At 41.4% G+C, this 72,089-nt stretch overlaps 1 protein-coding gene and 1 long non-coding RNA gene across 4 annotated transcripts; one reads left to right on the forward strand and one right to left on the reverse strand.

The window, feature by feature from the left end:
* Window positions 1-9,302: 9,302 nt before the first annotated feature.
* AHCYL1 (adenosylhomocysteinase like 1) lies at window positions 9,303-48,845 on the reverse strand (the record flags this gene model as incomplete). Of its 3 annotated transcripts, none has more annotated exons than XM_082404214.1 (17): window positions 48,433-48,844; window positions 23,613-23,724; window positions 21,176-21,319; window positions 19,921-20,021; window positions 19,382-19,484; window positions 18,126-18,220; window positions 17,440-17,546; window positions 16,491-16,607; window positions 16,171-16,234; window positions 15,275-15,363; window positions 14,841-14,911; window positions 14,370-14,464; window positions 14,186-14,284; window positions 13,709-13,777; window positions 13,176-13,254; window positions 11,915-12,035; window positions 9,303-11,393 (listed from the first exon to the last, which is right to left on the reverse strand). In XM_082404214.1, the coding sequence occupies exons 1-17, from the start codon at window positions 48,550-48,552 to the stop codon at window positions 11,387-11,389; spliced, it is 1,593 nt and encodes a 530-aa protein (XP_082260340.1). In that variant the 5' UTR covers window positions 48,553-48,844. The 3 variants fall into 3 exon arrangements, with proteins under 3 accessions (XP_082260340.1, XP_082260342.1, XP_082260341.1); XM_082404216.1 differs by lacking the exon at window positions 48,433-48,844 and adding an exon at window positions 28,630-28,752; XM_082404215.1 differs by lacking the exon at window positions 9,303-11,393 and having other exon boundaries at window positions 11,911-12,035; window positions 48,433-48,845.
* Window positions 29,079-46,742, forward strand: LOC309634306. Its single transcript, XR_014247963.1, has 2 exons — window positions 29,079-31,025; window positions 34,526-46,742. It is a non-coding gene; the product is annotated as an uncharacterized lncRNA (long non-coding RNA).
* Window positions 48,846-72,089: the final 23,244 nt, after the last annotated feature.

Below are 72,089 nucleotides of genomic sequence, written 5' to 3' on the forward strand. Positions count from 1 at the left end.
AGAGCTTTTAGGGCCACGGACCAACTCATGTCACTCACTTGCTCTCAATCTGCCGTGGTTTCCCACCTCACTTAGATTTAAATCCTAACTCTTTACCCTAACATGCAAGGCCCACATGGGGCCAACAGGGATCTGCCTTCTTCTCTGACCTCATCTCCTACCACTCTTCTCCTTTAGCCTCATGCCCTCCATCCTATCTCCCTAGCATGCCAAGCTTGCTACTGCCTCACAACCTTTGCACCTGCTGGTTTTCTGAGGGTGACAGCAGGGGTGGGGGAAGGAGAAGCCTGGAATGTCTTTGTATAGATAGTAATAATAACAGCATGCACACATATTTATGTGTGCTTACTGTATGGCAGGAACCATGCCAAGGACTTAAACTCATTGAATCCTCACAACAACCCTATAGGATGGACACTGGTATTTCTCCCATTTGGAGATGAAGAAACCAACACACATAGAGTTAAAGTATTTGCTCCAGGTCACATAGTGTCTTGGGTCAGGGTCCCCAGAAAGCAGGCTCTCAGGCAGAGATCTGCAGTTCGGAGATGTTTTGGAGACTGTCCCTGTGCTCCTGGTAATAACATCTACCAGGAGGTGAAAGAAACAGGACTAGGTGGAGGGAGAAGTTGAACTGTGACACAGCTGCAACAGAGGTCTCAGTGTGGCCTTCAGGGCACTCTAGAACTGAGATGATCCCTCAGAGTTGTCCCGCACTGGAGGCTAAGGGGCCAGGCTTTTAAATACCTGCACGGACAGATCCATGGATGGCAGACTGTCCCTAGGGAAGGGGCATGCATATCTTTATACATGGTAGCTTTCTTTACCAAGGGCAATAACTGGAGAAGGACTTAGCTGTGAACTACCAGCATCCAGCTTTCCTGGCAGTAGAAGAATGAGAGCCCCAGCCCTGGACGGGGAATTTGAGCAGTGCATCACAGTATCCAGGATACATCATGCATTTGTTTCTACTTTGTGGAGCAAATTACCCTAATACTTAGAGGATTAAAAAAACAAACATTTATTAGGACTTCCCTGGTGGCACAGTGGTTAAGAACCCGCCTACCAATGCAGGGGACACGGGTTTGAGCCCTGGTCCCGGAGGATCCCACATGCTGCGGAGCAACAGAGCCCATGTGCCACAATTACTGAGACTGCGCTCTGAGAAGCCCACGCACCACAACGAAGAGTAGCCCCTGCTCTCTACAACTAGAGAAAGCCCGCACGCAGCAATGAAGACCCAACACAGCCAATAAATAAATCAATAAATAATAAAAAAATAAAAACACTTGGAGCTTTCTTTTTTAATAAAAACCAAACATTTATTATGTCATAGTTTCTATGGGTCAAAAATCTGGGGATGGCTTAGCTGGGTGCCTCTAGCTCAAGGCTGTTAAAGAAAAAATTATTCTGACACTTGTTAAAATGGTAAGGAAGACTTTATTCAGGACAATTGCAATAGGTGTCAATGCTATCGCAATAGGTGAGAGAGATTGGGTTCAACTCCAAATACGACAAAGACAGCTGGAAATTTGTAGCCAACAAGTGGAATGAAGGGGTCAGTGGATGAAAAATTACTTAAGAGGGGACATCAAGGGAAGGGGGATTCTTGCTAAGCTGACTTAATAGGATTCTTGCTGAAGGCAGGCCAGGATGATCAGATATCATGGGTAGGGGATGAGGAATATGATCAGATATCAAGGGTAAGGGGATTCTTGCTAAAGTGACTTAGCAGGATTCTTGCTACAACTAGGCTATGCAGGCCCAGCAAGGATGGGGGCCAAGGTCAAGGCCTAGACAAGAAGAAGGGTCAGAGAGCCTGACTAGAGTTTGGTTAAGTGGAGAGTCTTTGTCAAGGCCTCTCCTGAAGTTACAGTCTAGCTATTGGCCAAGGCTGCGGTCTTCTCTGGAGGCTTGACTTGGGAAGGGGGGAGATGGTGGAACATATTCAAATGATATTTAAGTGGTAAAATGGTAGGAATTGTGGAAGAGGATTCTGGGAAGATACAGTGGAGTAGGAAGACCCAGGAATCTGGCTCCCCACCTAGACAACATTTGCACTGGCAGAATAGTCTGATGTAATTATTTTGGAACTCTGGAGTCTGTTGAACGCTTACAACTTCCAAGGGAAAACTTGGAAGGTAAATTGTGGTGTATGCATGAGCGAAATATGGTACATACATACAATGGGATAGTATTCAGTCTTAAAAAGGAAGGAAATTCTGGGCTTCCCTGGTGGTGCAGTGGTTAAGAATCCGCCTGCCAATGCAGGGGACATGGGTTCGAGCCCTGGTCTGGGAAGATCCCACATGCCGCGGAGCAACTAAGCCCGTGCGCTACAACTACTGAGCCTGTGCTCTAGAGTCCGCGAGCCACAACTACTGAGCCTGTGTGCCACAACTACTGAAGCCCACGCGCCAGAGCCGGTGTTCTGCAACAAGAGAAGCCACCGCAATGAGAAGCCTGCGCACCGCAAAGAAGAGTAGCCCCTGCTCGCCGCAACTAGAGAAAGCCTGTGCGCAACAGTGAAGACCCAACGCAGCCAAAAATAAATAAATAAGATAAATAAATTTTTTAAAAAAAGGAAGGAAATTCTGATACATGTTATTACATGGATGAACCTTGAAGACATTATGATAAGTGAAATAAGCCAATCACAAAAAGTCAAATACGTATTATTACACTTATACGAGGTACTTAGAGCAGTCTAATTCTTAGAGACAGAAGTATAATGGTGGTTTCCAGGGGCTGGGGAGAGGCGGGAATGGGGAATTATTGTTTAATAGGTATAGAGTTTCAGTTTCACAAGATGAAGAGTTATGGGTATGAATGGTGGTGATGGTTCCACAACAATGTGAATATATATACCACTGAACTGGGCACTTAAAAATGGTTAAGGTGGTAAACTTTGTTATGTGTATTTTTCCACAATGAAAAAGGAAGACTTCAATTAAAATATCAGTTGAGGGAAAAATGGTAGGGGTTGCAGCATCTTCATTTTCATATTATTTAGTGAAACTTTCATCTGATTTTTTTAAGGTGCTTCTTTTATTTTTAATTTTTAAAATTTATTTATTTATTTATTTGGCTGTGCCAGGTCTTAGTTGCAGCATGTGGGATCTTTTAGTTGTGGCATGTGGAATCTTTAGTTGCAGCATGTGAACTCTTACTTGCGGCATGTGGGATCTAGTTCCCTGACCAGGGATCAAACCCAGGCGTCCTGCATTGGGAACGTGGAGTCTTAGCTACTGGACCAGCAGGGAAGTCCCTGTTTCATTTGATTTTGAGAGGAAAATTCGAAAAGAGCAAAGAGCTTGTTTGCTGGACGTTAGGAAACCCACAGCACAGATAGGAAAAAGCCGCAAGTGCTGGTTTGCTCCCCATTGTATGTGTGAGAGTTTTCTCCTTCTCATATCTTACCATTAGATTTGAGATAAATTAGTCTTTCCTTGAAAACAAGTTTACACAAACCAATCCCCTCTGTTGACAAATTTGCGTAAAGCAAGCAGTGAGAGCTAGTGCACCTCAGAGGCGACTTTGCTCAGTTGACCTTCAGCTCCGTATTACACTTCCACTGACTAAAAAACACTTCTAAATGGCCCTTGGGAAGTAATTTGCCCAGACAGAAATACAAAGGCAAGAGAATCATTGAAGAGAAGGGCATTTTTTTGGTGTTTAAGAGCTGAAATAGAGGAATCAGTAATGAAATGTGTGGTAACTTTCGTGATTTAAAAACAACCAGAGCACAAGGGCCCAACTGCTCATCAATGAATCTTTGGGGCCCCAAGAGTAGGTAACTCTGCCCCAATTTGGCTCTAGCTTCGAGAAGCAGAGGCTGGTGCACTAGGATGCAGCAGGTTCCTTAGGTGGTCGGGGCTTGCATTCAGGAAGTATTAGGAAAGTCATGGCACCTGCAGTTTGGGTCTTCATGCCCATGCTAAATTTCTTCTGCTTAGATATGAGTACCAGGGGATTACTGCCTGAAAGTACCCTTGGGGAGTCCCACGGTGACTCCAGAGAAGGGCCACAGGAAGCCAGAAAGACCAGGGTCAAATCCTAGCTCTACCTATCAACTGCACTTTGACTCTGGAGAGATATTTGACTTCCTTATAGCCCTGAGAGTTTGTTTCAGTAGGTCTGAGACAGGATCTAGGAATCTCTATTTTCAACCAGCCCAGCATATGACTCTGATACTAGAATCCTGGTTTGGGGCTGTTTCCTAGAATTGGTAGTACCTAGAGTCAAGCATGAACCCTGGAGCCAGACTGCCTGGGTTAATTCCAGCTCCACCAATTTAGGAGTTGTATACTCTTGGGCAAGTTACTTCACCTCACCGTCTCAATTTCCCTATCCGTAAAATGGTGATAAAGGTCGTACCTATCCCATGGGGTTATTGTGAGGTGATCTCAAGTATGCTAATTGTGTAAAGCATTTAAAATGAAGCCACTTACACAGCAAACACTGTGTTATTCTTATTCTAGAGCTACAAACCTTTATCTACAACTCCAAAATTAAAAGAATACTAAAAATCAAAAAGTCTTCCCCTAAAGTCTGGCACAAATTAATTTGGCAGCAAAACCTGATCTGAACTGACGGGAGGCTATTGTTAGTCTGTATTTATCCCTTATTCTGTATTAATAAACTTAAGAAATATCAACATGTTTGATTATGGAATGCTGCTCCACAGCCCCAGAATAGGTGTAACATAATAACTTGTATATTTGTGTATTTCCTAAAAATCTGAAATAGTCTCAATTTCAAAACACAGGAGTTTCAGAGAAGGGAGTGTGAACCTATATTTCATTATCCTTTGTTGGCCAGAGACCCTGTGTGACAACCATTGTGAGAAAACTCGACATCTGGTGGTTGCAGTGGAGAACAAACAAAAACAGAATAAAACAAATAAACAAAATGCCATTATTAAAAGTTCCAATAGTGTAGAGCTTCCAATACTGTATATATACAAAAAATTGATTGTAACTTAAAATTGATTACTAAGTCTAAATTGATTACAGACTCTAAATTGGAATCATAAATTTTAAAATATTTTAAAATTGCTTTATCAGTTTGCTGAGGTTTCCTGACCCCAGAGTGACTCCTAGCCAGGATGCAGGTGGATTTAGCATGTGCTACTTAGACTAGAATACTCTTTGTTTGATAGTCTTTACTTTCCAATGCTTTCATTCTCACTTTCTGCTCTGAGACTTTCTCTTCTTACCTAATAGAATGCAAATCAAATGCCTTTGGACACCTTTCCCTTTATACCTAACACAACCTTTATGCCTGGGGTCAGCAAACTTTTTCTGTTAAGGGCCAGTTTGGACTTTGTGGGTCATTTGGTTGCACCTACTCAACTCTGCCATTGTGGAATGAAAGCAGTCATAGACATTACATAAATAAATCAGGGTGGCTTGTGTACAAAACTTCATTTATGGACACTGAAATTTAAATTTCATATAATTTTCACAAGTCACAAATATTAGTCATGATTTTTAAAAACCATTTTAAAATGTAAAAAATATTTTTAGCTTGTGAGATGTGCAAACACAGGCAGGGGGCCAGATTTGGCTCATGGTGTAACAGGGAAGAGCCAATTCTGACTCCATGTTGGATCTGTTTCTTTTACTTTAAGCTTTGCTTTTTGTTGCTTTTGATATTGTAATCAGATTACAGTCTATAGCTGTAAGCATACATAATGGCCTGCCACAGGGAACCCTGCCCCTCTGCCTGTTAAACTAAAAGGCTTTTGTTCAGCTCACAGACATTCTGACCCTGCCACCTGTGAATGGCTGCAGAAAAGAAGAAATTAACACATCCCCTCCTATTTTTTTGTTTTTTTTTTAAAAGATTTATTATTTATTTATTTATTTATTTTTGGCTGTGTCAGGTCTTAGTTGCGGCACGCGGGCTTCTCTCTAGTTGTGGTATACAGGCTCCAGAGCGCATGGGCTCTATAGTTTGTGGCACACAGGCTCTCTAGTCGAGGCGCGTGAGCTCAGTAGTTGTGGCACACAGGCTTAGTTGCCCTGCAGCATGTGGGATCTTAGTTCCCTGAGCAGGGATCGAACCGGAGTCCCCTGCATTGTAAGGCGGATTCTTTACCACTGGACCACCAGGGAAGTCCCCATCCCCTCCTATTTTGCAAGATAAATGGTCTTTTTACTTTACTTCCTCACCTCCTCCCCCCTGTCCTACAAAAGAAACTGGCATCGAGAGGCCGATAAGATGGTTTTTTGGGGACCGTAGTCCGCCATCTTCTTGGTCTGCTGGATTTCCAAATAAAGTCGCTATTCCTTGCCTCAACACCTTGTCTCTCGATTTACTGGCCTGTCGTGTGGCGAGCAGAGTGAGCTTGGACTTGGTAACAATGGGAGGGCTATAGTTTGCTGACGCCTGCTCTAACTCAGGGTTTCACAACCAGTTAAGCAGGGATGTCAATTCTTATTGTACATTCTTTTAAAATTCAGACTTCCCTGGAATTTCCCACATTCAGAAGTTATTTGGCAGGTAAGATTCTGTTCAGGGAGCACTTTGGAGTGGAGCCGCACCCCTTATCCCCACCTTCCTGTTGAACCATCCAGGTCTACGTATTACTTTCATTGAGCTTGTCAAGTGAAATACTTTGTTTTGTGCAGGCGTGTAAAATATTGTTTTTCTGTTGCTTTCTTTTCCTTTGCTAACCCAGAAGGCTTAATACCTTTATTATTACTATCTGGTCTAAGACGTTCCTAAATGGAGCAAACAGATTTTTTAAATTTCCTAAATCGATAAAGCCAAAGTCTGATTTTTTTTTTTTTGGTTTTGGAACTATCATTAAAAAAATTTTTTTAAAAACTTTGCAATAATCAAACTTACAAAAACGTTAGTACATTATAGATAATCTTCTCCTGACCCATCTCAGAGTCGTTGACCTGATGACCCATCACCCCCTAATACTTCATCAGGAAATTAACACTGATGTTACTACCACATAGTCCTCAGACTCGTTTCAACAACTGTTCTAGTAACGTTCTTGATAGCAAAATGATCCAGTTCAGTTCGTTCAGTTAATGTACGTGTCTTCAGTTCTTTGGTTATTCTTTGACCTTGGTAGCCTTGGCACTTTTGAAGATTATAGGCCCGTTATTTTGTAAAATAACAATTTTCAATTTGCATTTATCTTATACTTCCTCATGATTACATTCAGGTTTTGCATCTTTGGCAGAAATATCACAGAAGGGATGCTGTGTTCTTCTCAATGCATCCTATCAAGTAGTGGAAGACTTAGATTTCTCCCATTTTGTTCACTTAAGGTGAACTCTGCCAGGCTTCTCCATTTTAAAACTCCTCTTTTTCCCATTGTACTTAAAAAAATTTTATGGAGAGGTACTTTGAAATTACTTACATATCCCATTCTTCATTAAACTATTCATTCATTCATATCAGTATAGACTCATAGTTTTCTCTTTTACTCAGTGATTTATAAGTCATTATTTGGATGCTCAGATTGTTCCAGATTTGCCCAGTAAGTCCCTTAAGGCTGGTTTCTGTGCCCTTTTGACATGCAATTATTTTTTTTGAGTACTTCCTTGCTTTCTTGCTCATCTTGTACTTTTCCTGCCCAGCCATGGAATCAGCCATTTCTCCAAAGACTCCTGGCTCCTTTAAGTGGAGAATGTAGTGCCTGAATCTGGATTCTAGGTGTATGCACTGCACTGGAGGAAGAGGGGAACTGCTGCCCCACGGCTCACTTAGTAGACAGTGCTCCCCTATATATATATATATTTTTTTTTTAAACAACAGCTCCTGTTTATTTTTTTATTTTTATTTATTTTTTTAATTTTTATTTATTTTATTTATGGCTGTGTTGGGTCTTCGTTTCTGTGCGAGGGCTTTCTCTAGTTGCGGCAAGCGGGGGCCACTCTTCATCGTCGTGCACGGGCCTCTCACTATCACGGCCTCTCTTGTTGCGGAGCACAGGCTCCACACGCGCAGGCTCAGCAATTGCGGCTCACGGGCCTAGTCGCTCCGCGGCATGTGGGATCTTCCCAGACCAGGGCTCGAACCCGTGTCCCCTGCATTGGCAGGCAGATTCTCAACCACTGCACCACCAGGGAAGCCCTCCCGTATATTTCTTTATGTTGAAATTCATGAGTTCACACCAAAACCCAGTACCCCCTATATTCAAACCCAATACCAGAGTTTATTCTAGTCTTTTCCCTTTCTGATGTGTAACATCTCCTCTAAAAATGAGAAAGCTGGCTTCCATTATCCTTAATATTTCTGCTTATTTAATCAAGTTCCCTGTTCCTACCCAATCCACCATTGCCATCCCTCCCCTGCATAGATGCCCTCCCCATCCCAAGTGTAGGATGACTTCCAGCACTAGGCCACACCCCCAGCTCCTACCCCCACACACCAGGCTGGGAACCCATGGGGATGCCTGCCCCACCTAATGGTGGAATTGTGGGTAAAGGAAAAAGGGGAAGGGGAAGGCTGAGTCTTGTTGAGGTTTTATGTAAATTCCACAAAGGAAGAGATCTTGGTTTTCACTGATGTATCCCAAATACCTAAAACAGATCCTAGCACATGGTAGGCAATAAAAAACACCTTGAAAAATTTATAAAACTATAGGGTCAACAGTTCATTTAAATTCTTTATATTCAAATATTTAACTTCAAGATATTTCCCCATCATAATAGATTAACTTTTTATAACTATAAAGTTATTAGATTCAGGAAACAGTTAAAAAAAAAGGTTAAATCTCTGATTAGGCAATGTGAAGTTTATCTTAAATTTGGATTTATGTGCATGGATAAAACCTCACAGAACTGCACTGAAAACATCAACATTGTTTGGGACCAATTTAACAAAATAGAAAAGGTATTACTTCTGAACAATATTAACAGATACATTGTTAAATCAGAACACATGGAGACAACTTCAGAGATGGATACAGGTATGGGGGGGGGGGCTGAAGCTCACATAACTTTGGAGGCATTTTTTAAGGAAAAGAATTAGGTACAGGGTCTTCTAAGAGGACTGTGTAAGTGAGGAGCCCTGCATTTTAGGCAGCAAGTCTGCTCCTTGAAGGAAGTCAGAGTGAAAGTGTCCAGGCCCAATGCTCAGCACAGAGCAGGCATACAAAATTTTAAGATATTACTGAAGAACTCTGCATGAAGCCTGTTCTTCTACATATTAGGTCCTAAACAAATCTCTCTTAGATACTGCTAACTGACCCCTGACTTGTCCCTTCTTAGAAAACAGGTTCTAATGAAAGTTTTGCTGTTCAACCAGGAATGACACAGGATTCCAGTAAGATCTTATCATTTTAATTGATTTTAATGATTATTGCTCATCTGCAAGGATTAATATTGCATTCATTAAAAATCATTCAATACAAAATAAACTTGTTCCTCCCAAGTTGCTCTCTACACGCTCCCTCTGATGCCAGACATTTTCCCACAGTGTCCTTTGTTACATGGCTTGACAGAGACGGAGCCCTTACCTAGTATTTCTATGGACACAGTAATAGATATGGGAGCAGGGGGCAGGCCAGAGGGCAGCAGGACCTGGGCCCCTTCCCTCCAGCAGAACTCACACGATGGATACCACTGTTGGCCAGGTTACCTCCCCTAAAGGATGTGCTGTTCTGATTGGCTGGTTAAACGCCTTGGGAAAAAGGGCTTGAACCATTAGCATCTACAGAGAAGAAAGCATGGTCACACTGGCAAGGAAGTGGGAAGGGGCTGGTTACGGAGAAACAGGAGAGGGAAAAAAGTTTTGGCAAGATCACTGACCCCTGCTAGGAAGTCACAGAGTGAAAGCTTTCCTTCTTATATTTCTATTTTAAATTAATGTCTGTCTTCTCTGATCAATGGCAATAGGGAAATGAAAATTTCTAGTATCTAGCACTAATGCCTGACCCAACTTTGAAGGATCACCAGCTAGAACAAGTTGAGAATTTAGAATCCTGGATAATTATACACTTAAAGCTCATGAGCATAAAGCTCACCTGACCATGCAGAAATGCTGGTAAGCAGGGTGCATGGCATGGGAATACATCTCTCTGATCTCTGAGGATTCTTTCAGAGTGTGAGCCAGGACATACTGATTATTTTCTCTATGCACAAACTGCTCTTTAAGGTCTCAGTTCATAAACTTTCTGTGACATGTGTCAATCAAAAGTGGTACTGCTTCTGTAAAACTAAAGTTACATGGGTCCTAAAGCCCCAGACAAGTTATACAGAGCTAATTCCCCTCACCCTGACCCAATTTATCCTTCCTCCTCCCATCCACATCTACCTCCCTTTAAGTATTTTAAATTGCAGAAGCACAGCTGATTAGAAATTTGCTCTTAAAGGATAAATCCTAAAGACAGAGCTCAGTGCTGTATACTGAGTAATGGCTCAAGAAATTTGCTTTCAGCACAAGCTGATGGGGCAGAGCTGATAAAATTTACTGTTACGGCCCCAGTTCATTGATGCTATAAACTATGGGCTAGAAACTGAGGGATTATCAGAGTTTGAGATCAGCATTTCTCTAGACTCAACTCTGCACTTTTAGCTCCAAAGGTTCAAAAGATAAACTGATAACAACTAACCACTCAAGCAGCTCCTCAGTATTAAGACTAAACATTTTTCTTACTTAAAAAAACAAAACAAAAAAACAAAAACCAAAAAACAAACAGAACAAAAACAAACAAAAAAAAACCCAGAAATAAATGCTAGGGGACAAAATTCAACTTAATAGAGTACAGTCTGGATAAAAACCTGGAAAATGAGAGGGTCTGGTGGGAGTGGAGGAAGGGCTGTACTAAATCCAAGTGGGCCTACCAGATCTTAACAAGCGACACTCACTAGTACACATCTCTGAACCAAACATACCACCTTTACACAGGAAACAGGGCTTGGAACATCTAGGGGAAATTAACATGCACCACCTATATATAACCTACCTGCCTGGTAGGTACCATCCCTGCTCCTCTGAAGAAGTGAAAGAGCACTGATTTCAGCAGCTAAGAAATGGGCTCTTTTAAGGCAATTTAGACATTGCAGATTGTTCCACATAGAAGGTACCTTAGCATTTCCTGTTAATAAGGTACCCAATTAAGACTATAAAGTCCCCAGAAATGGTAAAGAAAGAATCACCTTTCTGGGCTGGGAGAGTAAAATCCTTCTTTAGTGACTAGGGTGAGAAACCTTGAATCTCAGTTTCATCTAAAGAGCCATGAAGCAAGTTCCTGTGTGGTCTGCAGAACTTGGATAATGAGATGAAAAAACAAGAAAGAAATTACAGGAAAAAAAATCAAGAGGAAAGGATTAAGAAGAAAATAAAAGTTTTCTTAAAAAATATTTCTTTTAGAGTTGTGTGGTTCATGTGGACTGGTCCTTGGTAATACGGTCCATTAGTATCTGTAAAGAAAGAGATTGACTGTTTAGTACGTGTGTCTTCCACATGAGAGTTCCAAGAAAAGAATCCAAAACAGAGAACACTCTCCAGGGTCCTTCCCCTGCCCAGGCCAGGGATTCCTGCAGTAATTCCCCAAGGATTATTCCTCCCTGTGCTTCCAAAGGACTTCCAACAATGCCATCTCTAGCTGTATCTCCTGCTCCCTAATACTATAAATCAGTGGTTTTCAACCCTGACAATACATTAGAATAATCTGAAGAAGTTTTACAAAATAAGCCGGGGCCCCATTCTAGACTAACTCTATTAGAATCTCTGGGGGTGAGGCTCAAGCTCCAAAATTTTAGAAAATGCTGACTTCTTTACATCTACTACTAGATATACAATTTCTCTGTTTACCTTGTTAGTGTGAGGCAGAGTTCTTGTACTCTTCAAAATTAGCTATAACCCTATTTAAGAAAGCTGGCTAGCCTGCATGGCTTAATATTGGGGAGAAGAGCTTTTCATTTACTTTCTCCCAAGTTACCTGTAATAATTGGGTTTGAATGGCCCATTTTTGTTGAGTCCCAGATATTTTGCTTGGTCATCTGTCAGCTCTGTCAGGTGGGCATCAAATGATGGCAGGTGCAAGCTGGCAACGTACTCATCTAGGAAGAACAAAGCGGCAGGGGGGCAGACTCCATTTCAAATATGCCTCTCAGGGCATAACTTCCCCCTATTTTCATCTGAAGCTTCTTTGAGAGAGAGGACAAGGCTTGGAATAACTTTGAAAGAATCTAACTCAGAATATTTGCTTAATTTAAAAAAAACCCTCAAAGTTGCCTTTAAGGTTTTTCTCTCAGTACATCCAGAGTGCATTTAGAAAGCCATTTGCCAGCGGGACAAAATGGGCCGACTTGTTCCTCCCCATTCTTCTCTGGCAAAGCTTCTGGGTTCACCTCAATGGCCAACATACCATGTACTATTCTCACTTTCCTGCAGCAACTTCCTTAGCTGGATTATAGTCAAATTATGAATCAAAGTGGACACCAGTAAGGTCAAAAGAGTTAAGTCATCAACATTTACTTACGATAAGATCCATAAAGGTCTCAAATCTTAGGATCATGGATTTCTAAGGCAGCTGGCACAAATGTATTAGTTTTCCACAGATAAGCTTCCTGGGCTTTTACCTTTATGAATATGAATTGAAAACCAAAAACCAAAACCCAAAGGTAAGCTGAGGTAAGCTGTTGAAGGGGACAACAGCAAGAAGTTTTTTAGCTTTAAGAGGACAGGGGTTTGGGCTGACCAATGAGAGGGGAGGTTGGCACCACATTCAGAAAGGTAAAGAACTAAAGATGATGCATTATGTCACGTGAACACAACACAGTTGACCCCTGGAATGACAGAAGACTGTTTGTATATCTCATAGAAGATGGACAATAAAAACTATATTTCTGTTTCTCTCATTTTGGTCCCAGGCTATAATCAGTGGTAGTAAGTTTAATAAACTTCATAAAGCTACTCAGGATAAGAGCATCTACCCTAAACCACTGTGCTAAAGCACCTTTACTCATTAGCTGTAATTCTTACTACAATTTTGCAATATATTTAGTATTATTCTCACTTTACTTATAAAGAAACTGAGGCTCATGGAGATTAGAACTTGTCCCGAGGTCCAAAAACCACTAAGTGCTAGAACAGGGATTAGAATCCTGACTCTAAATCCAATGCTTTTCATGATATTCATTTTACCAAACCATGCAACAGTCTGGGGATCAATATAGGTTTCTACTGCTTTCACTCACCCATTTTCTTAGGAAGCAAGTATACATCTTGTTTGTATCGTCCCTCAGGTGCATTATAGAGTTCTATCAGTGCCAAAGCCTAAGGCAGGAAAAGAGGGTCAAAAAACACAAAAACACTTCTTAGGGACATTAAAAAACAAAAACAGAAGAAATAGATTTAACAGGGTCTTGGGGTAAATACTGAAGTGATCTACCACAGTGGCAGCACGCAGGACTTGGACTGTGGTAAACACCAGCACACATCACAGGAGGATTTACTGGTGTTTTTGTTTAGTTCCTAATAAAAGAAGAGACTAAATACAACTGAGCTGAAACACTATATTCTAAATTAAAACAGCCAACCAAAGGGACACAAACACTGACTCTGCCTGACTGATTATCTTCTACACTTGAGAAAGCCTAAATCTTGACAATTTGTAACCTGAAGAAAACAGGTTGATAAGAACACAGGAGGGCACACTCTCACTGGAACTCTGATCTAGGTCCAGTTCCACTCATCTTAGCGCAGGCTAAGCCAGCCTTTTGTCACATACCTGTGTTGTAGCTGTGATGGACAGAACAAAGGTGGGAACTGTGGAGCAGCTCAGATTGAGCAGACGACCCTGAAACGTTGAAACAGAGCCCTGGTATGAGTTGTGTTATCCCTCTGTCATGTCATGCAAGTCACGCAAATGCAGGAAAGGACTTTATACTCCTCTAGACTCAGTTAGTAGAGGAAGAATTACAGTTCCAAATCAGGACTCTAGGTTTTATCTTATTTTCTGCAAGTCCATCTGAGTCTGACAAACTGAAGGATCAGCTGTGGTCAGGAAGTAGTATGTTACTTAGTAAAAAGTAGATATTTTTTGAGTGATTCTATTTTGGAGACCAGACTATTTGAGAAATATACCTCTATCCAAAGATAGAATTCAGGGAAACATAGGCCGAATATGTTTACCCTGCCGCCCCTCCCCGGATGGCTCTAACCATATTGCTTGTGCTGTACCGCCCGAACCCTTGTGTGTGTGCACCTCTGCCAGAAGGACGACGCGTTTGCCATCTGGCCAGATGACATGATCCACCTGAGAACGTACTCGCTCCCATGTCAGCTCCGGAGTGCGGAGGCTGGTCTGAAAGGAAGAGAGCGCAGTTGACTGGCTATAATGGAAGGAAGCAAAAAAAGGCCTAGCAACAAATCAATGAGAGAAGGCTTACCACATCAATTTCTGTGTTTGAGTGGCCCATATTGCATACGATACAACTGTTTTTCATGCGATCCAAATGCTCCCGTGTCACTACATTCTTATTTCCTAAAAGTAAAGGAGAGTGGCTGAGGAAACAGATCCTGGCGGGGAAAGGTACTGACTGGCTTTCAGTTAGAACAAGGGAGAGAGGTTTGCTGGCACTAAAGAGCATGTATACACTGTGAGGAAAGAAGTGTGCGTTGCATAACAGCTCCTTAGGCTCCGTTATTTGGTTTTAAGATCAAGCAGGATAAAAAGCCATCAAGGAAAAAGGCTCTTTGTTCTGGAAAATATGTTAAGGTTCTGATAGTTTACTCTAGTTCTCAGACTTTTACACAGAACACAGGTCTTACTTACTTTATATAAAAGTCAATTAGATCATTTTCAAGATTTAACCTCAGAGTTAATACTCCTCCACGTACACCAAAGCACTGACACTTACCTGTGCAAGTTATTACGACATCAACTTGCCGGATGACTTCATTTAGCTTTACCACCCTGAACCCATCCATGCTGGAAGAAAAGGAAGGAACACTATGAGCAAAAGCAAGGAGGCAGTGGGACAGAAGCTGGTCACAAAATGAGACAATTAAATGTCTTTCTAAAGTTAAATCCAGGGCTACCTCACTGGAATGGTAGTAATAAGCTGTGCTAAACTATACACACTGGGCTCTTCAGACTCCCCAAGATTCCATCCAGGAAGGGAAAATACCAAGAAGCTCTACGAGTGCCCTATGATTACAATGCAGGGAACAGAGCAATCTTAGTCTTCTCCTTCTTTGAGAAATTTCTCCAAGGAATGGTTAATACAATAATCAAACTCTTAGAAACATAAAGTCCCTGGAGTGAACCTAATGGTATTACCGCTGTTCTTACCAGGCCTGCAGAGCACAGATGGGGTCAATTTCTGTGATATAGACAATTGCTCCGAGGGCCTTGAGAGCAGCACAGCAGCCCTTTCCCACCTGCAGAGCATAAGAAAGAAGTCAGGTCCATTCAGGCACAGATATTTAGTAGGCAGGTAGGCTCTCTGGGAGATGGGAATTAGCCTCCCTGAAACCATCAATCATCTAGCAAGTCTTTGCAAAGATGCTCCAATCCAAGCAGAGGAGAAACAGATCCTGATTATGTTGTGACCCTTAGAGGAGTGATTTAGCAGACATTTCAAGGGCTTTAGCAAGGGCTGGAGCTTGGGATAGTAAAAGAGATAAAGGAAATAAAAGTATCACCATCAAGGAAAACAAGACCAAGGAACAGCAACTGTAACCTCTAGTTTCTTGTTCCAGGAAAACCTGATAACTATCACTTGAGAAACATCTCACTCAAGGACAGCCTAGCAGCTCAGAAACTTCTGTGGGTCATTGTTTATGACAATAAATAAAATCTCTTGTCATCTATTCTAGTTCAGAGATAATCAACTATATGTCACTTCAGATTTTACCCTTCACTCCACTGTAAGTCACCCGTGGGACCAAAATGCTACATATTTACTTGAATTATGTCTCACAATGAAAAGGTTACTGTTATAACTGGGGGGAAATGATGCCAACATTCCATAGCATAAGACAAAGTGGTGAAATCTAAAAACTCAATTCGTTCTATATGTCTCTATTCATAAATCTGAATAAAGGACTTTTGCTACTATTTTGAGACACTTTATCTAAAAGCATATTTTAAACCCTGCATCAGTTTACACTGACAGCACAAGTCTCCTTCACTCAAAATTTCTAACAAGTCTGTGAAAAGGCAGACAATGAGGCCCAGCTACTTACCTCACCATAGCCACACACCACCACTTGTTTCCCACCGAACATTACATCTGTGGTCCTCTTCAGGCTGTGGAAACAGACAAGCCTCAACTCAAACATTATTAGCTCAAATACAGTCCCTCTGAAAATTAGAAGTGTGGGCAATGCCCCATAAGAACTTCAACTGGAAGTTGGCTGGGCTCAGTATGAGATAGAATGCCTCTAATAAACTTTTAAAGCCATAGGAAGACCAGGGGGCAAAACTGGAGGGATATCAGACTAACATTATAACCCAAGCCAAATTTACCCCCTATAAATTTGAATAATTATACATTTCAACCTACCCATCTAAAATGGATTCTCGGCAGCAGTATAAGTTATCAAATTTCTGTTTGGTAACAGAATCGTTGACGTTCATGGCTGGAACACAGAGTTTCCCAGCTTTGGAGAGCTGATACAGCCTAAAGGGAGAAGAAAGCCACAAAAACAAAAACAAAGTTAGCTGGTAAAACACAGTAGCTGGCAAAGTCTGCCTAATTCTCTTCAAGCTCTATGCTGCCCTCCCCAGTCTTATTTATTGCCCAAGAATATTAGTAAACAAGGTAATTCCTTGTTATCCCTCCTAACTTCTTTTCATTTTCTCTTCCCCAACTCCCACCCCCTTTTTTTGGAAGGAAAAAAACCTTTCAATTGAAGAAATTTACTTCTCTTTCATAAAAGGGGATACATTTCCTTAGACCAGCATTTTCTTAATCTTTAAAAAAAACCCATGCCTACTTCTGATAAAGATTATCAATGATTCTGATATGGTTCCGTGTGTGTGTGTGTGTGTGTGTGTGTGTGTGTTTAAGCATGTGTAACGTGCCCCCAAATGAGAAACACTTTCTCAGATATTTTTTAGGTATTCCAACAAGCAAATAATATTTTGCCCAGTATTATTTTTTGTAATGTGTATAACATATAGTTTTACAATAGATTTTTTTCGTATTTCAGATATAAAATTATAATCCAAAATTGAATACAGTTTTTCAAGATATATTCACTCCCTACCTCCCAGCAATGACTGAGAATCACAGTGGAATAAATGGGAGAGAAAATGTCTGAACTAGAATCTGAAATAACTTCTTTTTAGGGTCTCCTTGATTTTTTTCAAAGGTAAATACTCAAAAGTTTTATCTAAGGAAGATACTCCCATTTAGTTACAAGCCTGAAACATAGCCCTAAAGCCTAAAAGAGACCAGAAGAATCTGCTGAGGCAAGGACACAAGGGGCAGCTACTCCAGAATCTGTTACCTGTGAACACCAGTCACGCTCTCTTCCACAATGCCTCGGATCTTCTTAAACACGTTTGGATACTTCTTATAAACCCAGTGGGTTAAGTCTCCCCCATCATCCAGGATCTATAGAACAGCCAGAAGACTTCTATGGGCATTCAGGCTGCTAGAGCTGGGGGGAACTTTGAACCCACTTTCTGCACTAGTAAGAGAGCCCTGTATGTTTTGGAGAGCACTCCTCAGAGCTCCTTAGAGCAGGTTTAGACAGTGGAAACACAGTCAAACTTGTTGGTGTAAGATGGTTAAAAGGATTCCTAAGTTTGTTCTAGGCTATGGTGAAGAGTAGTAGGCTAATCACAGACTCATTTTTTAGTCTAGAGCCCTGATATAAAGCCCCTTGGAACATAAAAGGAGAGCTGGGGCAGGAAGGAAAGAAACCAGAATTTTACTCCAAAGAGGTACCATATCATTTTCTTCTATTTCATTCTGCTGTGTTTGAGCCACGTGTGTTCAGTTGGTCTTACCCTTCCCCCGCCTTTCCATTCAGTACTCAGACCCATCCTGAATAGGTATCAAGCTAACCATTTTGGCAACAAAGTAAGTGCATAAGACCAAACATCCGAAACATATTTAGGGAACCATGCTTTGAGGGAAAAAAGGAAACAAATCCACTGTCAAAAGTGTAGGATGAATACGCATTATTACCATGTTGGCTTGCCACCCATCCAGGTTCACACAGCGGTCAATACACCACCAGAAGTCATCTTCTGACTCGCCCTTCCAAGCAAACACTGCAACTCCTGTAGACATGGAAACAACTCAGCTCATTCCTCTTTGGGGGAGTGTCCTATACCAACATCACTCTCTGAGATCCAGGTGAAGAGAAAAAGGCTAAAGAAATTATGCTGGAAAGGAAACAACTTATGGAGGGCAAAAAGTCAAAAAAGCATCTTTAGTTCAGAAATTAGTTAAGAATTTAAGGGATTTTTGTTTTTGAAAGTATTTTAGAACCTTAAAATGTTATTCTCTTTGGTCAATTTTATACGTGGAACTTTATTCTAAGGAGATAAAATGAAGTGGGAATCAAAACAAAGCTGTTCACTACAACATTATTTATATTAGCAAATATCTTGAAACAACCTAAATGTTCCACATTAGGAAAACAGTGAAGTAAAACCACATGGCCATATGACTTTTATAAATGATGCTTTCGAAGTTTTCAGTGACATGGAAACTACTTCTGAAAATGTTATATTTACGTTATAAAATTGTATATATACTGAGACTTATTTCATCTCTGTAAAAAGTGAATAGAAAAATGGAAAAATATGTCAAATATTCTCTCTGTGTAGCAGGATTTTAGGAGAACCTCTTAAATTTTCTGCAATAAACATCAGAAAAGAGTAAACAAGAAAAACAAAAGTACTATACAGTTGCTTTCTGAGGATCACAGGAAGATGGGAGAACCTTAAAGAAACTTCAGAGTGATTTTCCTTTGGACATTTTAACAATAAAAATTGCTTTATGTTTAATTGAACTCATAAGTAGTTCCTATATTTTCAATGCAATATTGAATACCAAATTATCTAATGAACTATCAAATAGATGGTACTTCTTACTTGTGTTCTCTCAAAAGTGAGGAGACTTTTGTGAAAGGAGACCAGCTGAGCTCATACTCACACAGCTCACATAGCTTAAAGTTCTTTCTCATTCATTTAACATTAGAATTGGGCATTTCCCCATGTATTAGATTCTTTACAAAGATCATTTTAAATGACTATACAGTATTCCACTATGCATATGGACCTTTATTAGCCATTTCCTTCCTGTCGACACTTTTATTACCCTCCACATTTTGTAGCCCCTAGACATACATGACACTGTAAAGATAGTTCTGATACGTAAAAATTATGTTTAGATAATTATTTTGCAGCAAAGTCAGTGAAAAAAGCTGAGCTTACCAGCCTCAGCCAGTGCTGCAGCCACTTCATTCTGAGTGGAGTAGATGTTGCAGGCAGACCAGCGGCACTGAGCCCCCAGGGCACAGAGTGTCTCAATCAACACCTATACAGATGGACAGGAAGACAGAGTGAGGAGGAGGAGGGCCAGACTTGAGTGGTAATTAAGAGAACAATGCCCAGCAACTGGGCAGCAACAGGTGCTACACTGGGAAGTGACAAAAGGGTGTGGAATCCACTAGTTAGTACACTGCAATCTAACTGTACCCCCAAAATGGTCCCACAAGTCTTAATAACATATTTATAACAATCGTATTCTTGCAAATCAAGATCTCCCTAAGTCAGGGTGGTTAAAAGTAGGTTATATCTATACAATCAAAGTAGAAAACCCCATTATTGTATAACTGGGAGGTTCCACTTAACAGTTAGCACTTGGAAGTTAGATAGGGAAGGAAAAGCAAGTAAAAAAAAAAAAAGAAAAAGTGTCCCTCCCCACCCCCACTCCCATCAGAAGACCATCACTTTTCTCCCAACAAACTCACCGCTGTCTGGGCTGTGATATGTGTACAGCCCACTATTTTAGCACCAGCCAAGGGCTTCTCCCCCTGAGCACGTTTCCTGAGTGAAATCAGAGCAGACATGTCTGTGAAAGAACAGAGTATTTGAGCTAGGTCTGCACTAGCAATATCATTAATTCCTGCCCCAGCGACATCTAGGGCTGGTCTGGATCTGTTGAGATATGGTGAGGTAAGGAAGAAAAACTCTAAGCACATTATTTTTTTTTTTTTTGGCCATGCCACGCGGCTTGTGGGATTTTAGTTCCCCGACCAGGGACTGAACCCGGGCCCTTGGCAGTGAGAGCATGGAGTCCTAACCACTGGACCGCCAGGGAATTCCCTCTAAGTATATATATCTGATGCCTGGCAGCTTCAACTGCAGAACAACAGCAGTGAGTTGTCATCTAATCACTTGGAATTTCTCTCTTCCTCTACTGTTTCAGCCTTATATGTATAGGGCTCATATGTAGTCAAATTCTCAAAAGTGATCGAAATGGAAGGTGTCATCATTCATCTGGGAGAAGAGGGAAGTAGTTATGGCATTGGCTAATGGATTCCTATATACTACAATCATCAGACCAGGAAGAAAGACTTTACATCAGCAGAAGCCACTTGCTTCTGTTTTTCTACGCTGTCTAATCCTATTCTGTCAGTTTGTTTGAGTTCTGTACTCCTGCCCAGTATAGAACATGCCTCCAATGTGAAAGCAACAAGAGTAAAGAGACATTATTGGGAGTGGGGCTGGGTAGAGAAACCAAGATTTAACTGATTGTCAGTCATTTTTACTCTTGCTCCAGCAGAGGGTGCTCAGGATCAAAGACCAAAAGAGACCCTAGGTCACCACATCCTTAGCTGAAAACCCTCCCACATTTGCTGCTTCTGGGAAATCTGGGTCTCTGAGATTGGCAGCTATGGTAGGATCCCGCAGAACTAACCACCATGTACTGATCCAGGACTTGCTGACTCTGCAAGCAGATCTTTGAATATGATATCATGCGGGAGGAAAAGAGAAACTACTCTGTGTAATTACCACATGCTGAGAACAGGAAGCAGCAGGGAGAACAAGAACAAGAATCCTGAGGCTCAAGCTCCATACAGATAGATTTGTTTATATAAAAGTCCAAGATACTGGAGTTTCCCAGGAGACTTTCAAGTTAGCTTTCAAGCCTTAAGTTGTTTGTGCATCCTGATGACTAGCAAGTGGGTTGCTTCTGGTCCCCTACCCACTCCCTTTCTTTACCTTGCTCTGCAATCTCAATCTCCCGGCGTCCAAATTCTGCCTGCTTGATGTTCTTCACACAGAAATTGCTGCTGCCCTTGGAGTTGGTTTGCTGCTTTTCTCGGGGGGAAACCTCATCATCAGAGCTATCTGTATAGGACGCAGCTAGAGCCAGGAAAGAAAGAAATGAGGAAAGAAAAACCTCAATGGCCCCAACTCCACAGAGTGCAGTCACCAAGGGACTCTCATTTAAGTTAAGCGAACACTCTTAATTGGAGCCACCTTTTACGTCTCTCTCCGTTCTACTCCTCCAGGGTCTAAGAAACGGTATGAATGAAACTGTTGTAGATCTTTCAGTATTGTGGCCCTTTTACCCCCCCGCCCCCGATGACTTTGCCATTAGTGCCTGTGATAAGGAGCTATTGATCCCAAACCTGCACCAGCTCAAGAGAACCCCTCAAAATAGGGGCACTTGGTCCCAACTGGGACTGGAACCAGACATGGCAAAAATGGAAGAATAATTTAGGGCATATAAGGAATGTTATTTCTATAGATCACTAGTTCTCAAACTTAAGTATCTAAAGCATCTGTCAGAATCACATGGAAGGTTTGTTGAAACACAGATGGCTAGGGCCCCACTGCCACAAACTCCCATTCAGTAGGTCTCAGATGGGACCCAAGAATTAGCATTTCTAACAAATTCCCAAGTGCTGCTGATATTGCTGTTGAGAGGATCATACTTTGAGAACCATTAATGTAAAAGAATAAAAACAGTAAGATAACCTTATCTTATAAAATCTTATAAAGAGATTTTACACTAGGTTGCACTAAGGAACACAGAAATGACACAAAAGATGAGCAGCACTGGTTCTATTGCCAGCCCTGAGATCACTCAAGATGTTCAACTTTAAAAAGCAGCTTCACAAAAAGCTAAAAATGTCCTTTCAGAAAGATATGCAGGAGAATATAAAACAATCACTCCTTACCTCTCAAATCACTTCTTTTCTCTCATTGAATATTTTCCTGATCACCGTCTCTGCCAGTATACCAGGTCTCTCGCTGACTTCTACATACACATCCTCCTCTGTCCAGCTAACACAAATACTACTAAAGGTTATCTATCCACTAGGACAATTTAACTCTATCACTAAAGTTTTAAAAATGCTCCATTAGGTCCCCATAAAACATGGCCATCAAGATCTTTAAAGACTTCTTAAAGCTTCCATCACTCATCCCAACTTTTTCTCTTATAACTCAATCTTCCAAATTTTTTTCTCTTAGCTATAATTAGCCTGCTTGTCACCTATCACTTTTTGTATCTGTCTCACTCCAAGACACCTTTTCACTTATGATAGCCATTATATTTTGGAACCTTTTCTTGCACACATGCTCATAGTGAGACTGCATATTCATTTTTTTCCGTACTTAACCCTGTATATCACCATTTGTACTTGTCTGCCTATCTTGTCCATAATGGGTTATCAGTGTCACAGGGCAGAGAATAAGTTTTTAAAAATTGTCTACCCATTTCTTTTTTTTTAAAACAGTCCTTATACCTCAAGCCCAGTCCTAATGTTAGTAATACAATGCAAACAAGATTATGGCAAAAGAAAATAAATGGCTTTTGGTACAAATTCCTTTGCTGACATTCATAGCAATCTATGACCTTGAGCAAGCCTTTTAATCTTTTAACAATGTTTCCTCAGTTGAACAATGAGGGGGTTGGATTAGATGCCCCATTTCCTCCAGTACTCAAACTAAGATTCTATATACTCTTCCATGTTAATTTTCTAATACCCGCCTCTAAAGCTGAGAAGGGCACAGTTCAAAGCAGAAAAAAAGACTGCTTATATAGGGTTAAGATAGGAGAGGAGAACTAAAAAGAAACAGCTGGAGCCACATTAGTTGGACTCTTTCCCACTCCAGAGGTTAACAGGGGAAGATATTTCAACATAAAGGGTAATCTAGTAAATAAAAAGAGCTAAATACTGATTTTTATTGTTGACAATTCAAGCAGTCTTAAAGGCAAGAAAGAAAAATAGGTGGCAGGGTATATCTTTAACAAAGAAATCAGAAATTATGCTTCCAAAGTACACCTCTTCTTCAAGGCCAGTTCCGGCAGCCAAAATACCATTGATTTTCTCCCTTCTCAATGTGGGTGAATAAACGTGGGAATGGGAACCGGCCCAGTACTACCAACCAGGCACTGGCCACAGACCACACACAGAGACCATCCGGGAGGAAAGTCTCAAGATGACAAAAGCTTCTCCAGCTACAACCCTGGCTGGGAACATTCCCATTGCCCAACCACTAGTTATCAGCTTTCAGCACAAAGACGGGCAGTCCTGACATGAGGCATTTTCAGATCCTAGATAAGTGAAGAGAACTGGGTAGAGCACTAGCTCAAGACTCTGGAAGAGGGAGGAGAGATCAGAGAGAACAGGAAGTTCACACCTACCAGAACTGTAGCTGTCAGTGGAGGACTGAGAAATAGAGCGAGACAAAGATCGTCGACCAGTCTTGGTGGGGAATTTGGTGAACTCCTGCATGTCATCAGCAAACTGGATTTGCTATAAGAGGAAGACAAAAAGTTGAAACTTACAACAAGGGTTCTATGAAATGTTTCATTTTTAAAGGCCATACATTGTCTCCCCTAAAAGCTAATATTATCATGTGGCTCCTACTAAGCCAGCAATTCTTCCACCAGAAATGAGGGCGGAGGACGCTATTCTCTGACTCCTCCCAAAATGCCAATTACTATCTCTTCCCGATGGTTTCAGCAGAATTTTGTGGGGAGAGGGGGAGGAGAGAGCTTAAGATCCAACTTCGTTTAGCATTTGTCTAATTTCACAGGTCTTCCTTCCCACGTTCCATAAAGTTTTCTTTTCTCTTATAACCCTGAGACATTAAACTCTCTACCCTTGCTCTCAACTCTATCAAAAAGCAGGCATAATCTCTTAGGGCTTCTGCTTGTTTTTTATTTCAGAATATTCTCTTGTAGCACATTCTTATCCTGAAGTTAGCAATGGTCTTGTTTTTTGAAAGAATTATGAAGAGATGCCTTAAATGGTGATGGACATTGGGGTGCTAATAGTCAGAGTCTGATCATGTACCTATCCTTCGCAAAGCCAATGGAATATTGCCAGAACCTTCTATACACAGTATAGAAGAAAATACCAGAATATTCTAATAAAAATTTAAAAACACACATACCATAGTAAATTCCAACTAATTAGGACTAATTTGAAGGAAGGAGAAAATAATGACTTGGTAAACTCTGTATTAAAAACTTTCTTAACCATAATTCAAAAAGAGTCATGTACCACAATGTTCACTGCAGCACTATTTACAATAGCCAGGACATGGAAGCAACCTAAGTGTCCACTGACAGATGAATGGATAAAGAAATATGGCACATAAATATGGCACATATATACAATGGAATATTACTCAGCCCTAAAAAGAAACGAAATTGAGTTATTTGTAGTGAGGTGGATGGACCTAGAGTCTGTCATACAGTGAAGGAAGTCAGAAAGAGAAAAACAAATACCATATTCTAACACATATACATGGAATCTAAAAAAAAAAATGGTTCTGATGAACCTAGGGGCAGTACAGGAATAAAGACACAGATGTAGAGAATGGACTTGAGGACACGGGGAGGGGGAAGGGTAAGCTGGGACGAAGTAAGAGTAGCATTGACATATATACACTACCAAATGTAAAATAGCTAGTGGCAAGCAGCTGCATGGCACAGGGAGATCAGCTCGGTGCTTTGCGACCACCTAGAGGGGTGGGATAAAGAGGGTGGGAGGGAGACGCAAGAGGGAGGGGATATGGAGATATACGTATGCATATAGCTGATTCACTTTGTTATATAGCAGAAACTAACACAACACTGTAAAGCAATTATACTCCAATAAAAATGTTAAAAAAAAAACCTTTCTTAAATGAAATAAGGCAGAAACAGATAACTTTTGAAGGATACTTGGAAGACTGGCTTTAATAAATAGCAAATAGCTTACAATTAACATTACTTATAGTTAAATTAATTAGTGTTTCTGAAGTGTAGGAAAACACTTCTATTAACTGGTTTAAACCTTCCTCCTAAACTCCTGTTTAAACTCTGATAAACCCTTTCTTTGAAATATAAAATAAACCTCGACCTCCTCTGAAAAACAGAATGGTTTGAGAATCTGAATCAAGCTTCTCCTCACAAGCTGATTAAATCTGAAAAGGTTCCCATGGAGAATTCATTAAGCTAAGTTTTCAGCAAATAATATCTGGAAATGTAACCTATTACAGATTAAAATCTTCTCTCCATAATGCTAGCAACCGGGTTATAGGCATTTTGAAGCCAGGAATAGTAAAACGCCCATTAGTTACAGCTGCTAAACATTCCCCTCCTCTGTCATATGTACCCTCCAGCTAGGGTAGCATCTGGTGGCAGTGTAAGAATCAGGCACTGTGCAGCCTAGGCACAGGCAGCTAATATGAGCAAGGCGATTACTGAATTAGTAGGATTCTACAGGTAATGAAGCAGTAATCAAGAAAACACAGACTTGTGTTTTTACACCAAGAATCAAAGCAGAGAATACTGATGTCATAGATAATACTACTGGGCAGCAGTCCTGAAAGAAAAACTTCAGTGTACTTTCATTTTAAACCTACCTTGGCTTAACATCCAACTGGGCAGTTTTTCTTTAGGTTACTTTGTGAAATACAGAGGAGGCAGAGTCCACAGACTGTATTTTTAAGTCTAAGGATAGATCCTAAAGGAATGGAAGGGAAAGAGAGCTACATATCCTGGCATCTAGACCAGGGTCTTGCACATAGGAAGCATTCAATAATTATTTGTAGAATGAGTGAACCTTTCAAATTTCTTTCTTCTATAAGATCAAATCAATCGAATTTCAAAAATAAATAAGTAAATAATAAAGATTCAAGCTAAACCACAAACACTACACCTGAACTTGATTAACAAGTATCTTCGTACACCTGAAGAAGCAGCTTTCTTAGTTTAGGTGCTAAAACTTTAATTAGCTTAAATGTCAAAAAGACAACTGCCTTTCAAACCCAAAACAAACCAAAACCATTTATTGAAGTGGCCACAAGTCAGCATCTGCCCTTCTAGATAGGATTTCCCACTGTATGTTCACATGACTTCTGCAGTCAGCAAAGCTAGATTTACTGAAGAGATTAATCCAGGACCAAGGTAATGACTTTCAACCCAATATGCAGTTATTTTGGTGGCAGAAAAAAAGTCAAGAGACCATCAACACCGTTTAACACTCTCCAGAGGCAGCTCTTCCTCCATCAGCTTCCTTGCTCCTGGCCTAGGCAGCCTATTTGGAAGTTGCTCTCCTCTAATGACTCTTACGATTCCCTCCCTGTTCATCTTTTTTTTTCCCCAAAGGTTCTGGGTATATTCCCAGACACCACCTACCTGGGGGTAGGAAGGGTGGGGAAGGGAAATGCAATAACATTTGCAGCTTTTTTAAATAAAAAATATAGACAGCCTGCTGTGTCAAGACAGAAATGTATTTCTTTAGCAACCTAAGAACTAAGAGTCATAATCCCACCCTGTAGAATGGGATTAGGCTTCAGTAGTCTAAAGCTTAGCAAAATCTTTCCCATCTAAAAATATGAGACTGTTGCAAGACTGCTGCAAGAAGCTTACTAATCACTGCAGCACCTCATCTCTCAGATAATGAATATGGTCCATATTTGAGGTGGGCAGAGAGTTAACTCAGGCCATGACATAAATGGGTCGTTGTCTATTCTTGCAGCATTTTGATAACCTCAATGCTTATAAATAAAATGATTCAGCTACACAAAGATACATGATAACCTTGTCTTCTCTCCCACCCCAAACTACTTGCAGAAGAGAACCTATATCAATAACTGCTGCTGTGAAATGCAGCTTCTCTGCTAGTTTCCATCAGGTCTGCTAGCTCCACTGGCTCTCTTCATAGCTAGTAGCTCTGTCTTCTCCTTGGTGAAGTACCTCCTGGAGTGTTGTTCACCTTCACATTGTAAATAAACAGTGTTGCCAAAAGCAATTTACAGATATCACAAGTTTTCTCTCTAGTGAAGCCAGATCTCAATAATAGCCTTCTAATTGGGTTGGACTCGCTGTACTTAAGCGAAACATGGTCAGTTAGTTGAAAACAAAATACAAAAAATGACTACAAAGTCATTCTGTTTACATTACTTCCTATTTACCATGATTTCTTCCAATCATTATTAAGTCTTAATTGGTATGCTTTCATGTTTCTTCAAATCTAGAGCTGTAAGGAATGCCAGGTCTAATGTGATGTAGGATGGGGATGAGGAGGAGGGAAAAGAAGATAGTTGAAGTCCAAAAAGGATCTGAAAATCAAAAAGTCCTATGTTAAAGAACTATTCTGTGTTTCAATACTCACCACCCCATATAAACAGCCTTACCCACAACAAACACACCAGTGTTCTATTTTTTTGGCCGAGCCGCATGGCTTGCAGGATCTTAGTTCCTCCACCAGGGATTGAACCCGGGCCCACGGCAGTGAAAGCACTGAGTCCTAACCACTGGACCGCCAGGGAATTTCCACCAGTGTTCTGTTCTTGAACTAATATCAATCATATATGAGAAAGGTTAGAATATCAGATTGACCCATTCTGCAAATAGCACATCCAAATACAGAAGTGTACTTGCTGTGCCTTAGCGACTCAATTAAATGTCAGGCCAATTTTATGTGCTATTTTAGAGCACCTTTTAAAATAGCTTGGTGGGTACAATGGTTGACTCTTCTACGTGATACTGAGAATGGTACAAAAAGCTCTACTGAAGAAACAATTTGGCCTATGGTACATCTACCACCTAGTTCTAAGTCTAGTGACAGAGTGAGCTAAAAGAATTGCTCTACAGAACTTAGCAAGAAGAAGGAATCATAGTCAATCGATAACAGCTATAAGACTCCAGAGAAGAAAAACAGTCGTATACTACTTGTTTAGTTGATCTTAATTGATATTTTTTACCATCAGAAGCTGAGAAGTTTACTTCCACAAACACATGGTCTATCTACTCAGATTAAGTAGCTTAATTACACTTCCTTCCAAGGTCCCACCCAATTTTGGCTTCTAGGTCCTAAATCAGAGAATTAACAGCCACCAGAATTCCGCTATGACACTATGGCCCGTGGAGGGTGATCAGGATAATATTCAGAGTATTACTTTCCTTTAGTCAATACATCTAGTAGGCACCAACTAAGTACTCAGTGCTATTTCAGGAAAGATCTATGGAAGATCTATGAAAAGATCTATGGACTCCTTCCAGGACTCCTACCACATCTTTTCTAATCCCCTTTTCACACATCTTCTGGCTAATTTATTCTTTCTTCCACAGATTCTACTCTCACCTGCTCTTTTTTCAGAGGAAATGAAGAGAGTATGGCTGTCAGCATAAAAAAAGTCCAAGACCTTTTTTTGATACTTACCACTGATCAGTCTGATTCCCATTTCAGATGAATCCAAAGAAGCAGTTATCAATAAACACCAACTTCTTGGTATAAGAACTATTTCAGACTTTCAATCAGGCAAAAGAAATTTCCCAAAGATGAAAGGCATCCCTTTCTCAACTCGTGGCCCGCAGGTACACCAACAGAAAACAGCTTATCTCAAGGGAATCAATCTCAGGCCACAGAGTCGAATCCAGAGCCACCTCCAGTCACTTCTTCCATTCCCTGGTGCAGAAACCAGTCTTCTGAGACTCGGCAGGTTTTGGCTGCTCACTGTCCTCCTTCCCAGTCTCAAATTTCTTAAGTTCTCAGTTTCCCCAGATGGGGCCTGAGTTTCTAGAGGGAGGGGGTAGGCAATCTAATCACAGCACACATCTCCCTCCCTCACTCCACCGGGCTGTGTCTCAACAGTAACAGGATATAACACACACACACACACACACTGCTAGAATCCAATTCCACTGTCAGAAGAAACACTCCTTTCAAAATGGGACTCAACTTGATCTTTCTTCAATGTTGGTGGAAGCAAGGGGTGTGGCAAAACCAGGGCCCACACTGCTGAGTCACTTAAGTGGTGAGGAAGGAACATAAAGCTTGAAAAACTCTGCCAAAGAGTGGTTTTACCCTTATCAGCTGCCCCCCCTCTCTTCGTATCAGAGAGCACACTTCATTGGTTTTCTATTATCTCCTAAAGTGCTCTAGTGAAAATGAGTGATCTAGGCCTCCAACTGCCAACTAGAGGTAAAATTAAGAGGTTTAAAAAAATGGCAACAAGTAGGAGGAAAGCCTTCCTAATCTTTTGAAAACCACAAATTACAACAGAACATAACATGCAACCGGACTATGTTTCAATGCCTATTTAGCTATCTACCTGTCCAATTGCCTGGCCAGTCCCAACGTTCCTCGTCCTCAATCCGTCTACCAATATTATATGAAAACATTCCAGTCATTCTTCTTTTTCTCCTGACACTGAATTATCATTAACTCTAGGGTTGTTTTTTTTTTTTCGTTGCTGTTTTTTGTACAGGTGACTGAAGAAATCTAGGTTCTTAGAACATACCCATGACTTTACTGATACACCAAAGTTCCCCCCGCCGCACCCCCCAGCACCAGTTGCACTTTCTATTTATTTTTCTAACTTTATTATGATGATTTTCAACATAAAAAAATTAAAATAATATAATGAACATTTGTATACCCTCCACCTAGATTGAAGCTTTCCATTTTCCATATTAGGTTTCTTTCTCTCTATATATACATACAAACACATGCATACTTTCAAACAGTCCTGCAAAAAAAATTTCCAAATATAAAAATTCATAGTAAATTCTTCAGAGTGCATCTTCTAACAGATATTCTTCTACAGAACCACTATAACATTATAATACTTAAGAACATTAACAACAGTTCTGTATCATCAAATATCCAGTCTGTATTCAAATTTACTTAATTTTTCTCAAGTATATCCTTCATAGTTGTAAACCCGACTCTTCCAACCCAGGATGGAATCAAGGTTCACTAAATGCATTTGGTTGTTATGTTCTTTTAGTCTCTGCTAATCTAGAAGAGTTCTCCTGCTTCCCACCTGCCCCCGTCCCTGACCCACCCCGCTCTGTGATACTGACTTTTCCTCCCAGAGTCCAAGCCAGTTGCCTTATAGAATCTCCCATATTTTGAATTTTTCAGACTGTTTCCTTCCTGTGAACTGGATGTTCAGTTTTGGGGGTTGGTTAGAAAGAGGTTAAAATTTGGCAAGAATATTTCATAGTTGGTGTTGTATACTTTACTTCGCAGCGTATCAGGAGGCACATAAAGTCAGGTTGTTCCACTACTGGGGACACTAACCTGAAACCCTTGGTTAAAGTGACGAACATCAGTCTTTGAAAGGAATATTTTCTCCTTTGCAAGTAAAGGTTAATTTGTGGGGTGATCCTTGTCAGCCTGTGAATGTCCTGTTCCTTAGTGACTTTACCATCTGTTCATAATCCTTGCCTGAGCCAATTATACTGGGGAGGAGGGGGGTTTATAGAATCATGATTCCTATCATTCTTTCCACATAGATTAGGCTGGCATGTAAAGAAAAGCTTTTCTTCTTTCTCTTTCACTTTTTTTTTTTTTACATGTCATTCATATTTTATTTATCCAATATGTTACACTCAATTATATGAGTGCACTGAATGCTCCAATTGTCCCAAACAGGGCCACTGGGAGCCTCCTTTAAGCTGACTCTTCTGTTCTTTTGACATGATCCCATTTAAATGATTCCTTTCTTTCCAACAAAAGAAGATATACCAGGCTCATCTTGTTCTTCCTCTGCTTCAGACCTAGAATCAGTCATTTCTCCAGGGAGCCCTGATTTCTTTCAGCGGGGAAAGGTATTTAGAAACTAAAATCTGGATATAATGTCTGCCTATTGCTATAAGAGGTGTCAGTGCTTCTAAGTTCTTTCAGTAGAGAGAGAAATTAATCTTTTTTGTTTTACTCATGAGTTCATTTTGATACTTCTATTTCAAATTTAACATTACCATTTCTTAAACTTTTAATTTTCCTATTTGTATCTTTTTTTTATGGTGACAATCTTGGTCTCTAATAGCAATACAATATTTACTTATTTGCTTTAGTCTATACTACACATAAAATAATTTCAAAATTACAAGACTAATATTATTATTAACAATAATCTATGCAGTGAAGTGTCAATATTTCATTGAAGTTCTTTTTTTCCTTAGAATATATTTCACAAAGAGTATGCAGAGTCAAAGTACTTTTTTCTGGGTGTGATTGTGTAATCTTCCTGATACGTAGTTAGGTTCATTTGTTTCTGTTTATATGCAATTTTAAGATTTCCTTTTTCTTCTCTTAATTTTATTTTTTGACATGTTTTATAAAACACATCTCAACAATTTTAAAGGTATACTCAGAGAAGTCTCATTTCCATTCCTATCCCCCCAACTCTGTTCCACTCTCCCCTGTTTTCATTAGTTTCTGGTTTAGCCTTCTTATGTTCATTTTTTGAGGTAGGAAAAGCAAATATGTATTTATATTCTTATTTTCCCTCTTACTCAAAAGGTAGCATGCTAAAATATTCTGCACCTTGTTTTTTTTTTTCACTTGGAAATCACTTTGTATTGGTTCAGAGAGTACAAGAATCAACAATTCTTGAATGTCGGGAAAGACCAAGCCTGGTTACACATATATACAAACCTTACATGTTTGTAATAAAAAGTCATTAGCCTTAATTCGCAGTCCTCTTTAAAGCCAATACTGATTTTAAGTGAAGCTCACAAGATGTTAAACTTGCAAACCTTACTGCAAAGTATGCTGGGATATTCTTTAAGATGAAAACTTGTCAACTGCTTACAAATTAGGCAAATCTGTATTCTTCAAACAAATTGCTGTGAGAAGAAAAGTTAACACTGAAAGCAAGTAATCAGTGGATAGCTCTAGAAGGAAGATGGAGTCTGGCATTTTGGAAGGTGGCCACATAGACTGAGTAAATGCCATCTGTGTAATTTCTTAGCCTATCAAGTTGGAACAAGATTGGAGATGTTGTAAGAACAATTCTTCCTTCCTTGATCTGGAAGTCTAGCTTAAATAAACTTGAAAGCCAATTACATCTTTGAAATTTAAACCCTCTTTACATACTCACTTGAGTGAGTGAATCCCACCTGTGATATGGCAGAAGAAATACAAGTAGCTCCCAATAAGTAGCAGCTGAGTCCACGAGGGTCAGCATTCAGAACCCTAGACTAATACTCAACAAAGGTTAATGAGACATTTTTTTTAGTCACCATCCACTGCTTCCCATCAAGTACAGGCTCAAGGGAGGAAAAAGCCATCAAAACTCAATATTAAATAACATTATCTGACTTTAAAGACCTAATGTTAAATACTATGTAGTAACAGGTATTGCTTCCAAAGATAAGTGGGCCAATGGGACTCTTCAGAATCCATTCTGTAGTTAGACTGGATATTTTCAAGTTCAAAGGACAAGGTGAAACCACTTTAAAGACCAGCTGCAGCAAGCTTTAGTTTCCACAGCTCTTAAAAACAAAACACAAAATATTAAGCTTCTAATACATGGACAAGACTCTATCAAAGATAATCAGTCACATCAAAAACATGATTGTAGGGACTTCCCTGGTGGTGCAGTGGTTAAGAATCCACCTGCCAGTGCAGGGGACATGGGTTCGAGCCCTGGTCCGGGAAGATCCCACATGCCATGGAGCAACTAAGCCTGTGCGCCACAACTACTGAAGCCCGCGTGCCTAGAGCCCGTGCTCAGCAACAAAAGAAGCTACCACAATGAGAAGCACGCGCACCACAACAAAGAGTAGCTCCCATTTGCCACAACTAGCGAAAGCCCGCGCGCAGCAACTAAGACCCAACACAGCCAATAAATAAATAAATAAAACATAATTGTATTTTTCATTCTAGAGAGGCAGTATTTGCCATCCTTCTTGACGTTCTAACTTGAGGTGTTTACGTTCAATTTTAGATAAGTCTCAGTATAAAATAATGACCTTAGATAGCCTATAAGAAACAAGCTGGTTGAAAGAAATTGTAGGCTGAAACTTCTTCGGAGCTATTGAAAAATAAGAGCTACCTGTTGTTCCAGAATGAATACAGTACAATCCCCCTATTCTCTCTGCCTCCCAGACCTGAAGACAAAAGTTTGGGTTTTCCTGATCTATGACTTTCTGATTAGCCATATTCTAATGAGTAAAGTGGACAGATGAGCAAGGATAAAGGTCTCTTGCTTTTGGCTGTATGGTAAACCAAAAGCCAAAATCAACTCTTGTATAGGAAAAGTTATTCAGCAATTTTACCAGTAACACTGCTAGAATATCACTGATCTAAATGTTTTTCAAACCATTTTTGTTTAAATCTTGGCATACAAAGAACAGGTAAAACCACCGGAGAGCACTCAATTAGGATTTTTTACTTAAAGCTGATTAGCAGTTTGAAATCCACACTTGCTAGCATGGTGAAAACCAAGGTCCTGAATGCCTAGATTTCTATGACTTTCTAGTTTAAGCACCTGCTTCAACATTAGTGGCCGTGGCTAAGATTTTCTTATAGAGGATTTGTATTTTCAAAACATTCTGGAATCCTTTGACTGCTGGATCTACCCTTCACAGATGACAAAACAGAACAGGGGTGGGAGTTAAGTAACTCGCTCAAGGCAATTTGCTACCAACATTAAGATTAACAACAACAACAACAAACCCAGTAAGCAAAAAACAAAACAAAAACAAAAAACCCCCCTACAAAAACAGTACTATTATCCTTCTTTTGTAACAGGCTGGGGGAAACAGCAGCGTTCCCCTTTATTTTCAAGGGGTTAGTTTACAGAACAGTCTACTATTGCACTAAAGCTTTCTGACTTACAGTATCAGTTGAACATGGTGAGCTTTGGGGAGGGAAAAGAACTCTCAGTTCCAAAATCCAGACTGGTTTTGGGAGAAGTGAAAATGATGCAAAGAAAAGTAATATTAAGTTGCCAATGAATTGCCACTGAGAGATACTGCTCCTTAGACTTGGAAAGGGTGAAGAGAGAATAGGAGAGCCCAAACACTGTGGAAGCAAAAAGCTCCACTCTGGCATATGCTTCAACTGTCTTTTGGGGATGGACTAGGGAGGAGGAGAATGTACAAGCAATCTAATCCTGACACTTTACTACGATGAAAGAAATGACCCCAGAGCTTCCCATTGGAATCAAAAGCAATTTAAAAACTCCACCTGGTATGTAAACCAATTCAAATGATTGTGCTAATTTATTTCCCCTAGTTGAACTACCTATAAAGTAGAATTACATATTTGTAACTATATAAGCCTAAAATTTTAGACATGAAATTTATTTTTATTTTTTTAGCTGTATCAAAGCAAGAAAATACCTTATGACGTAGATTTCTCCCAACAGTGAGTATTTACTTCCTTTTAGGAGAATGCCCCTTCTGTTGATATTTTATATTTGGGTTTTAATGTAATTTGGATTGGATATAGAGTTTATCCTTTACCCCTCTACCCTTTTTTTTTTTGGCCGCACCTCACGGCATACAGGATCTTAGTTCCCCAACCAGGGACCGAACCCGCACCCCCTGCAGTGGAAGCTCGGAGTCTTAAACGCTGGACCGCCAGAGAAATCCCTACTGCTCATATTTTAAATAATTTCTGCTTTCTTTTAAATGAGAAATATCTGATCTTTTAAAAAATATGTAAGTAGGACAGTTAAATGTAATTTATTTAGTACCTTTCATGTAAGGAGGAAAAGTTCATGTGAAAGATTTAATATTTAAATTTTAGATACTCTTAAACCTTCCAATCCTTAGTGTCCCTAGTCTTTCAGAGCCTCTTAAAAAAATATAGTAAGTCCCCTACATACAAACCTTCAAGTTGCCAACTTTCAAAGATGTGAACGTGTTTGCTTGTCCAATCACGCAAGTTAGTTCACATGTCTGGCAAACGTTGTGCATCCCCTACCAGTGGTTGTGCTTTTGTGTACTTTACTGTATAGTACTGTATAAAGTACAGTAGTACAGTATCTTTATTTCAAGCCCTGGATGTCCAGAAGCAAGTGTAAAAGTAGCAGTGAGGTAGCTGGTACTGCTAAGAAGAGCCAAGCAATAACGATGGAAACAAAAGTGAAAATAATTGAGAGAGTGGAGCGACAAGAGGAAGAAGTAACTGAAGAACCAAAGAGATTCACAACCCAGGAAATGGCAAGGGAACTTCCTTTATTTGACGAGGCACTGTTAGTTTTTGAGGCACAGGACCCGAACACAGAATGGTACACAAAGGTTGCAGCAGCCTTCAGAATGTTCAGAATGCAATCCAGTGCTACCGTGTTACCTATGATGAGAAAAAAAAGAGCTACTACCCAGACATCACTGGATTGTTTTTTCAAGAGGGTAGATAGAATTGTATCTAGCAAGGAACCAGAACCTGTGCCATCAACGTCAGGCATTTGAGTGAAATTGCAGTTTGCCCTCTGTCTCCTGTTGCTGACGATCCTTCAGCTCTCCCATCTCCCACCTCCTCTCCCTCCTCCAGTCGGTAACTCTTCTTGCCTGTTCACTCAATGCCAGCCCCTGTATGCCAGCTGCTGTACTGTACTACTGTACTTTTCAAGGTACTGTACTGTAAGATTAAAAACGTTTTCTTAAAAAAAAAAAAACTCCACCTGTATTTACTTATACACAGAGGTTTTCAATTTGGTATGGTTAAAACTGACCAATGATTTTTTTTTTTCTGGTTATCTTGGAAACCTGCTGGCTATTTTCATAAGATATGACGATGCTTTAAAACATGCAGCAAAAAATATATTTTAAGTGTGCTTTTTATCAGCGTTTATTTATCCTGTGCAGAACAGTGATGGGGGAACTTTTCTTTCACACACTAACACTTAGTATAATTAGAGAACATGCCCTTAAATTGAGAACATTCTACTAGGTTCCTTTCTCAACTGTGGTGTACCACTCAAACACTACCCACTTCAAGTCACTTACTTGCACTTTATAACATGTCTGAAAGATCTAGTGAGGTTGGATTTTTCCAATTCAAAGTGAGCTATAAGTAAATTTGGGAACCTCCCAGTAAAATTTTTAGATAAAGATACATTTTGTCATTGATGCTTTCCTACTTTCTGGTACCACTTCTCTGACTCTGCTACAACTAAAAAAAAAGTTCTTGTAAGGTTATTAATTTTATTGAAGTATTCTGGACTTAACTGACATAATATGTGATTATTATGAATCACATTATTATGTGATTATAAACTGAATCTTGGTTTCATATCCATGGTAGACATTATATAAAGTACTCATTTAATGAACAAAGAAAAAAATCCTGGCTATATGGTTTTTAAGAACAGTAGAATTTTCCCAAAAACTCAATAGTAGGTTTTAACTATATAGCTTCATAAGCTGAACAGAACCTCAAAATAAATCTAAACAGACCCAGGAAGTGAGGTCCGAAATTCCTTTGATCATTTTAAAGGGCTTCTTTAGAAATAGAAAATAAAGATAATTGGTCGTATGATTATATTCTACTAGATTAGGTAGCTTTGACTTTAATGCATCATTGAGCAAACAATGAGATGTCTTTTATATTAAATAGCAGGTTGTAAGGTTTCACAGCAAAATAGTTTTTCCATATGCTGGAGAGCAGTTACAACTGGAACCATCTAGAGCCTCCTGGCCCCTCTGGGGAGGACTGTGAGCACTGTTCTCTAATGGGCTCTGAATTCATAGAAGTTTGGCCTGGAAGGCCTTGAGTACAGCACTTATTCAGCAACCCCTCAATGTGGGTCTGGAAAGTTCTCCTTAGACTTAGGCAGAGAAACAAGAATATCCCTGTAAAGACCACCTCAAGAGGTCTTGGCCTGTGGTTATACTAAAGGCCAGATTTCAGGGAGGTAAAGGTAGAACTGGCATAGAACTCTGCAAGCTCGTTGTGCTCCAATCTCTAAATCTGGCTGTGTCTTTTCTACATAATTCTTTCTCCTGTTGCCCCAGATGAAATTTCATTCATATTTCTGTAGTACATGTTACACACTGTACTAACTCTGAGGAATGGTTCTGTCATTCATTCAAGTCAAACACCAACTTTTCTAGGGATAGAGACATACTAATATTGGTATAAATAAAGCAAAGCCTTATCTGCCATCCCCTTTTTACCCTAACGTCTATTTGATAATAAAGCAATAGTGACAGACCCCTTCAGGACTAAAAAGGAATCTTTTGTCTGGGTCTCACATCTATTCACTTTGGCTTAAGGAGGAAACTGCTCTCCTGGCTACCTGGCTTACCAGCTTAGTTAACTGTCTTTCTGAGCTCTGCCCGTTTTTTCCTATCATCTCTCTCTGATCTTTACTCTTTGGCTATTTCCTCAGTCCCTCAATCAACTCCTTCTGTGATTTTCTATGTTTTGAAGCCACAATTTCACTAAAAAGTCCTCTCATGATCTTTATAATTTTACTATATTAATCCAGGAATTCACAATATAAATTATCATGTTAAGGAAATTCTCATATTCTGACCTGATTTTTAATCTATTGAGTCCAAGAAGCTCAGCCAACCAGAAACTAGAGATGGGGACAGAGAGTCAAAATCATTCTTGACATTTCAAAGAGAACACAGACTAAAGAAATGCTATTGGTTTAGTGGAGGTCTAGCCATTCCTTATACTTTTTCTAGAGACACCCTTGAGTTCTTGGCAAATTGCCTTGGCTACACAGATGAAGAAACCACAACCCAGTCCTGCTAGGAGATAAAATGCCCATACACCCAAACTCATGACCTTGCTTTATCCCAATCACGACATTAATCAATTCTAGGCAAGCAAACTGTCTAGGTTTTTAGCCTGGGATCCATAGATGGGCTTCAGGCTGCCAACTCCCCCTTATATGCAAATTGTTACATATATGTAATTTTTCTGGAAGATAAGCACAGCTCTGATAGGGCTCTAAACTCCAAATAGTCGGGACCACTACACCAGACTCACATGACCCAAATAATAACCTCATAAGAATGTAAATGCCACAGGATAGATATGGACCTTTGTCTTGTTCACTGATGTACCCTAAGTGGCCAGCACAGGTCCAGGGACACAGTAGATGCTCAACCTTGAGTTGACAGGGATGCATGATTTCTGGTTATGGCTTACTCTGTATACCTTGGAAAAGAAGAGTAAGTATAGGCTATTTTCAGGACCTCTTTTATGGGGCACAAGATTTCCCTCATGGCCAAAGTCATCCGAGATAGGTGGTGGCTGCATTACCATCCAAATAGCAGATTTCACAACAATTTTGGCTAGCCTTGCTAGATAATCTAAAAGAGTGGTTCTAAATCTGGGCTCTCTCAAGTTTAGCTGAGAAAGCTGTTCCAAAATGCAGATACCATCCCATTTTCCACCTGCCCCTTACTCTCAACCCCTCCCCATTCTGATTAAGTAGGTCTAGGTTAGGGACCCGGTTACGAATATTTTGAAAAAGCTCCCTAGGTGACTCCCTAGCTAGCTCCCTAGCTTTTATTCCTTCCCACTCCATGAGGAGGACTGATCTGAGACAATCTAAGCAGGATCTGAAAAAGCAAACACAAGCACATGGAGTTTACCAGGCTCTTGATAAAGTGACTCAAGGAACACAGGGAACAAATGAGTTAGATAGTCTTGTACAGAAATAAAACAAATAAGGCCAAGGAAGTAGAAAATCTGCTTTTAATACCAACTCCATCTATCAGCTACAGACAATCATTCAGATGGATCCACAAGGGTTTAGGAGAGCATGACAAAGAGCCTGTCTGAGGAAGAGAGACTGTACTTTTACAATGGGTTTGTCCAAATTGGCAAGGTGCTCTCATTCCAAACATGCCCAGTGCTCAGCTAATCCCCTCCCTGTGAAGTCAGAAAAGAATGTGCAGAATTCTGAACCCTCTACTCCCCAAATAGGAGGGGTTCCTTCTCCTGAATGCAAGGGTTGAAACTAATCCCATCAACTCTCCACTCCTAATTACAAACTAGAGAAATGAGGTGCCTCTCAACACAGGTTCTCTCCTTTTTTAATTTATTTTTGAATTTTATTTTTTATACAGCAGGGTTCCTATTATCTATTTTATACATATTAGTGTATATATGTCAATCCTAATCTCCCAATTCATCCCCCCTACCCGCCCCGGTGCTCTCCTTCTTAACCTTCCTGATTTGTAAACATTCTTTACTCCACCAAATTTAAAACCAAGCCTTTTCCAACCTCAATTAATTCTCAACTGGCAAATAAGAACAGAAACCACCACCAGAGTAATGTTTCCCTCTGGGAAGTCCCGGGGAAGGGGTGCCATAGGGTCAGTCCATCCAGTATGCATTTTCCTTGGACTTACACTTAGAACACCATGTTCTCAACCAGCTTGGTCTCTTCTCTGTTACAAACCTGAAGTAAACAGATTCTACAGCAGCTACAAGCCTGTTACCAAGGCCACTGTATTGATCAGTATAATTAACATTCACAATTCATCTAGTCCAGCATGACAAGCCAGCTGGGCTATTCTCTATAAGAGCTGAACACTGGGAATCTTCACGTCTTGCTTGCAAAGAAGTCTGGTGCTCTGGACACTAAAAACTCAAGTACTGAATTAGAGGCTGGATGCCACCTGGCCACCCACAGGAAACTGAATTAGTTACCGGAACAACTGAACACATTTGCCATTTCTACAAAGCACAGACTTCTACTTCCAAAGCAGCAAAATTCTGGAGGTCCCCCATTCCCCTGAAGCCTGCCTAGGTTACATACTGTGGGGAAACAACCTACACAGAATTCTCAGTGCCAACCAGAGCCCAAGCTCCTGATTAGGGCAAGCACTGGCCCAGTTCCCTGAAGACTGTGACTCTGAAGAAGGTGTGTTTCAAAGACAAGGGCACATATAGCTTTTGAGCACTGAGCTCAGCCTTTGGTGCAGAAGAGGCAGCCAGGGTTGCAGAATGAGAAGAATCAGAAGTTTGCTCAGCACTGCCAGGCAGAGCTGTTGTTTATTACTTTTAGGATTCCAACACAGATTCCAAAATGAAACTGTCCAACTCATCACTGGCCCCCAAATCTCAAACACCCTAAGAGTAAGCTTAAATCAAGAGTAAACCAGGATACCAGTTTCAACTGTGGGCAGTGTCCCTAATGCTAAGGGTTTAAAACTTGGTGGGAAATTCAAATTACCCTTCCCATTATGTCATAAGGACACCTTTAAGCTTCTGGCCTACTGCCTTGTGGTTCTCATGCTACTGGGCTAAGATTCTCAAATCTTAGCCCAAAGATTCTCTTACCTATTTCTGGCATTATAAAGGGATCTACGAAGCTGTTAGAAATTCTCATCAATTTCTTACCTGCAGTTCTTGGTACTCCGTTATCACTCACGTGGGAGGGGGTCTAAGTTAGAAAAACAACACTGGCCAGCTGAAGGGGAAAGTGAGCCAAAGCCACCATGTGAGTCCAACTCACTTCCTCCTAGGGACAAGCATCTCAAAATACTTTACTCAGTAAACAATTATTCTATTATGTACCAGGCCCTACATACTAAACATATGTATGGGATATGATCCTTGTCCTTAATACTGTTGGTCTAGAGAAATCAAATGAAAAGTAAGATTCAGATACCACCGTCAGTCTTGAAAACAGTCTGAGAAGTACTACATTGAAATCAAACCTATTTCTGAGAGACACAGGAGCAAATTATTTTGTTTAGTTTTGATACTCAGTCTAGTGAGTCCCCTATTCTAAACACTGCTATGGAATCAACTCTGGAGATTTAGGGGTACCAACAGTTCCTATGAGAGCAATGGGGCTGAGATAGTACAAAAACTCCCAAAAGTTGCTGAAACGCTGGTTTCAGTGTGCATAAGCTCCTCAGCTGAACCCTCAAGGCACTGATAATGAGTCTCCTGGGAAGCTGAGGAGCATCCCAAAGAGGGGGGTGAAAAGAACACCAACAACCTCAGCTTTGTTCCAAGGACAAGCTGCATGCTGGCAAGTTCATCTCAGCTGTTTCTTGATCTGTAAGGGAGAGAGATACAATGGCTTAGAGGCCTGGCCTTCTAAATCAGGGCTTTTAAAGCCAGGATCCAGAGATGAGTTTCAGGGAGTCCCACAAATCCTCTGAAAGTATAAGTTTTTGTGCTCCTGAATTTTGCCGAGGAAAGAACAGTGATTTTTATAAGATTTTTAAAAAGGGATCTGTGACTCAAAAGATTAGGAACCACTGTTCTGGAGTCTCTAATCCAGTGACTATCTCAGGAGCATTCCCTCACACTGGCAAAAGAGAAACCTATTTATCTACCTTTCACACAGATTTGTCTACTTATTGACCTCCCTTCTGAAGTTAGCAACAGAGGCGGGGGTGGGGGGGTGAACTTTGAGAATTCAAAGAGAATAGCTCTTTTCTACATCTCCAAAATAAAGCTAACTGTCATGAGAGCCCAAAAAGGTTTTCCTTAAAGCCTTTGAGTAAGGATACAATGTGGGGTGGTCAAAGAGGGCAGAGCAGAATCTGTCCTATTGACTTTCCTGACAGGTCTCCTTTTTGATTTCAGGATCCTAAAACCATAATTGGAATAGGTCATAGCCCAGAAACTTTGACTTGCAGTCAAGCCAGTCCTGGGGTAAAGGGAAAAAGTAATTCCCATTATAATACCCATGGAAATCTGTCCTTCAAAGGTTCACCTTAATACAATTAATAAGTACTAGAAGAGTAGGAGCCATTTATTAAAAACAGAACTTCCAAACTCCTGACATTGCTCAAAACACAGTGGTATGAACAGCTTCATTCAGGAGGCCAAAATGAATGGAACAGGGTTACACTCATCTGCTCCAGGCCTTCAGCCCCTTCATTCTGCTACTCACCGGTTCACCATCCAGCTCACAGAGCTGCACACACTGCAGATCAGCACATTAGCATTTTCCTTGGCACCTTGAGCACATAGGCGCAGTGGGATTCCACTGATGCCACTGTACACACACAGGCTCAGGAAAGGAGACAAAAATACATAAACAACAGGGCTTGCTCTAGCTGGGCAGCTCTTCAGATTGTAAAGAACTAAACCTGAGGCAGGTCCAAGATGAACAGCATGGAACAGTGAGCAGTCCCAAACCCCTCCCGTTTAAGCCTCACTGCTAGCACACAACAAAGTACAGGGTGTCCATTTTAAAAGAACTGAACTGGTTTGGGCTGGTAAAGGAGAACACTTTAAGCCCATTAAGCCCTAGAAGTTAAGTACAGAGGCACATTAGCTGAGGCATTGGGGCTTTCAAGACAAGAAAGCAGGAACATGCTTTGCCGTCCTAGATTTGTGGTTCTGTCAAAGTGCTTTCCCAATCTCTCCCCAGCATTCCAAATAATACCTTTCACCAGTAGTTCATTACACTGATTTATTCTGTGTCCTGTTTGGGTAGTAAATGATTAAGCCCCACTGTATATTGCTAAGCAGTACCAATCATTATATACATTCTGAGATTAAGGCGCCTGACTGCATCCTTTAGAAAAACTGAACAGAGACAGGAACAAAAATGAAACCAGTATGAGTGTTAACAAAGGCAAAGGGTGCTCCACCCTAGCTCTGTAATTGCTATGGAGCAAAGGCCACACATTTCTGCAAGAGAAAATCAGTTCCACGTAATTAAGAGCAGGCTGTTTAGAGCAGAGAGAAACAGTACCTGAGTGGGTGTGAGGGAGTTGGAGTACACAGGGCTGGGATCTGAGGGTGACTATATACAAACATAAGGTCACAGCTCAGATGAGCCTTTGGAATTGTTTCATGTGATTCAAAGATTCTAGTTTGGAAAGACTCCCAAACTATTGCAGGTTGAGGAAATAAACTCCTGAACTCAGGCCAATGTCCGACAAACGCCCACATTCTATGGGTACACTGTGCATTATGGGGAATGAGGTGGGGGAGTGGTCAGGTAGAACACATCTCATTTCTATCACAAGCTCTAAACTCTCCCACTGTCTATGTACTTCCTGGAAATCAACAAATAGTCTAGTGTTCAACAGGCATAAGCTCTACATAAAATAACATTTTTGTCAGGGAAATTTCCTGTTGAAAAGATATTCCAATAGAAACATCTTTGTTTTGGCTCTTTGAGAATATTTTGAAATTCCAATAAAGCAGGGTACTTTTCAGAGTGTAAGAAGGCACTCATTGACTAGCATGCTGGGATAACAGGCATAAACCTGAATTGTACCAGGTAAACCAGGACATATGGTCACTCTAGTTATAAAGGAGTAAGTACACTAATTAGTATTTACTAAATGCTAGTCTCTTCAACAATCTTGTAGGACTATCATTATTCCTCATTTCACAGGTAAAAAAATGGAGGCTCAAACAGGTTAAGTCACCCAGCTTGTCCAAAGGTCACACAACTTTGAGATGGTAGAGGCTGAAGGTAAACCTCACTCCACAAATCAAGTGCTTAACTTACATCATACTACTACTCCTCCTCACAGTTTTAAGAATAAAAAGGGGGAAGTTAAAGAGGTCTCAGGTAACAGCCAAACAACAGTGGGATAGCAAGAGAACTACCTGAATGAGTCAAAGGGAAATACAGAATCAGAATAGAATTCACAATTCGATGTGAATTTTAACTACTTACCACATGCAAGACACCGATAGTGCTGACAAGAACTGGAAGGAAAATTTGTGGTAAGAATCTGTCTTTAACTTTGGATTCTCGGATTTCAGGAAAAAACTCTGGTCTGTGCAAATGCACTGTTCTTCATACATGAGGGGGATGCGTCTGAGCCACCACAATGGGATGTATTCTGAATTATTACACCCAGTATAAGGTTGGCCCTTCTTTATAAAATTTTAATATTCAAATTTCCAAACTTGAGAAACAGATAGGTATAAATGATTGTCCTTTATTGGCCAGTTCCTTTAAATAACAGCCCCAAGAGAGCATTAAGGTGCTTATTTACAGATTATAACTACTTGAGGTGACAGAGTAAACTTTTAGGAGTCACAGGCAACTAAAGATCTACATGATTCTATGTATCAAAATATCTTTTATAAACAACTTTACAAGAATATTATATTGGGTAACACACACTGGATCCAAATGATACCCTCCTGATGAAACAAAAGGTACACATTTATCATCTTGCCAGCAAGGTATCTAGACAATGAACAGATTTCTGTTACAAGTTAAAAATCTAAAGGAATTTACAACAAAGTAATATGGAAACTGTGCCTAATGAACTAAACAGAATCAAATAAGAAAAAGAGAGGTAATCAATATCTGGGGAGAAATCTAAAAGAGATAGGATCTTCTTACACCTCTGACTCCTGTTCAAAGACTGGCACTAAAACAGTAGTCATTCTAAAGAGAAGTAAGAGATACTAATGATGTGGAGAAGATAGGAAATGTCAACCTATCAAATCACTTCTCAGTGAATCTAAGAAGTACAGGTGTAAATTCTATAAAACTGCACCAAGAATTAGCCATAACATAATCCTGATAAGAAGAGGATCATCCTAAACATCTAAGCATTACCACTAGGTCTCTACTTGGTATGCTTCCTAAGTCTCAGCTGACCCTTCTGATGAATTACTGCTATATATGCTTTATTCAAATATATCCTACAAAGAATATCCTACAACCAAAATTGTTCTGTTGTGTTCTTTTTCTCCTTTCCCCTATTGTGCTGGTGGTAAAGGTCTGACTGTACAGATCCTAGGTCAAATGCCTAATGTATCACTCTAGAAAGTCACCCCAAATGTTCAAAAGTACAGATGCTCTGACAGACCTTCCAGAGAAACATGTCTATCTTACGAGGTTTCATCAACAAGCTTGGGTTTACTCCATGAAAAAAAAAAAACTTGACACAATGTCAATTTCCAAAGGCCCAAGGACAAATATCACAGCTGTAACACAAAGTAGCAGAAAAAGAGGGATAAATACCCAGTTATGATGGGGAACTAGCTGACTTATTTGGTTTGACTGATAACTGCCAACATTAAACAAGGATTCTCTTCAGTTGTGGTACAATGTACACCGCCCTTACAACTCAAGGACTCCTTTTCTCTTCCAAATCTTCCTGGCAATTCCATCTGAAAGTGATTGATTCCAATCACCAGTGACAGTCATGAACAAGCCTTAACAGGAGACTCAATACTATAGCTATTAATACTGTCCTGTGAAAATTTCCTTTAGAACTTACTATCAGCAGAAGTTGTCTCCCTGAGGAATTGGTGTGAATTTCCCATGTCTGCTAATGAGACTATAATTCTGATTCCTTTTATCCTCTGGCTCCTAGGAAGCTTAGAGTTGCATGTGATGATCAGCCTCGTCCACTGTCTTAGCCCTCAGGGTTAACAATGTTTTTTTCCTTTTTTCTATAGTTTGGACTTCCCATCTATATTGTGTGTGTCCTGTGTTATAAGCCATCTCAAATGCTCATTAAAGACAGGGAGTGTAAGTATGCTAACGGACTTCTTTTTAAAAACCACTTTTGCTATCTTAGCTCCCAACACACACCTATCTGCACTTGTTCCAAACAAAAAGCACTTATTTGGCAGATGAGGAAACTGAGGCACAGAAGCTCACTTGCTCAAGGTGGTACCCACTTAGTTGGCTTTTTGACACTCAGATCAAGCTCTGAATCAAACCAAAACAAGTCCTATTATCTATACAGTACTGTGGTAGATCCCAGGGCATACAAAAAGGAGTAAGTTGTGATTATAGTTGAAGAATCTTGCTATCTATGCTTTTAATTGAACGACATCTAGTCTATCCCAAAGTGAATAAAACTTCACTAGTTACAATGGAATCTGATCTGACTGAAGACCATCAAGGTCACCCTGAAGTAACCTATAGCCTCCGACTGGCACCAGAAATGTCCTCACTTCCTGAGGGGCCTCAGGGCTTGGAATGATCCAAGGCTTACTTGGTCTAGATCCACGCTGGAATCCTCACAGGCAAAGGACAGCACTATTTGAAGAGGCCTTTTCTCACACCATTCAATACATGCCAAGATAAAATTTTTTCCTCTTACTTTGCTCATGCTTTCTCACATTATCAACACATGGCAGAGGTACAAAAGTGACTTAAGTCATTATGTCCGATTCAGCTGAAGTTATGAAAAAACAGATTACTTAGGACTTGCAATGTGACCTTGACTAGTCCTCGATCAACTCATTAGCTAGATAAATGCCTTTCATCATCACTAGGGCAAGGGTAATTAGTCATCATAAAGCACTTTAATACAAAGTGCTGTGTAAATACTAAACAACAAAGCTCAGAAAGAGCAAGATTAATAAGAAACACAGGGGTACATTTACCAGCAAATGGAAACTTACAACAGGGTCTTCCCACATTCCTGGCAGAGACCACTCCTTTCAGCTAATGGAATATGAGTCTCTAAAATCATTAGCACTTGGCCTGACAATAGTTCACATTAGCAACATTTCTCCTTGGAAGAAAAGAAGAAAATTTATTCCTGGTAGGCAGCCATAAAGACATCTCAATTACTAGTTAGCCAGATGGACAATTACTATTTGAGTACCTACTATATGCTAGGTACAGAGCTAGGCACGACGGATACAATGGTGAACGCAAGTCTCTGCCTTTATGGAGTCTACAATCTACAATACAAACTTTGTCTTATTAATAGTGGCACCTGCAGAAACAAAGCCTTACTAAAATAAAGGCAAGTAAGAAAAAAGATGCCTAATCCCTGAAAAACTAGACAAACAACAGGCTAACGGGGAGAGGACGAGTTCAGGGAATTAGGTTACCAGGGATTTCCCATTCTTTCCCCTAACTCATCACAGGTACTATCCATATTCCATTAGCTTATAAAGACTGTGACTTTGTCTCCACATGGTGCAGATTACAAAGGTTTACTGCTCCAACAAAGCAGTCAGCTGAACTGAGAGCACTAAAAATAAGGTCAGTCAGACTTCTTAGAATCAAGGGATCTTCTACAAAGTTTTTTTAGGCATTCTATTGGTAAGACCTAAATTTTGTGGGAAGACAGAGCTCAAGCAACACAATGGTGACCTGTCTTTTCAACCCTGCATTTGATTTCTGGACTGGTAGGTTAATTTCCTTAAAAGAAAAAAAAAAAAAGCATCTCTCCCACTTATGACAGCTTACCTAGTTCAGCCTGAAGAACTGTAATTATTCCTGCAAACCTTGCTTTGTGCAGCTTATACAAGCAGTGCATCCCATCAAACACGGCAGGAAGAGATAGCCTTGAAACTCTGTCTTTATATAGGAGGGAAATATTTATCCAGGTTCTTAACTGGTTTCAGAAAGGTCACCTCTCTGCAAAGGTTCTCTGGTCTACTGTTAACTGGGTACCAGTTATGTAGAAAATCAAGATGTGTTTGGCACCAAATGCTCAGAAAGCACTAGGGATCCCAATTCCACCACTCAGAGAGCTGGTGAGATTAAAACCTCCAAAGGCTGCCACTTAATCTTCCATAATAAGAGAATTAGAAGGATGTCCTTTGAGCTCAACCCACAGCACAACAGACTAAACCTGTTCTGCCTCAATAAGTGCAGTAAAGAATGAGCAATCGTTCCTTACCACCCACCCCTCCAACCCACCCAAGCTCCTTTCTCAAGGGATGCCTAAGTGATCTATTCACATGACTCTACGATCAACCTGTATCCATGACAGTATCTGCTGTCACCAACCTCCAAAGGTTAATTTCTTAAATATGTCGAAACTAGACGACCACAGAAGATAAAAATCACAGTTTTCTTTTCAATTTCATGCTGCCCTCATCGTTTTCACCTGCATAAAAGAGCTAGCTCCACGCATTTTTTTCATCTTGCCTCCAAGATCGCACGCAGTTGTTGGATAAGCCGGCCACTGCTCCCAAAGAAGCACTATCAGATTTTCACACTCACCTGAGAGGAGATTTCCCGTACACCCTCATCCCGAGACTGGTCACTGGGGTCACTTCGTTCACCCCCTCCCACTCCCGTCTTCGAGGCCCTTCATCCAGGAAAAGTCAGCCGCAAATTTAAGGCCCGGCCCTGTCGGGTTTCGAAAAGATCCCGGAGGACTTGGGCCGAGGGACAAAGGAAAGTGAGGTCAGGGTCTGCCTTTCCAGCTCGGGATAGGCCTGGGGCCGCTCACCCTCCACCCCTCACACCACCTCCGTCGTCCCGGGTCCCTCAAACCTCGCCCCTGAAGTCCCGAACTAGCTGGACCCGGGCCCGGGGCTCGCTCGCGCCCCTTCCGCGAGGCCCCGGCCCGGACCCCCGCCGCCACCCAGAGCCCCCCGCACCTTCTTGGGCGCCTTGGTGACGGTGGCCATGAAGGAGTACTTCTCGGCGTCCTCAATCTCCTTGGCCTGCTTCAGCTCCTCCCCGACACCGGGCAGCGGCATCGCGTCAGGCATCGACATCCCCCGGCCGGCCCGGCCCGCGGCTGACCCGCCGCCCCCGCCTCTTTCCCTTACGGGCGCCCGCCCGCCTACCCGCGCGGCACCCTCCGACACGCGCTCGCCCACCCTCCTGCCGGGGCCCCGCGCCGAGCCGCGTCCGGTGCTGAGGTGCTGGGGCCGGCGCCTCGTCCGCTCGGCGGTCCAAGACAGCCGGACAGCGACGGCAGCGACAGGAGCACCCGAAGCAAGCAACGCGGAGCTCCGACCGGCCCGCGCCACCACCTCCGCCGCACGCAAACACGCACGCAAAGTAAGGGTAGAGGGCGGTGACGCCACGTCAAGTACTGGCAGCTCCCGGCGGGCAGGGGAGAGGCGGGGAGAAACGGCGCTCTGTCATGACGTCACCACTCTGGACTGGGCCGCCGAAGCCACCCCTTTTTCCTAGCTCGCTCGTGAAGAAGCTCCAGGGGCGAGCCGGGCCCTTTGTACCGCCAGGTGGCGCCATTAGCCTTGTGAGCGGCGCGTGGTTCCTGCAAGGTTGCCGCGGAACTGGAGGGCCTTTGGACTGCGGGGTTCCAGGAACGGCCTCAGAAGGGCGTAGGGATGCTTGTGAGCGGACCAGAGCCCCACACGACACAGCCTACAGCCAGTCCTAGGAAGCTTCCGGGGCCCGAGATAGCCCACTCACTCACTGCCCCCTCCCCAGACCCTTTGAAACAGAAGCCCCTTCCCAAAAGGCAGCGTTTGCCTCTTTGACACCGTAAGGGTGGGCAGAACAGACCCAGAGCAGTGTGGTTTCTGCACAACTCTTAGTGACCTCCTCCACCACCGTCTCCGCTGGGCCTTGCTTGTTTACAGGACCTTCGTGCCGCAGAGCTGATGGGATAGGGCTAATGATGGGTCAGAGGGTGGAGAAGGAGGGGTGGGGAGGGGAAGAGAAGTCGTCGTGTCCCTCCCCCCCCCCCCCCACTCCGGATCAAGCATTATACTCTAACAGCTTACAGGGCTGCACCAGGGTATTCATGGACTATTCACGTGCTATTACTGGGCCCTACTATGTGCTACCCCTGTGCTAAGGCCCTGGGTAGTACAGATGTGTGTAATACATTTTATGTTTCGTTAAGCTTTAGTCCAGCTGGCAAGGCAATGTCAGCTAAGGTTGCTTGTCCTTTGACGTTCAAATGACATTGGCTCAAATTCCCACGTCCTGTGGAAAGTCCAATGCTCCCCCCCTTCCCTGATTTCTGTGAATTACTGGGGAGACTTAGATCTTTCAAGGTTACCTCTGGCTCTAGTTTTCTGCCTCATCTAAAGCTTTAGTCACTCTTCTGGTCTTGTGGCTGTTTCTTTAGTTCCTGCTGTCAATTCAAATATGGAAAACAGTCCCTTCTGCTTTCAACCCGCACCCCTATTCCAAAACAACCACAAAAATAATGCCGTAACATGTAGCAGAACTTCTAATGAAGTTTTGTGGGCCACAGGGGAGAGGTTACATCACACCACAAACAATTTGAAGTCACATTTCTGAAATGTTCTGAAAAGTTATTTTGGCTATCTCGTCACCCGGGACTTCTCATTAGCCACACCGCCCCACAAAGCTCCCTGGCCCATGGTCGTTTCATCTCCCTTCCTCCTGTTCCTCGCTTCCCATCCCTGCACCTCACCTTCCCCTCCTTGATTGACGTTGGGAAGCCAGATTCCTCTCTACTCTGCTGAGTGTTCCAGTCTTCCCAGGGCCCTTTTCTTAAATTCCTCCCATCCCACCTTCTTATATCCAGAAACCCAGCAGGTCTCTGGCAGGGTCAGCTCTTTCAAGAAAGAAGTGATTTGAAGAAATGTTTTCCCCACTGGTTTACATTCAAGGTTAGGAAGAGTGTGAAATACTTGCTTCTGGGGTCCCAGAACTCTTAGAGAATCCCACGTTCCAACCACCCAGCCCCATGAGGCTGTCTGTTTGAAGTAGGCTGTGGAGGTGCCTGGAAGGATGCACTTCTGCAGATCTTCATCTTTAACTGTTAGGATTCTCTCTTCTGCCCATTCTTTCAAGCCCCTTGACTTCCCTCTCAGAAGTATTCCTGTAGCAGAAGGGACAAAGAGATAGGGGAGCAGAATACCAGATTGATCCATGAGGGTGCCAGACTGGCACTTTTCTTCTTATTTCCCAGCTGGGGCCAGGAGCTATGCCTGCCTGCCCAGGACTCTTTGGACATATGGCCTAAATAGCTTTCATCCTGTGGGTTTGCCCAAACTGTTGTCAGAGTCCAGGGATCAGAGCTGCCTGCTTAGAGAACAGAGGCAGGGCCAGCTGGAACAGAGGTGAAAACTCCACATCCCTTGAATAGGAAAACATGTGACTTAGGTTAGCTTATTTGAAAAAGAAAAAAAATAGGTGTTTTTGTCTTTTGGGTTTGATTTTTAAAACTCCCGTTGTCTGAGAGCTTTGTGTGTCAGCCCCCCAGCTCTGCCGTGCATGTTAGCATTCAGACTGCAAGACGGCTGGGGACTGGAGTTCAGCCTCTCTTTTATGCCCCCTGCACCAAGTAACAGGTTTTCCCTCACACTAGGCTCACAGAATTGCCTGCTGCTGCTGCTGCTGACGATGGTGACGACAGGGCCAGGTCTACAGGAAGCTGTACCTTTGCAGTCTGAGGCAAAAGGAGATCAGCAGGTGTGACTCCACTTACATGAGTGCCTGGCCCAAGTAGAGGCCGGGGAGGCTGACCTAGAGGAGTCAAGGTGCTTACATTGAAAGCAGGAGGGCCAGCACTCCCTGTCCTGGTGCAAAGGCAGCCGGCCTAGGTGGTTCATGTCAGGCTAGAGCCAAGGGCATTCCTGGAAACCAGCACGCTGTGGAGGACATGGATGGTCGCCGTCCCCTCCCCCACGCCATGTGTGGGCTGGAGATCAAAGGCTCACCCAGTTGGAGAGTGTGACGATATAACATCGGCGAGAACCACCGCATGCTCCCCCCGCCCCCACCAGATGACCCCACATGGCCCAGCTACGTGCATGACTGCTCATGGATGGAAGAAATGACCTTCCCACCCAACCTGGCCCCAGGTCTAGCTACCAGCCTACTCACCCACCTATCTGAGATGAGCCTCCGCGCTAGGTCAGGTGGGTGAGTCAGAGCTCACTCCCCTGAACGGCACCATCCAGATGACAGATGTGGCTACCAGGAGCCAAGGTTTGAGAAGAGCAGGGACCTAAGGACAGGTACACCTGTTGTGTGTGGTGGAGGGAAGTCTCCAAAGGGTCTAGAGCCCAGAGGGACCCTGCTCTAGAAAGGAGTAGCCTGAGGAGAGAGGTGAACTGGGAGATGCTGTTACCAGAAATATGGTAGCAGGAGGTACCGTATGTGGGCTGGGGCTGGTTAATCAAATTCACTCTTCTGTCTACCCCCAAATTTACCCTCCACATGCATTCATTTCTATTTAATTCATAAGATATACCCTGAATGCTGAAGATGTGCTGCGAGCAGCACTAGATGTTGGGATGACAGAGACAAGTGAAGTGCCGAGCCCTACCTGGGAGTGCTGGTGGGGTGGGGGGATGGGAGGGTGAGCAGGAAAGGCTTTGCAGAGAAGATGCTGCCCCAGCTGATTCTTGACATATAAGCAGCTGGACAAGGCAGGAAAGGGATTCCAGGCTGAAGGAATAGCCTGAGCAAAGGCAGGGCAGTGAAACAGCCTGGCATATTACGGGAACTATAAAGATTTCAGTGTGGGTGGGGCATAGGGTGCAAAGCAGGGTGGAGTGAGAGCTGCAGCCGGAGCCAGATCCCACGGAACCTGGTGAGCTGTGGGTGGCTGGTGGTGACGTCCCCCGGGATGGTGAACACAAGGAGGAGGAGAAGCAGGTCAGGTGGAGGGGCTGCTAAGATCAGGAGTGAGCTTGAGACATGATGAGTTTGATATGTGTGTGGCGTGCACTGTCCCAGAGGCCCAGGGGAGCCTGTGGTGGCTGCTGCCTGCTGGCCTGGCGTGCTCTCCCTGGAGCCCATTCAGCTCCTGGGGTCTGAGCTCCACTCTAGCCATTTCCTTTCTGTCCCGGAGCCCCCTTGTTGCACAACCCTGGGAGGCACAGTAGACACAGTAATTGATGTGAAGGGTGCCCCGAAACATGACTCCAGATTGCTAATCTGCCCTGCTGGCCCTGAGGGGATGCCCAGGGGCAAGATTCCCAGCTGCACCTCTGTGGCTCTGGACGCTGGCTCCCCAGGTGTGCCAGGCTCCTACTTCCCACAGCTCCTGGTTCCCTACTTCCAGCCTCCTTCCCTCCCCTCTCTGCAATCCCAGCCCTGTTGGGAAGAGGCTCCCGAGGGCCAAAGGCTGAGAAAGACTCCTCCTTCTCTGTCTCCTCCTCTGCTTGTTATGATCATATGTATTATTTATTTTACTATTTATTATTACTTTGAACATAATCTTTAGAGGAAAGAAAAACCTGTGAAGATAAAAATCTCTTTAGGTCTCCTTAAGTTCACTTCTTGTTCTTCTCAGTTTGCAGAAGCTCACTTTTGCGTACCTGTGATTGGTAGGTACATGTCATTTTGCGTTCTGCTTTGGTCAGATTACAGAATTTCAAAAACACGTTACCACATACAGAGATTGTTTACATACTTGTCATTGTCAGTGCTTCCCAAGGGTGCCATCATATTGCCATAGGAGCTTGCTTAATTGTTTTCTTATTGTTGTTTGAGTCGTTTCCAACTCAGTGAAATATAAACAGAGTGTGCGTCGGGGTAGGAGTCAGAGTGGGAATGGCTTTCAAGCAAAACGGACAAGCTAGGGTTGCAGCATCAGATCCTGCCAGAGAGAAGGAGCAAACATGTTAAGCACTGGGGTCGATTGTCCTAGCTGTAAACAGGGCCTGGGGGAAGGCACATTTTCGCCGTCAGGGCATGTGAGGTCCATTGCCTGGACCTCACGATGGCTGACTCATGGGGAGGCTGCATGCTATGGAGGGAAGCTGGGCAGATGGAGGTGTGGCCTCAAGTCTTGACTCTACTACTAACTTGGCCACTGGAATCCTGAGTTTTTCTGGGCCTCTGTTTCCTCATGCAAAACAGGGTGATAGCTCTCCATCTGAGGCTTGTGATGATCCAGTCCAACAAAATAATAAATATAAAAGAGCTTTGAACAACTTGCAAGTATTGTGCAAATGTAAGTTATTAAGATGTGGATCCAGGCTAAAAATCTGGAGGGGAAAGGAGTTATTGTCGAGAATTTGGAACTCTCCCTGTGCCTTGCTTCCCAGCATGACAAGAATAAGCAGAAACCTGATTGCTGCAGAAATGGATTGTCATTGCTGGTCCTGAGTACTTGTTTACACTGGGATTGTACTTCCTTGAAAAGGTAGGCTGGACCTGCCCCAACCATGAGCAGATGTTACTTCACTGGCCCAACCTGGCCCCGGGGTATGGCTACTGTGTGTCTAGCAGCCCCTCGAAACTTCCTCAGATGCTTTCTTTGGGGGGTTGGACCAGAGAGCCTGATGTATCTTTCTTTAGTTTCCAAAGCTGCAGCCCATAAAAGTTAAGGCTGAGAAGGCATCCAGTAATTGTAAACAATGTTCAAGGAATCTGTTCTGATGATTCTTTGTGCTACTTTGTGTACTTTTCAGAGTGTGTGTGTGTGTGTGTGTGTGTGTGTGTGTGCGCGCATGTGTATGTGTTTGTGGTGAGGAGCTTACCAAAAAAGGACTCCAGAAATTGTGAAACTGACCTTGGCTTTCAGCCTCTGCCCATGTGTCTGCCAGTCAGTTATTTATTGAGCACCGGCTCTGCTAGGTGCCAGGGAGCCCAAAGTCAACAAGACAGACACAGTTCCTGTCCTCATTGGGCTTAGAGTCAATAGCAGGCCTTTGTCACAAAATCTGGGTCCCCCAATACCTTCTCAGAGAGGAGCCCTCCTCCTCACTCTCTCCATGTGCCCTACCCTGCAGAGTCCTTCCTAGAAGTGAAAGTCATCCTCTCCCTGCCCCTGAGACGGTGCCAGGCCCCAGGTTGGGGAGAAGGACAGCAGTCCATCCCCAGAGATCAGATAGACTTACCAACCCTTGGAGTTGCCCTGAGTCTTTAAGAAGCTTCTGGAATACTGTCTCCCTGGCAGATATCCTTTCCCAAGACAAGGGAGAGTGGGCTGGCAAGGTGGAGGTGCCGGTTTGCTGAGATCAGGCGCTGCAGGGCCTATCTGTGCCTCTCACAGGTACCGCCTCTCCACCCCCTGCCTGCCACTTGCTCCTTGCCGGGCCATTAGGTACCCTGTTGGGGGCTAGTAGAGGCGTTTGCCTCGATTGGAAAGGCGCTGGGACTGGATGGAGTGGGGCAGGCGGAAGCGGCAACTTCCCAAATCTCAGGTGGCCAGGGTCTTGCCCCCTTCACCCCAAAGGCCCTGCCCCGTGGCTGGTTTGTTGGAGCTGGAGGAGAGAGAGTGGTCAGCTGTTGGTTGTGTGGAGGCCTGCTGCTGGGTGGGAACCCGCCTTCCTCACCCTTTCTGGTGCGCAGGGCGGGCCCTATTGCATCACCCTTGGAGCCTCTGCTCCGGCTTTGCAGCCAGCTGGGCCCCTGGAGGAGGGACTCTCCCTGTTTTTCAAAAAACCGTTAACCATTTCATTCTCCTAGGCCTCCCTATAGCAGATCTGGATTCCCCAGGCTGCCCCTCATGCCTGTCTGTCCAGGCCTTAAAAACCCCCCTTCTACTTCACGATGCACAGGTGTTCTGCCTGGGCAGCCTTTTGAGGGTTGAAGATTCCACCTTACCCAGTGCACGCCTGGCCTCTTCCCCAGGAAAGGAGTTAACCTCCCTCATCCCCACCCTAAGCATTTGTCCCATTCTGCAGCAGTGAGGAATGATTCGTCAGCCTCTGTCATGAGCTCATGCCACTTCCACACTCCAAACAGCGTCGGACAAAGGGTCAACACAATGTTTTAGACCAAGAGGAAGAGTGGCGCAAAAGACAGCGTCTAGGAGCTTGGACATTGGCCTTGCTCCACAGCACCTCTAGCCATTTCCTACAGACCTGCTCGGGCCTTTACCCTCTTTACAGGGACCAGGGAATGTGTGGGTGGAGCGACGGTCCTAAGGGGCCCAAGGGTCTGATGGAAGAGAGTCCCAAGTACACAGTGTTTCCCTGCTCCTGTAGGGGCTGGGAGAGGAGGCATGGGGGGTGGAGTGGGGACAGGAGGAGTGCAGAGAGGCCCTTCCAGTCAGTAAGGCCCAGGCTACATTCCTGCTCAGGACTTTCATCTCCCAGCCCCAGCATTCCCCTCACTACCCCACCCGTTCCAGGGCCTGAAATAGCCTGAAACTTCATCCAAGCCTAGGCCTAAGTCCCAATTTTAGTTCCACAAACATTTGGCTGCACCATAACTTGCAGAATCCTGGGCTGGGTCCTGTAGGGGATGTAGAGATGAATGAGGCCCAGCCTCTGCCTTCAGGGAGCTTGTAAAACATACCCTGTGACTGTAGTCAAAGGCATGAGATGTCTGTGGGAGAAGAAAGAAAGATGGCTTTCTGTGGAAGGAATGGGAGCAGACTTGTGGAGGAGAGTTGTTTTTGTTGAATCTCAAAGAATGAGTAGGATTTCAACAGGCAGAAATAAGGGGCACTGATTCTGGATGGAAGGAACAGCAAGAGCAAACCTATGGAGGTGTGAAACTTACAGTATGTTCTGGAACATGGCCCGAAGTCTGGTTTGACTGGAACGCAAGGGGAAACATTGAGCGATTTACAGTTTCCATGCATGTGTCATTTAATTTACCAGTAAGTTTGTCTAGCCTTCTTGCAGGCCGAAGGCTCCCAAGAAGCAAAGACCTATTGGTTCCTAGAACTGTGCAGGCCAGAAAATGGAGGCCCAGAGAGGTTGATGAAACTTGCTTGGAGCTATACAGCACATTAGTGATAGAGCAAGGACTAGGACCAGGTTCCCCCACCCTTCTCTGTCTTGGCTCAGTTCAGGTCCCTTAGTCCAAGGAGCTTAATCCGTGAGCTGACTGACCCCTTAGGAGGTCAAGAAGACGTTTGAAGTGAACAGCCATGCATCAAGGATGAACACAAAGGTTTAGCCACATGTGTGTTCCTCATGGTGTCGCATATAAGCGTGGAATGAATAGCCCCACGACACTCGATGGGAAAGAAAGGCCAATATTCTTTATTTTTCCTAGTTTATTTAATCTGGTCCCAAGCCCCATCACAGTTGGTGAGAATTTTAGGATCACTATTAGGGCTTCATCCCTTGGCTCATCGGGTTTTACAAAAAAACAAAAAACAAAATCCCCCAGACAAGCAAACAAGGAGCCTGGTCTTGTAGAGTTGGGGCAGCCGGTCCTTGTTCAGTGGAGATGGCCACAGTGTCGCTGCTCCTTGTGCCCCGTGTTGAATGCTGGTCCTTTCTGTCTGTGGGCACTGCTTCTCCAGGCAGGCTGCTAAGCCACCCACTCACAGCGGCCTCTCCCAACAGCTGGCCACTTAGTGGTCTTTCTTCCTGCCTCCTCTTCACGGCCATCTTCATATCAGTTTTTGCCATCCTGAGAGGTGGGAGACTGTGTGTGTTCCAGGTGGCTCTCAACTCCTCCCACCTGTGGACGCTCATGATCCCCCACCCTCTGCTCAGGTACTGGAAATCACTGCCCCACAGGTAAGCCTACTCCCGTTCCTCAGTTGGAAAACCAGCCCCAATCCTCTGTGACCTCCAGGGCTGGAAGTCCCAGCTGCCCTCCTGGGAGGATGTGGGGAAAATACTTCGCATTCTTTTTGGAAGAGTCCGCAGCCAAGAAAATCAGATACGACTGATTTCTCAATCAGGTTACGCTGCCACATTAAATGTTCAATTAATCACCCTGTCCTACCACCAATAGTTCAGCAGTAGGCGACCAAAAATATGGTAAAGGTCATACTGTACAACATGGGGACTGTTGAATAACATGGAAAGATGTTCACCATAGAATTGACAGCTGAAAAAAGCAGGTTTTAAAATAGCATTACAGTGTGAACCGATTTTTTGATAAACATAAAATTATGTGTTTATACAAAGGAAAAAGAACTGAAAAGGTAAACACCAAAATGCTTATGTCCTCTGTGTTGTGAGATTACAGGTCATTTTTATTTTCTCATTTTAGCTTGTTTTTATTTTCTAAAAATTCTACAATGAGTGTGTATTGCCTTTTTGGGGTGAGTAATTTGAAGAAAACATTAATTTTAAATGATAAAAGTAATGCATACTCATAAAAAAATCTAAAGAAACAGATGTATGTGGGACACAAGTGCAAGTCCTCTTGCCTGTTCACTTCCACACTCCAGGCTTAGAGTGAGGAACTTCACTCCATGTGCTATTTTTTGTATTTTCATACAGGCATTAAGAAAATTGCACAAATAGGACTATCCATATTACTCTACAACAGTTTCCTAGTAAAACTGACATAACAATGTTACCTATATTATTGGGGGTTTTATCACAATTGAGTTAATATATGTAAAGCGCTTAGAGCAGAACCTGGCATATAAAAAGCACTGCATGAATTTTAAGAATTTTAGTGTATTTATTATTTAATTTCCCATTCTACTTCACAGACGTCCCTTTATATTAGGACTATATCAATTTAATACTTAGGAAAAATTAAAAATTATTTTTTTGAAAATTGAAACAAATAAATAGCTGATTTCTCATCTGTTCCTCCCACCCCTTGGAGATTGGCTGCCTGGTGGAAAGCTCCCCCTTTGTTGCTTTCACATTGATGACCTGGGCTGGCATTTACCTGAATGACCATGGGCCTCAGATGGGCAATCTATTCAGCCAAATGCCATGTTTACCTAGAGGCCTAGGCTTATCTGAACTATTTACACCTTTCTGGAGGAGAAGGAAGCCGAAATGCCCTAAGGCCCCTGGAAATCTACGTAGTTGTGAACTGCACAGCGACCTTGGCTCACCTGGTTGGTAGATTTTGTCCAGGTGTGGCTGCAAAACAGAGGAAGAAAAAAAGAGATCAGGTTGACAGTGCAGCTGTAGGAAAATGTAAACATTTGTTGCACCTTAAACATTTGTAAACATTTGTTTTCATCAATCACTGAAAACACGTCAGCAAGGAAGACCAGTTTTAATAATTGGCAATAAGATAGTGAGATTACAAAAGTCAGTTATCACTGCAGCCAGCATGACTACCATCTGTATTTTGGATTCAGGAGCAAAACATAGGAGAAATTATATCCAATTCACAGGCCAGCAAATATGACTGTCTCAGAACCCAGAAAGTATCTTTTATGGGATGTTTACCAAATCTTTGTCATTTCTTAGGTGCTATCCTTTATAAAATAAAGAACTGGCTCATTAATAGGATATCATTATACTCAAGCCAGAAAAAGACATCACAAGGAAAAAAATTACAAATATCTCTCATGAACATAGACACAAAAATCCTCCACAGAATATTAGAAACTAAAATACAACAATATAATAAAAAAAAATAATATACCAGCCCATGTGAGGTTTATCCAGAGAATGAAGGGCTTGTTTAATATCTGAAAATCAATCAGTGTAATTTCCATATTTACCATTTAAAGAAAAAAACAATATGATTATAGCAATTGATGCATACAAAGCATTTGACAGAATTCAGCATCCATTTATGATTTTAGAAAAGATATAAAAGGAATATGGATTACAAAGGAAGAAATATTACTGTCCCTATTCACAGAGAAGACCAAAGAATTCTCATACACACACAAAAAAATCACCTATAACTAGTAAGTGAGTTTAGCAAGATTGTAGAATGTAAGATCAATACATAAAAATCAGTCATATTTCTATACACTAGCAATAAAAATTGGAAATAAAAAATGTTAAAACTAATACCATTTACAATAGCTAAAAAATGAAATATTTAAATATAAATCTCCTAAAACATATACAGGATCTATGTGCTGAAAACAATAAAACACTGATGAAAGAAATCAAAGAAGACCTGAATAGTGGAGAGACATACCATATTCAGGGATTAGAAGACTCAATATAAAGTATAGATTTAATTCTCTCCAAACTGATAAGTAGATTTAACTCAATTCTAATCAAAACTTCAGTGGATTTTTGGTAGATAGATACACAAGCTGATTCTAAAATTTATACAGAAAGGTAAAGGAACCAGAATAGCTAAAACAGTTTTGAAAGAACAACAAATTTGGAGGAATCACACTGCCTGATTTTAAGACTTACTTCATAGATACAGTAATCAGAAGAGTGTGGTATTGGCAACAGGAGAGACACATAGATCAGTGAAACAGCATAGAGACTCTAGGAAGTAAACACACAAATATGGTCAATTGATATTTTACAAAGGTGCAGAGGCAATTCGTTGCAGAAAGGATAGGTTTTTTTTTCAACAAATTGTGTTGTAGCAGTTGGACATCCATATGAGGAAAAGCAAACCTCATACCTTATATAAAAATTAACTCAGAATGGATCATGAATTTAAATGTAAACATAAAACTACAAAACTTTTAGAAAAAAAAAATAGGAGAAAATCTTCATGATCTGAGGTTAGGCAAAGAGCTCTAAGGCTTAACAAGAAAAGCATGATCCAAAAAGGAAAATATGCATACATTGGACTTCATCAAAGTTAAAAACTTTTGCTGTAAAAGAAACAATTAAGAAAAATGAAGAGACATGTTACAGACTGGGAGAAAATATTTGCAAATCATATGTCCAACAAAAGATGTGTAGAGTATCTAAAGAACTCTCAAAAGTTTCTTACTTGACAGTAAGAAGGCAAATAATCCAATAAAAATTAGTAAAAGACTTAAACATTTTATTAAAGAAGATAAACAAAGCAAATAAGCACATGAGATGATGTTCAGCATCATTAATCATTAGGAAAATACATATTAAAACCTCAGTGAGTTAACACAACACATGTTAGAATGGCTAAAATAAAAATACTGACAATACCAAGTGCTGATGAGGGTGCTCTCGTATAATGGAACATTGTTCCAATACATTGTTGGTAGGAATGCAAAATGGTGTAGCCATACTGGAAGACAATTGGACAAATTCTTATAAAATGAAAGACAAATGACCATATGACCCAGCAATTGCATTCATATGTGGTTACCCTAGAGAACTGAAAACTTATTTTCCTATGAAAACCTGTACAGGAATATTTATAGCATCTCTATTCGTAATTGCCAAAAATTGAAACAATCCAAATGTCCTTCAATAAGTAAATGGATTTTAAAAACTGTGGTTCGTCCATACAATGGACTAAAAAGGAAGAAACTATTGATATATGAAACAATCTTGATGAATCTCTGAGGCATTATGCTGAGTGAAAGAAGTCCCTCCTGATCTCTTTTGATTATTGTTAGCATGGTATATCTTTTCCCATCCCTTTAGTTTTAATCATATTTATATTTATATAGAATCTATATTATGTTTAAAGTGGGTTTCTTGTAGACAACATGTAACATGTAGATCATTGACATTTAAAGTGATTATTGATATAGTTGGACTAATATCTACCAAAATTTTTACTATTTTCTATTCATTATCCTTGTTTTTTGTTATTATTTTTGTCTTTTACTCTTTTTCTGGCTTTCGTAGTTTTGAGTATTTTTTATAATTCCATTTTTCTCTCTTTTCTTAGCATACCAATTATACTTCTTTTTAAACTTTTTTTTAGTGTGCCCTAGGGTTTGCAATATACATTTACAGCTAATCAAAGTCCATTTTCAAATAACACTATACCACTGCAGGAATAGTGCTGTATCTTCTAATAACAAAGTATTCCTAATTTCTCCCTCTGAACAAACTGTTATCTATTAGATCAATTAAGAATAGCAAAAATAAAAATTTTAATTTTACCTCCATTTATTTCCTCTTTTTTAATGTATATCTGAGTTTCTGACCTATGTAATTTTACTTCTCTCTGAAGAACTTAACATTTCTTGCAAGTCAGATCTACCAGCAACAAATTTCCTCAATTTTTGTTTGTCTGAGAAAGCCTTTATTTTTCCTTCATTTTTGAAGGATAATTTCACAAGTTACAGAATTCTAGGTTGATGGTTTTTTCCACTCAACACTTTAAATATTTCACTCTGCTGTCTTCTTGCTTGCATGGTTTCTGAAAAGTCAAATTAATTCTTATCTTTGTTCCCCTATAGGTACAGTGGTTTTTTCCTCTGACTTCTTTCAAGATTTTTTCCTTCATTTTTGATGTTATGCAGTTTGAATATATTTAGATGTAGTTTTTATTGGTATTTATCCTGTTCTGTGTTCTTTGAGCGTCCTGGATCTGTGGTTTGGTGTCTGTCATTAATTTGGGGCAAGTTCTCAGCCATGATTGCTTCAAATATTTCATCTGTTCTTTTCTCTTTTTCTTCTTCTAGTATTCCCATTGTACAAATGTTACTCCTTTTGTACTTGTCTCACAGTTCTTAGATACTCTGTTCCATTTTTTTTTCAGTATTTTTTCTCTTTGTTTTTCAGTTTGGGAGTTGCTATTGGCATATCCTCAGACTCAGAGATTTCTTTCCTCAGCCATATCCAGTCTACTAACAAATCCATCAAAGCCATTCTTTATTTCTGTTATTGTATGTTTTATCTCTAACATTTCTTTTTGATTCTTTCTTAGACTGTCCATCTCTCTGCTTGCATTATCCATCTGTTATTGCATGCTATCTACTTTTCCCATTAGAGCACTTTTCCATTGAGCATATCAATCATAGTTGTTTTAAATTTCCAGTCTGATAATTCCAGCTTTCCTGCCATATCTGAATCTGGTTTTGATGCTTGCTCTGTCTCTTCATACTGTGTTTTTTGCCTTTCAGTATGCCTTGCAACTTCTAAAAATTTTGGTTGAAAGCCTGACATGATGTAGTGGATAAAAGAAACTGGTAAATAGGCTCTTAGTATTGTGGTGTAAGGTGTGGGGGGAGGGTAAGCATTCTGTAGTCCTATGATTAGGCCTTGGTCTTTTCGTGAGTCTGTGCCCCTGGGCTATGAATTTCATATGTGAGTCTCAGTTTTCTCTCCCTTTAGGTGGAATAGAATGTCTAGAGTGGGCTGGAGTTGGGTATTTCCCTTCCCCCAGGTTTTTTAAGCTCTGATAAAACCCCAATAAGTTAGGCTCTGGTAAAATAGTTTCTCTTGAGAGCAGGCCTTGTTAAGAAGAACAGAAAGAATTTGCTGGCATATTTCAAAATGGTCGCTTTTCCTCTTCCCCTGATGGAATTATGAGGGGATTTTTCTCTGACATTCTCTGTGAGAACCTGGTAGAGCTCCTATAGCTAAAACTCACAAAAGGGTGGGGATCACCCCTGATTGGTCCCCCTGGAGTTTTAAACTCTTAGGCTTGTCTATACTGAGCCTCTAGCAATTCGTTAGTTATAGTGTAGGTTGTCCTACCCCAATACTGGTTTTCATGGAAGTTCCTGCTCTGGTAGGTAGTGATGCTCTGTATCTGCCTGTCTGTCTCTCTGATTTGGGAAGCAGTAGTTTGCCCTGTGACCTTGCTTCTCTGATGGATCTAAGAAGAGTTGTTGATTTTCCAGTTTGTCCATCTTTTTACTTGGTGTCAGGATGGAATGATGACTTCCAAGCTCCTTACATGCTGGACCAGAAACCAGAAGTCAACTTTGTTAATTTTAAAAAGAAAGGACTCTTAAAATGGTTAAAATGTAACTTTTATATTATGTATATTTTAAATGATAAATTTTTTAAAAAAGAAAAGAATAAGAAATTATAAATGAGGAGCAGTGTAAGGAATAAGGTGATTTTTCCAAATCCTTGAAGGATATCTGTACTTGATAATGCCATCAACATATCAATTCAACATATTTTAAATCCTTTTAACTTACTTTGCCTCCTATGTTTTTGATTTTCATTATAGTGCCACCTTTCTGTTGGTTACCCACGCTCCAAACCTTGGGCCATCTTTGACCATTCTTTCTCACCAATAGTCTATCAGTTGCCATGTCATGTCTATTATTTATTCAGAATTCAGTTGTACATCCATTTTCTCTTTTCCTTACCTCCTGCCCCTCCTCCAGTTCATCACCACTTGTTAGGACTTTTGGAATTGTTTCCTAACATCTCCCTCCCTTAAGAATCAGCTTTAAAACAAACAAACAAACAAACAAAAAAAACAAGAATCAGCTTTGGGGGACTTCCCTGGCGGTCCAGTGGTTAAGACTCCACGCTTCCACTGCAGGGGGCACGGGTTTGATCGCTGGTCAGGGAACTAAGATCCCCTCGTGCCTTGCGGCTCAGTCAAAAAAAAAAGAGTCAGCTTTGAATTCAGACTGACCCGAGTTTAAATTCTAGCTTTGCCACTATCTCTGTTTTTGATCTTGAATGTAATATTCTTAACATCCTTGCTTTGAGGTCAAGCATCATCTGTAAAATTGAGGTAGTAATATTCAACTCCCAGGGTGATTATGAGGACTGGAAAACACCATGTGCCAGGCACCGAATCTTAAATGCACTGTCTATTACATTTATCGAATGAGACAATGTATACAAAGGGTTTGGCATGGTACTGGGTGTATAGTAAGTACTCTATCATTGCTGGCTGCTTTATATATCCATCTTAGCCACTACTGTCAAATTGATTTTCCTAATGAGCAGCTTTGATTCTGTCCGTCTCTTGCTCAGAATCTTTCTTTGACTCCTTCTTGCTTGTTAAAATAAGCCCAAACTCCTTTGCCAAGCATTCAAAGCCCTCCTTGATTGGTTCCCTCCTGCCTTCCAGATTTTATGGTCTGAATTTCTCTACTCACTGGACCCCATACATACTCCTGGTTTTCCCTCCTCTTTAGCTTTGTTCAAACTGTTCCCTCTTCCTGGAATGCCCTTCCTCCTCCCATTTTGCTCAGCAAATATTTGCTGAGTAAATAGATGCTATCCTTTGGAAAAGCTCCTCCCGAGAAGCCAGTTCTTATCCACGCCTTATGACCCTCCTGTGCTGGAGACACACAAGGGAGCTTATGTTTATTTTCAGCAGGACTCTCTGTAGGGGAGACATATATACAAATAGAGAGGTTTTAAAGAAGTCACCCCTGCTCCACAGCCCTCTCCACCCCTCCTGAATACTAATGCCACATAAAACTGATGCCAAGAGGAGATATTGCTCATGTCCTCTTGTTCAGTGAACGTCTCAGTTCAGAGCATATTTTTGAAATACCTACCAAGTGCTCTGCAACGTATTGGGAACTGTGGGGGTCAGAGCACACTTAAGACCATCTGGTTGGTGGAAAGAAGGCTTATGCAACAATGGCAGACAGTGCATGGGAGTTGAGAATCAGGATCTAAATTCTGTGATGCCGAAGAGAAGTATCTGACCAGGATGAGCCTTTACACTAGAGAAGGGGTCAAAGAGGCTGCAGCCATATGATGCTTTGCGACAGCCATGCCTGGGGTGAGTTTCCACGTCCTGCATGCTTTGAGAATGTATGGTATGCTAAAGCAAACATCTGAAGTGTGCTGGGGAAATGCAAACCAATGAACTTCTCTCTTCACGTGATAAGCCAGGCCCAGGGCAGTTCCTTAAAAGGCAGCTTTCCTAAAACCACTGGTAACTTTCTGCTGCTAAAGGCATGGATACAGGTGGAGATTTTTTCCGAGGACCAGCTTCCCACACCAAATGCAGTCCATTTGGTTCAGCACAAGCTCAGTTATTTAAAATGCTAAGGTATCTTTAATAACCCTAGGAGTGATAAGCTTCAGGTTAATGAAAAAATGAGCATGTGTAGCCTTGTAATTTTACTCAAGACCTTAGCCCACCTTAACTCAATATCTAGGTTCTCAAGGTCTCTAATCTATATTTTAGTTCCAGAACATTCTCAGCTCCTGGATTATTCAGAATAGGATAAGAGTTAAGTTCAATCACTTACTAGCTCTGTGACTTTGAAACTCAGAGAAATGCTCTATGATTCAATTTCCTCATTTTGCCCGTTGGGATGGTACCACTGACGTTAAGGTTTGTTGTAAGGATTTAATGGAATGACGTGTGGAGTGCCTGAAAGAGTAGGTGCTCAATCTTTGATGGTTACTGGAGGCCCCTCTACCATACTCCATTCTATGCCCAAACTCTCTCCTCCAAAGCTACCTAAACTCTAAATTCAACAGCTTCCTCTGTATTTCCTTTACACCTCTTAGTAACAATAATAGTAGGTATTAATAACAATAGCAACAGCCCAGCTATAATAGTGGGCCTACTGCATGCCATGCCCTGTGGTGGGACTTTCTAAAATTCATCTCCAATCCTAATTATTTCCAGTTTACAGTGCAGGAAACTGAAGCTCAGGGCAAAGAAGTGCCTTATCCAAAGTGGCAGAGTTGGAATCAGAACTCAAGTCTCCTTTCTCTGAAGCATATGCTCTTTCTACTCAACCATATTTTCTCTCCTGGGAGGACATCCCTTTTCTGGACATGAGGATCAGAGACACTAGCTACACCTTAATAACTTTCAGATCTTTTCTAATAATTTGCCTCTGTAACTGCAGTTCATTCATTCATTCATTTCACAAATGTTTAGGGAGTGTTCACTAGGTGCTAGGGATATAAAATTGAATAAGACAGTCCATGTCTTTAAAGAGTTCACACTCTCCAGCAACATGGATGGACCTAGAGATTATCATACTAAGTGAAGTAAGTCAGACAAAGACAAATATTAAATGATATCACTTATATGTGGAATCTAAAAAAATGATACTAATGAACTTATTTACAAAACAGAAACAGACTCAAGACAGAAAACACACTTACGGTTACCAAAGGGGAAGAGGGAGGAGGGATAAATTAGGAGTTTGGGTTTAACAGATACACACTACTATATATAAACTAGATAAACGACAAGGACTGACTGTATAGCACAGGGAACTATATTCAATACCTTGTAATAACGTATAAATGAATCTAAAGAAGTATATATATATATCTATATATATCTATATATCTATATATATATATCTGAATCACTTTGCTGTACACCTGAAACTAACACAATATTGTAAATAAATCAACTATATTTCAATAAAAAAAAATAAAGACTTCACCCTCTCATGGAGAAGACAGACAAATGGATGGGAAATCAATGATTAAATAAAAGGGCACAGTGGGACCCCAGAATCCAGGTAAGGTTGAGGGGAGCAGTGATGGTGTCAGATAAAGCTTTCAAAGGAGGTGATTTGAGTTGATTCATTATCCTGCTCTTTATTTCATTCATTCCCAAAACATATTTTAAGCAACTACTGTGTTTCAGGCTTTAGGCTAAGCCCTGGGATTAAACACAGGCAGTCTCCATCCAGTATATGCCCCTAAGAAACTTACAGTCTAGCCAGGAAGGATGGATTGTAAATAACTCAACATCATTAAAATTGTGTTAGGGTGCACAAGGAATGGTTGATGCTGTAGGCCAAGGGTTGTTTCAGAGGTCCAGTTTCTTTTAAACGTGTTTTTTTCTCTTTCCTATTCATCCCAGTCTTCTGGCACTTTAAACACCTTTGAGGATATTCTATAGACCACGCCAAGTAAAAATAGCCATCCCAAACTACATTTATATTTTACGATACTCTCTAGGGGAAGAAGCTACAATTCAAACCACAATATGTCAAGATGGGACAATGTCTCCATAACCAGCAACATCTTGGTAAAATGAAGGAGATGAAACTTTGACCACTGTATTACAAAATGCAGCTTTAATTATGTTTTAACTGCCTGTTATTTGTCCACTGTTGTCCTTTCTAGAGTGCATAACAGTGCAGGACAAAGTCTAGCTGTACAATGGCATGATTCTCCTTTCATGAATCATTTTTTAGACCTACTGAACCTCAGACCCTGTAGGTAAAAGATTTAATAATAAGTATTCAAAAATAAGGAAATTTAATATATGATAAAGATGTCCTTTGTATCAAGGACAACTGTTGGCCATTTGGAAAAATTTAATTTGATATACTCTAATTTTTCCATACTCTATGCCTTTACACCAAAATAAAATCAAGATGAATCAAAGATATTTAATCTTTGAAAAATGAAATTTTAGAAGCACCGGGAGAAAACATGAGTGAGTTTTTGTTTTCCTTTTCATAATCCTTGAGTACGAAAGGGCTAAAGCTATAATAGAAAGCACTGATAAATTCAGTCACATGAGAATCAAACATTTCTGCATGGCAAAAAAAAAGAAAAAAAAAATCACCATAAATAGTCAAAGTAAAATAACAAAGTGGGGTGGGGGGGAATATCTGAAACTTAATAACAGCAAAAAGGACAATATATAATATCTTTTTAATATAGTAATATATAATTATGTTATTAATATATAATGCAGGTATGATTATATATAAATTATTATTTTTGGATACTGCAGATAGATCTAAGCAATTCTGGAGGGAATTACATATATATACAAAATTATTATACGTATATATATATATTTTTTCCTCCAGTTCCCTCCAGAATTGTTCAGATCTACCTGCCCCTCCAGGACCTCAGTTGTTTGCTCAGTGAAGTGTCTGGCCACTGCCCTTGTTGCCTTGTCCCCAACACACTGCCTAGCTTGTCCTCCACCAGGATGAAGCCTGGGCTAGAACCACAGTTGCATTGATGCCCAGATCTGGAAGATATAATTCTCCCCTCTTTTGAACTCAGATTAAACATCATGCCATGGGACATGGGACCTGGCTTCCCCACCAGCTGCGCTGGGTGATGTAACCCAGAAGTGCAGGGCAGTTGATGCCCTGTGGGGCAAATGTTGACCTATGAGAGACTACAGATGGGGGGGTGGGGAACTGACAGATAAAATTCTCCTCCCCATTTCCACCATCCCTCCACCTCGACATTCATGTAACTGAGCAATTGTGTTTCCTCATGAAGCTGTGGCCAGCTCCGTACTGTACCACCTTGTATTTGCTGCCCCTCCTTTTTGGCCTCACTTCCATTTCCCCCTGCACTCTTGCTATCCTGGGATTGCACTCCCCCAGTAAAGCATGAGCATGTGAACTTCCTCTCAGCCTGTTTCCTAGGGAATCTGAGTCAAGACCATGTATAAAGAACTGCTAGAAGATAGTATGAAAAAGACCAACAGCCCTAGAGAAAAGTAGGCAGATATGAAAAAATAGTTCACAAAATTTACTCTAAAAGCGACTATAAATAACTTTAAAAAATATGAAAAGATGATTAAACTCACTCATAAGAGAAATACAAAGTAAAGTTATAATGATATGTATTTTTCAGCCGTCAAATTGAACAGTCTGATAACATACTGTGTGAGCAAGGTATAGAGAAAATAGGCTCTCTCATTGCTGGTGGAAATATATATCTATATAACCTCTAAGGAGGATAATTTAGCAATATCTTTAAAATAAAAAATTTGCATACTCTTTAGCCCAGCGATTTAAGCTCATTGTTGTTTTCTTTGTAAAAAGATTGGAAATAATTAGAAACTGGTTCAGTAAATTATGGTACAACCGTAAAGGGACAACTATGCAGCTATTAAGAAAAAAGAAGAGGTTTTTAAAAACAATGTACTGATATGTAAAGATCTTCAGTTTATACTAAGTAAAAATATCTCTAGAAATATACACAGGAAACTGGTAACAGTGGTTGCCTCTGGGGTGGGCAGTCTTACTTTGCACTTTTGTACCTTTTGAATTTTGTACCACATGGATCTATTTTTTCCTTATCAGCTTTGTTGAGGAATAATTTATGTACAGTTAAACTATATCCATTTAAAAAGCACAATGCAATGAGTTTTGAAAATTGTATACACTTGTGAAACCACCACCACCATCAAGATACAGAACATTTACACCATCCCCAAAGACTCTCCATGCCCCTTTGCTGTTCATCTCTCTCTCTTCCCTGGTCCCTCACAACCACTGAACTGCCTTCTGTCATTAGGAGTTAGTTTAGTTTGCATTCCATATAAATGGAATCGTATAGTATGCACTCTTGTATCTGGCTTTTGCACACTGCATAATGATTTCAAGATTCATTGATATTGTTATGTGTATCGATAGCTCATTACTGAATAGTATTCTATCATATGGTTGTACCACATTTTTTTATCCAGCCAACTGTTGGTGAACATTTGGGCTGTTTACAGATTTGGGCTATGTGAATAATGCTGCTGTGAACCTTTGTGTACAAGTCTTTGAATGGAACTATGTTTTCATTTCTTTTGAGTAAATACCTAGAAGTGGAAAGCCTGGATTGTATGGTATATGTACATTAACTTCTGAAGAAATGCCAGTTTTGCAAAATGATTGGACCATTTTCCATTCCCACCAGCAGTGTTTGAGAATTCCAGTTGCTCTACATCCTGCTAATACTTGGTGTTGGTCTTTTAAATTTTATAATGACTATATAATGGTGTATTACCTAATTTAAAAGATACACTTAAGAGTAAAAATAAATAAGTTGGTATTTACTTATAGCATTCCCCCCCAAGTCTGTAAATAATATGATAATAAGAAAGTTAGGTGTTGAAATTTTTAGAAGGGAGGGGTGTTAGTTTTCTATTGCTGTGCAGCAAAACACCACAAATTTAGCAGCTTAAAACAATCTGCATTTATTATCTCGTAGTTTCTGTGGGTCAGGAGTCTGGGTGTGGCTTTGTTGGGTCTTTTGCTCAGGGTCTCACACGGCTGCAATCAAGGTTTGAGCCCAGGCTGCCTTCTTTGTTGGAGCTTGGAGTTCTCTTTCAGCTCACATAGCTGTTGGCAGAATTCAGTTCCTGTGCTTGTAGCACTGAGGTCCCTGTTTTCTTGCCGGCTGTCATCTGAGGCCTGTTCTTTAGCATCTAGAGGTCACCCACATTTCCTCTCTCAGCATGGCAGCTTACCTCTTCAAGCCGGAGAATCTCTTTCCTCTGAGATAGTTTTATATAATGTAATAGAATCACAAGAGTATCTATCCCATCACCTATGCCATTTTCTACTGGTTAGGTGCAGGTCACATATTCTGCCTATACTCAAGGGAGAAGGTTATACAAGGACATGAGTCACTGGGGGACATTGTACATGTGTTCATCACAGGAGGCATACTGTGCCAAACTTGGCACAGCTCTCAGATTTGCGTGTGCACAAGAATCACCTGGGGGGGGCCTGTTGAGATTAAGTTAGGATTCCTGGGACCCATCCTCAGAGTTTCTGACTCAGTAAGGCTGGGATGGGGCCTAGGAATTTGTTTTGCTGGTTGGCAGTTAATTTTTCAGATGTGTCTAAGGCAGGGTCCCCAGGCCATATCTACAGAAACACTGTCATGGAGGTTACTTTATGACTTTGGAGAGGGACACACATGGATCTGAGCCTCCCCTTTGCCAATAAGCAAGTGAGACTGACTGATTCTAACTTCACTTCTTGAAGACCAAAGGAAAGTCTGGATACTTATCAGCAGAACCCCACAAAGGCAAAGACCACAGCCAGGGACAAAAAATTCTACAAAGCAGAAAAACTCTTAGGACAAAGTAATCCACTAGGACATTGCTGAAAGGCAAGGCTAATGAATCAAAGTAAAACCAACTGGTAATATAATATTTAATACAATTTAAATTATGGTTCTACAACTTCTAGATGTAAAACATTGTCACTTAACCTCCCTGAGCCTCAGAGCCTGCAAAATGAGGATAGTATCTACTTCCCAGATTTGTTACCACATGTCAATGAGACACTGTCGGCCAAAACAAAACGAAAAAAATGCCCACTTTCAAACATCTGCCAAATCCTACCTAAAAAACTAGAATTTCAAAAAGGATTCAAGGCTGTCAAAATATTACCACAGAGGTTGGTGCTTCTGTTTCTCCACAGAGACAAGTTAAAGAAAACAGGAAAGGGACTTCCCTGGTGGCACAGTGGTTAAGAATCCACCTGCCAATGCAGGGGACATGGGTTTGATCCCTGGTCCGGGAAGATCCCACATGCCGCGGAGCAACTAAGCCCGTGCACCACAACTACTGAGCTTGTGCTCTAGAGCCCGCGAGCCACAACTACTGAAGCCCGCGTACCTAGAGCCCGTGCTCTGCAGCAAGAGAAGCCACCACAATGAGAAGCCCGTGCATCACAACAAAGAGTAGCCCCTGCTCGCTGCAACTGGAGAAAGCTTGCCCACAGCAACGAAGACCCAATGCAGCCAATAAATAAATAAATAAATAAATAAATTTATATAAAAAAAGAAAACAGGAAAGTAAAAAATGGTGCAATAAAAATAAATATAAGTGACAATAAAAGATCATACAAGTATATCATTTATATTACATGTCAATGAGATAGACTTCCCTATGAGGAGAAAATAAGTTTGAAGACTGGGGTATAAAATAAATATAACTATTCATTACCTATAAGGAAAATAATTAAAGCCAAAAGACTTTATTTATTTATTTATTTTTATTTTTGGCTGCGTTAGGTCTTTGTTGCTGTGCATGGGCTTTCTCTAGTTGCGGTGAGCAGGGGCTACTCTTCGTTGTGGCGCACGGGCTTCTCATTGCGATGGCTTCTCTTGTTATGGAGCACAAGCTCTAGGTGTGCAGGCTTCACTAGTTGCAGCACGTGGGCTCAGTGGTTGCAGCTTGCAGGCCC

Source organism: Balaenoptera borealis (genome assembly GCF_965194805.1).
Source record: "Balaenoptera borealis genome assembly, chromosome: 1".
NCBI classification, from domain to species: domain Eukaryota; kingdom Metazoa; phylum Chordata; class Mammalia; order Artiodactyla; family Balaenopteridae; genus Balaenoptera; species Balaenoptera borealis.